Source organism: Lepeophtheirus salmonis, chromosome 7 (assembly GCF_016086655.4).
Source record: "Lepeophtheirus salmonis chromosome 7, UVic_Lsal_1.4, whole genome shotgun sequence".
Taxonomy (NCBI): domain Eukaryota; kingdom Metazoa; phylum Arthropoda; class Copepoda; order Siphonostomatoida; family Caligidae; genus Lepeophtheirus; species Lepeophtheirus salmonis.
The window spans coordinates 769,256-841,344 of record NC_052137.2 but is presented as its reverse complement, the minus strand read 5'-3'; the positions used below and the strand labels follow the sequence as shown (position 1 = coordinate 841,344).

The 72,089-nt window shown below is 31.6% G+C and overlaps 2 protein-coding genes and 1 long non-coding RNA gene across 9 annotated transcripts; 1 reads left to right on the top strand and 2 right to left on the bottom strand.

Moving 5' to 3' along the window:
- Nucleotides 1–148: 148 nt before the first annotated feature.
- On the bottom strand, nt 149–11,454 carry LOC121121303 (uncharacterized). 5 transcript variants are annotated; one of them, XR_005865402.2, is made up of 3 exons: nt 11,198–11,454; nt 9,431–9,710; nt 4,398–5,130 (listed from the first exon to the last, which is right to left on the bottom strand). XR_005865402.2 is itself a non-coding variant. In XM_040716191.2 (2 exons), the coding sequence occupies exon 2, from the start codon at nt 7,931–7,933 to the stop codon at nt 6,947–6,949; it is 987 nt and encodes a 328-aa protein (XP_040572125.1). In that variant the 5' UTR covers nt 7,934–8,510; nt 11,198–11,447; the 3' UTR covers nt 6,855–6,946. The 5 variants fall into 5 exon arrangements, 1 of the variants encoding a protein (XP_040572125.1); XR_011781030.1 differs by lacking the exons at nt 4,398–5,130; nt 9,431–9,710 and adding an exon at nt 149–3,892; XR_011781029.1 differs by lacking the exon at nt 9,431–9,710 and having other exon boundaries at nt 3,339–5,130.
- A 1,097-nt stretch (nt 11,455–12,551) lies between these two features.
- Nucleotides 12,552–14,676, top strand: LOC121121845 (uncharacterized). Of its 3 annotated transcripts, XR_011781032.1 has the most exons (4): nt 12,596–12,837; nt 12,908–13,615; nt 13,674–13,964; nt 14,413–14,676. It is a non-coding gene; the product is annotated as an uncharacterized lncRNA (long non-coding RNA). The 3 variants fall into 3 exon arrangements; XR_011781031.1 differs by lacking the exon at nt 14,413–14,676 and having other exon boundaries at nt 12,552–12,837; nt 13,674–13,907; XR_005865596.2 differs by lacking the exon at nt 14,413–14,676 and having other exon boundaries at nt 12,609–12,801; nt 13,337–13,615; nt 13,674–13,907.
- A 4,997-nt stretch (nt 14,677–19,673) lies between these two features.
- Nucleotides 19,674–69,591, bottom strand: LOC121121324 (neuropilin and tolloid-like protein 1). The gene is made up of 5 exons (XM_040716210.2): nt 69,395–69,591; nt 50,532–51,003; nt 34,891–35,249; nt 21,783–21,974; nt 19,674–21,725 (listed from the first exon to the last, which is right to left on the bottom strand). Exons 2-5 carry the CDS (start codon nt 50,869–50,871, stop codon nt 21,315–21,317), a joined length of 1,302 nt encoding a protein of 433 aa, XP_040572144.1. The 5' UTR covers nt 50,872–51,003; nt 69,395–69,591; the 3' UTR covers nt 19,674–21,314.
- Between the last annotated feature and the right edge of the window lie 2,498 nt (nt 69,592–72,089).

Sequence of the window (72,089 nt, the reverse complement as noted above, 5' to 3'; positions counted from 1 at the left end):
GTCCCACGTAACAATTCAATACAATAAAACCTATACCAATTCATATGATGTGTTCCGGATTCCCTCCTTAAGAATGAAAGAATAATAACAACATTTTGAGGGAAAAAAATGTTAGGAGTACTCTCGTCTAAAGGAGCGCTGCTAGAAATTTCGTTTTAACATCCCAGCCTTTATATTTCTTTCAAAGCTTAACATATACAACATACATACGCACATGTGTTGAACCATTTTCTTTCCTTCTTGAAGATTCAAGATAAAGGTTTTGCTTGGTAAAATCAGTAAGAAATAATGAAATACAATTTTAAGTATGATAGATCCATTCAATCTTGAGAGTACAAAGAAAATGTAATTTCGTCTACAACAGTCATGTTGAATAAACGGGGTAAGTGGTATAGGTTCATGTCAACCTATCTATTTATTTCAAACCACTTTATTGATGAAACAGAAAGTTTTAATGCACTTTAGAATAAAGGGATCATTGAGAGCAGGATAGCCCATAAAATGAGTTCGATATTTAATGTTCCAATTTGCGTTGGAGTGAAATCAATGAAAATCTCCTAGTAATAATATTATATACATACGCACATGAAATATGAATAGTGATGAAAATCTTGTGTATAATGTGGAGGTGTAAAAAAAAAAATCAATTACAATTTTATGAATTTTTTGGCGGACAGAAAGAATAAAGCTCATTGCGTTTCATTAGATCAGCTGTGACAAGTGAGTAGAGGGAAAATAACATTTTAGGGGCGTCCACAGGATTATATATATTTTTTTTTGTTTTGTTTTTGAAGTTGGCTTGTTTTTTTATTTTTTTAGTAAAATAAGAAATGTTTCACTCAATTCAGTAAAATTGTATCATGTTCACATTATGAAATGCCCTAATTCCCTTAATAGAGAATCTTTCTACATCAAAAGAAGCAAGAGTTGATGTTATTATAAAAATCCAGGAATACATTTTCCTAAATTTAATAAAGTTTATATACATTTTACCTAAAATACATAAGATGATACTTTTTAAACTAATAAATGGGATAAGCCAATGAGCTGGCAGCCCTGGCTTCAAAAAAACCATCTATGGATGTCTACAGGCTAAACAGCATAACCCATGGGTTGTGGTACCGGTCCAACCGTTATTATTTACCCATTTTAACACTCAAAATATTGAAGTCCATGGCAGGATCCTGGTGAATTAAGAATCAAGTTTATTAACTTTTAATTATTAATTAAAACCCAAAGAACATGTGTTAGTCAATGCATCCGCCCTCAGAATGGATGTTGATATCCAAGGGGTGGTACAAGATGCTGCAGACCCTCTGGATGTACTTGGCGGTTATATAGGGTCAGATCTTGTTGACAGAGGTTGCAGGGCGCAGATGCAGTTGTGGAGTCTCCTGCAGGCTTTGGACTTCACGTGCATCTACTTCGACTAAAATGCTATAAATTTAGGGACGAATAGTGCGACTAAAAATGTTAAAGTATCTTGTTCCTTGTTTTCTTTCCAATATCTAATTTATGTAGTAAACTATGGCCTTAAATGTATAATTTATGTAGTAAACTTATGGCCGCTCTGCGGTGGCCATAAGTTCTTTGCCCAGAAGTGTATGTTGGCCTGAAGCCACTTTTGGCGTTTGTTTGCGGTTTGTGTAGGTGTTCCATCTTGTTGGAACACCTAAAGAGAATTACCAACGATGGAAAACTTTGGTTTCCATTTTGACATATTCAACAGCCTTCAACCTGTATCCCAAAGGGAACCAACCGGGAGTAATGGCCTTCCCTTTGAATGCAACCAGCCCTAACATCATGACTGAAGCAGGGCGTTTGTTGGTTGACACATTTCGGTGCTCCTTTGCTACATCCTGAAATGTCACTACTTGATCATTCTGCCTGTTGAAGGCAAGGTCAATAGTAAATTTCTTCTATCAGAAAAGAGCTCAATGATTTGCAAGTTCCCTTGATGGAGTTTTTGAACTTTTTCCCCGCTCCACGAGGGCTTTTCTCTGCTGTTCTGTAACAAAGTACGTGGAATACGCCACTAAGACATTCCTCCTGCCTTTTTTATAGCCCTGAATACTGTTGATGAGAACTTGCACATTTTTCTGGCCATGTCAGCAATTGAAGAATTAGGCTTTTTCTTGAAGGCCGACTTCAGGCGATTGACTGACACGGATGTTTTCCTGACTGCTATTGAAGAGTGTCTGAGGTCCTTCCCACCTTCAAGCGAATAGAGACATTATAAATCGTTTTCCTCGAGCATGCTTTGTGGTGCTCACTTACCTGGCGGATTCATCCAGGGGGCGTCGGGGAATGTCAATAATCGGTCATTTTCTCGGTTAAACACCTGACCCACTATGAAAGTCTTCTCATCTGAAAATACAATGATGTTTGCCGTTACCAGAAGTTACGCCCTGTGTAGTTTTGCCCTGGGAAGTTTCGCCCTGGAGATTTTCGCCCACAAACATATATTATAGGATAAATGTATCTTGCGCATATAATTTAATGTCATGCTTTACTTTAACTTGAAGTCCTTTGTAATTAATTATGAAATAATTGTTGTTTCTTATTATGATGAATTATAACCGTTTTTTTACCGGTGTACTTAAGCTGAGGGAAAAGAGGAAGAAGGAACACAAATAAATAATTTTGAATGAACATAGACATAGTAAGTGTTGCTCAGTGAGGACTTTAATTTTACAAGTTCTTAGTCTTTTACTCAAGAAGTTGTAGCACATTTTAACATATACGGTGAGTGTTTGTAATACTTTATTGTTTGTTAATAACTTTTTCTGTCATGAAATGTTTAAATGAAATAGGATGAGACTTGCAATGATCAGAATCCCTTTGACTTATCCCTGCTAACAAATATGAAATATTCAATTTCCAATATTTTGAAGCTAAATCAAGGTATCTTTTTTAGTCATCTTATCTCAAGACGGATTAGGATCAGGATCGACCGTAGCCCTAAGTTCCAGTGGCCTTTGAATAACGTTACAGAGACGTTTTTGAAGACGCCAGGGATTTTATATATTAATATAGTGTCGTACTTGGAAAAAACTCCATAAACCTGTCAAGGAGAGGAAGTAAAGTATTTTTACGATATTAATTCTAAAACTAAGATTTTGTACTGGGACGAAAAATACCTTGTTAGAATATAGTACAAATAAAAAATCTCATATTTTATGTTCTATTTTTTTTTTGCTTAATCTTTGTAAATGAACTATCAGTACCGGATTGAAAGAGGGGGGATCATGGAAACCCTCTTTCAGTATACCGATCTCCCTTAGGATAGTAATTCTATTACAGCAATGTTTTAATTGAATTGTTGTTGCTACAGGGACGACTTTAATTTTTCATGTTCTTGAGTCTTTTATTGGTATTACCAAGATTGGGCATATTATTGTTGCGTTGCATACAAATAATAGAATTTACAATATGCATATTCTATAAATTCGCCATACCTCTTTACCATAATGGGAGTTTCATTTTCCATAATAATATGAACTCGACCTCTACAACCATATCGCTCCCATTTCCAATAAGTCATGTGAGATGTTTTATAAGCTACTCTATAGATGTGGTTGCAGTCATCCACAAGCTTTATACCAGCTCTTCTCGTTTTTATAAGGTAAACCATATCTCTTACTCCACTTGCAAACATGAACTAACCAGATGGTTCGGTTATCATTAATAATGAATTTTAAATGTACTCCCTGTACAACACAAGTATAATTTATAGACTATAGTACATAGCAAATATTGAATTTGTGAGCTCTGAAGTAAATAATTGACTACCTTAAATTGAAGTACTATACACAGTTATCATTTTACTATACCAATTAAATAATTGGCTTGATAGTGGAAGACGATCCCCAAATAGCTGAATCCATTACTACTGAAAATATAAAAGTAAAGAAAAACCATAACCAATATTGATTGTAGATTTCAAAAATATCTTTATACCATCAGACGTAAACGTCAGTTATACAATCAGCAAATCAAAATGCTCCAAAAATTTATCTGAAGAGGATGAGGAAAATGAAGAAATTTCAATAATAGTTGATGAATAAAAAGAAAATAACAATACCTGCATACGTATTATTTTTGCAACTGTAGAGCAATGAAAATGAAATCAAGGTTGATTACGATTTTAACAAAAGTATCCATTTTATTCATTAAGACTCTTACAGCAACAATTTTAAGCTCTGTGTCTCCGGCTATTGATAATTTAATGACTAGGTGGAGTTAAACATCTTTGATCAGAAATATTCTAATCCAACTCCACACCTCTGACTAAGTCATCTAGCATTTTTGATTTTTTTTTTCATAACGCCAGTTCTTTTTAAACAATTTCATAACTAGATTGTACAAACTAATAAAAACAACTATTTAAAAATATATCATTTTATGAATAAACAAAACTGTATTCGAGTAGAAAAAAAGTAACTAAAAATCAATACATTTTTTTAATAGGAGTCCAATGTAAACGATGCAATTACATTTCAAGACCTAACGATGCAATGAAAAGATGTGTTTGGATTTAAATCCTACTTGACACATTTTATGAAAATTGTTAGTTCTGAACCAATTTTAAAGCTATAATGATTGTCTGAAATAGGTAAAGAAAGAGGAGAGGAAGATTGATTCCGTTATCTCAGGAAGCCCAAGTGAAGGTGAGTACTCTTGTTGGGACCTTTTATTCAAGCCGCAGATGTAGGAGTTGAGAGGCTCTACAATCCAAGCTTTATCTGTGGCTTGAAACACCTCTTGCCTCCTCCTAGATGAAGACGAACAGGAAGTGCACAATACTAGTTACTTAGTTTTGACTATGAGACGCATGTCCTCGGGATCATATGCAAGCCACCTGTCGTCCATGTAACACTTTGGCTTCCACGGAGATCTTTTCGTCCTAAAAGAGACACAGCCTGCTTGAGTGACAAGATGAGGCCCAAGGACTTACTGGACTAGTGCTTCTTAATAACCCTGCTTCAGCTTTAACCCGTAGAAAATGTACAAAAGGATCTGTTGTAGAGGCCATATGGACCAGTCCGAGTCATTGATCTGATTACTGATGGCGATTTGCTGGTTCACTAAGAAGTTCATGATGCCAGATCTGTTGAACTAAGGTCCTTCCTGAAAAGCCCAAAAGGATGAAATTAATCTAGTTCCCCATCGGATATTGCATTAAATTTGACGATTACCACCACACTCTCAAAAAAAAGGTTGTCCTGTGGCTCCAGAAAAATGTACATAAACTTTATTAAATTTAGAAAATAGTATTCCTGGGTTTTTATAATAACATCAACTCTTGCTTCCTTTGATCTAGAAAGATTCTCCAATAAGGGAATAAGGGCATTTCGTAATATGAACATGATATAGAATGCGAGAGTAATCAGTGGGTTGATACAATTTTACTGAATTGAAAAAATCTTACAAAAAAAACAAAAAAAAACAACAAGCCCACCACAAAACAAAAAACATATATATATATAATCATAGGACCCCCCTGAAATTTCCCAGGGTTAAACTGGCGTAACATCTTACAACCAATGTCTGCTGATTTTGCTTCATTGTGTTCAAGAGTTTTTTGACCCTCTTAGACCTCTTGTTACGTTGCTTTTGTGACAATTAGTGTCTTTCAACTCTTTTGAGGGATTTGCGACTCTTACTAACTTGACGGGCAAAAAAAGGAAAAAAATATTGGGAATCCTTGGAACTTTCTGTAGAAATTCGCAAAACCTATTTATTTAATCTAGAACCCGAGTTATAAGACCACTAAGTTGTTGGGAATTTCGGACGTCCATGATCAATCAAAATTTAAGAGCTTCGAAATGACTCGTATCAATATTAATAAATAATTAAAGTTATTTCAATTGTTAGCACCTTTGCAACATAGGTACTTGGAATTAATTGACTTCACCTTACTTCAATTACTTCCAAAGGTCTATTATGCAAAGGTGTTAACAATTAAAATAACAATTTGATGTGGGGAATTCCAATATCCTGTTTGTCATTTCATGTATATTTATATCGATGATATAATAGTATACAGAACTACAATCTTTATTTTTGATCAATATAGTCGAATAATTTATAATATTTCCCTCTTTGTTTAACTTTATGGATTGATATATTAAGTTTAAGTTATATATTTGCATAAATTGAACTCCAAATTTTATAGACATTCCTAAATGAGAGGTGTAACGGTCACACGTTGTAAAGCCACAAATTTCAAGGTTCTAAATATTAAAAAAAATTGGAAAATAACTGTCACAAATCGGAATTTTGCAGCAATCAATACATAGGTTGGTCTGGAATGACATTAAAATTAATATCTATAATTATACTACAGTTCTCGGAAGTTTGCCATCACTGGAAAATTTCGTGGGATGAAACTATATATGAAACAATTCATCTACCAATTTGTCCCATCTACAACACAAATATCTGTAAATAGTTTTTCAATCTGTTTCCATCTTACAAATAATTGAACATAGATAGCACCCTTTGAAGCTGCTATTTAAAAAAAGTATGAGGAAATTAGAAGGGATCCTTTATGATTCTGAAACGGCGGCAGGTTTTTTTTTCTGGTTCAAGGGGCTTATACTACATCACCCGTTGAACTGAACCATAGGCAATTATGTAGAGGTTTTGTTGAGGTCCCACGGTCATTCTAAACATATACATTGTGTCTGGTGTGTGATTTTGGAAACTAGAAGGGTTATTTTATTGTCGCCCATCTACAATTAGAAAAAACTATCAACGGATCCTTAGAAGAACCATTTTCATACTCTGTGTACCAAATACTAAAGTTGGGAAACAAACAATTTATAACTGACTAAAATACTCATCATAAATTAATTTGTACTAGTTATAATTCAACGTCAGAAAAGAAAGTAAAAATAATTAACCAGCAAAAAAATATATTTCGTTTGATATAACAGGACACTTAACAGGAAAGTTCTGTGTCATCACTCAGTTGACTGATGGATGAAAAAGTCATGGGAAAAGGAAGTGCTCCTTCCTGAATACTCCAGGACTTTCCATCCCATTTAAGTACTTTGTCTGACACCTCATTGTAATTCCCATTGTTTGGAGTTTCCCCTCCAATAATATAAACATTTCCTGCTTCATCAAGAGCACTGCTTGGATACCAAATATGTTCAAGAGGTAGACCCATCGTTTCGTCTTCTACACTCCAAAAGCCAAACTCCGAATTCCAAACTTCAACATGATTTTTGCCGTTAGGTTTGCCTCCAAGGATCATGACACCTCCATTTTTTAAACGAGCACATGTTTGGCTAAATCCAAAGCGCTTGAATCTTCTATTTAAACTACCCTCTTGTTTGACCCATTCTCCATTCTCAAAGATATAAACATCTTTATTATATATTGGCTTAATGATGGGAATTTTTCTCCACCCTCCAAGTAACATGACTCTGTCGTCCTTCAGAGGCACAAGACAATGACCATATGATACGATAGGGATTTTAGGTCCCGTTTCCCATGCGCCCTTTGATACGTCATACACAATACCTGAGCTCACACTCCGCGAATGGGGACCACTTCCACCTGTAAGCCACCATTGAGTACCATTGTTTATCCATATAGAGGTTGCACAAGTCCTGGGCTCAGGAAGAGAGGGAAATTTAACCCAGGCATTGTTTTCCAATCGAAAGCAATGTGAACTAGTAAAACCAGATCTGGACCCACCACAAACTGTGAGTTTTCCTTCAATGAACGTTGTAGAGGTACATTTAAGGTCTGGAATGGGAAAATTTGGTAAGTTTAGGGAGCAAGATGAGACGGGTTTTCCTGGGTTGAGATCCACGATGGAAGCCTTTCCTTCTGAGTCCGGGCCATATAGATATTTGAGAGGTGTTACTGGGGATGTAAGGCTTGCGAAAATGAAGATTATACTATGTAGATTATTCATAGTCAAGAGGCGTTGGTAAAGACGTAGAAAAGGAGTTTAATATGTGCATTTATAGACCTTCTTTCTGTTCCTTTACGGAGGAAAGGTTGAGTCATACAATAAAAGTAATGGCGTGTGTTGTAACTGTTTATGTGAATATTGCTCCAAGCACTGATCAAGATAAATAGAGATGCTACGTTCAATATAGATATCTTTTATTAAAACTAGGATGAAGTAATACGGTAAGCTTTTTGAGATCCAAAAAATCCCTCGGAGCTTTTTATGATCTGTCAAAAGTTCCAAGAGCTAATATCCGGTTCGGGTTTCGTATCTTTTCGGATTATAAAGTTTACTGATACTGTATCTGGGTACTTTGTATAGTGTTCCACGACCCTTCTCATCTCTAATTAATGTATTAGAAAGGAGCAATTACAATACATGTTATGTGGAAATTCTTAAAAACTAGGACTGCATTGAACTCGATAATTGGAATATTCTCCTATCACGAACTTGATCCGACACACAACTCCAAAACTCGAACTCAACCGAAATCAAATTTTTTGACTCAAATCCAACACTAAAAGTCTTTAAGTAAATTCTAAAGAAAAGTAATTATTCATTATTTTTTTACAAATTTCCAAGAACAACACAAAAAAAAATAAGGTGGGGGGTTTTGTACAAATGAATTCAAGCAAAAAAAATGTATCTTTGAGCGCAGAATCCAAAACTGATCTCAGTCGTCTGAAATTTTGAAATATCTGGGATTTCAGTAATACGGAACTATTACACTGGGTAACACCCATTTTGAACAAATAAAGCCAAAAAAGGAATTTATCTTTGAGTGCAGAATCCAAAACGGATCTCAGCTTTTCTCTGAGTCGTCTGAAATCTGAAATATCTTGGATTATATTAATTCGGGAATATTACTGTGGAGTCATTTTTTACCATTAAAACAATAACCGAATTAAAAGTATTTAAAAAATTATTATAAAAGACAAGGTGAATAGAAATACAAAGTTATGCCATAACGCGTGTACGCCTAATTTTGACTTCTACCACGCTTTTTAATATTGACGTCATAGTGTATCAGTGATTGTATGTTTTGTCAAAATCTGACTTTTTTGCCCAGCAGTCTCGTATGTTTATAAAAAATATTGAATAAGGACACTTCTCATTATAATTTTATAACTTATTCATCATCCATAGTGTAAAAAATATATCATAGCTCATATTAAAGAAAAATATTCAATCTTTAATGTTAAAAAAAGACCTTTATAAAAATATGCATCTTCAAGGATTTTTGTTGATTTTGTAATTTTTTAAGAGATCCCATTTTTATGGTGGTAACTAGCAAATAACAAGTTTATCTTAATATAATGAACGATTTCAATGTCATATTCATGACGTCATACTCTTTAATAAATAATAATAATTAATATCATAATACCTCGCTTCGTACAAATTCAAATAAAATAATTATTGATTAAATATTATATTTGAAATATCAAAATTCCCTACTCATCGTGAATATATATCTTCATTGTTTCTATCCTGGAATCTCCTTCTCAAGGAAGGAGTGCACTCTCCATGCTTATAAAGCTTGATATGTAGTTTTCATCCCGTCGTCTCTCCTGGAATACAGAATCTCAACATCTGGATGGATGATCAAGTTAGAAGTATGGTGCTGCGATTCCATCTATCTATCTTTAGTACTATCTCTTGGAGAGCATAGAAGTCCACTTCTTCAGGTCTTACTGAATGAAGAATGATCTTTGCAATTGTCAAATTTAAAGCACATCTAAATGTAAATTTATCTCAGTTAGAATGATATAACTATTTAAATGCGTTAATTTTTATATATTTAAATTTGATGGTAATAACTTCATATTGTTATTGTACCTAATTGTAATTAACATATCTTTATCCACTTCTTCAGTTCTTACTGAATGAAGAATGATCTTTGCAATTGTCAAATTTAAAGCACATCTAAATGTAAATTTATCTCAGTTAGAATGATATAACTATTTAAATGCGTTAATTATTATATATTTAAATTTTATGGTAATAACTTCATATTGTTATTGTACCTAATTGTACTTAACATATCTTTATTTAATATGTCACACCCAGAGCCTTTTATCTTAATCTGAAAGTGAATACAAGCCATCATAGCTTCAATCCTTGAATATGTTCGTCATTTTTATATAAAGATGGATATATGTATTCCTACCCAAGGAAGGAGTCGACTCTACTTTCGTATGAAGCTTAGCTTGATTTGGTTCTCTTCTTATGATAAATTTTCATCATATCATCATCCCTGTAAATATCAGAAACCGAACATCTCTTGAGGATAAGGTATCTCGGATCTCTTGTTTTCTCCTAATTCTTAAAGAACTTAAAGTATCTCCATCATTAATTAATGAAGATCGATTTCAACAAATGAAAAGCACAACTAAATTTAATATTTGTCCCTTCATTTGTATATTTATGACTATAGTTTGTTCATGCTCTAATAATACCTAATCTTTTACATTATTATATTATTCATTTAGAATTATAATATCAGAAAGAGGGGTATGACTTGACATTGAACAAATCAAACTATTTATTTCATTTAGATTTCATGTTTAAATCTATTAACTAGTGATTCCAGACACTACAATTCTAATTGAATAAAATAAGAATATATGGAATATGTAAAAATAACAATGTAAAAAATTACGTATTATCAGAGGATGAATATAATACTTTTAATTTGATGATTATTTTATGAGTATAAAATGACTCTGAACGATATTATTCCCAAATTACTAAAATCCCGGATATTTCCTAATTCAAACGACTGAGAGAAAAACTGAGATTTTTGGCTTCAATTCATTCATACAAAATTCTTGTTCCCAGGTGTAATCATTACACAAATGTTTCGAGTTCAAGTAAAGTCGAGTTTATTTATGATTTCATGAACTTTTTGAATCTAATGTTGTCACGATAGCAATATTTTTGTACCAATTCCTGTACTACAATTGGCATCGGTATTTTTAAACTTTTTCGACTAAAAACGTCGTTGAAAGGCAATTACATCCACGTACAAAAGTATCAGCAGGATTTTAAGCTGGAGTGGAGGGAAGGGATTGGACCGATGAGTTCTTATACTAGTATAAGAACTCATTGATCGAGCATAGAGGAAGAAATATACTAAGCTGACAAGATGTGCGAAATATTGAGCAAATGTATCACCTGACAGAAGGGGTATAATATGGCTTCACATTTACTTGTTTTTCTTACATTAATATAATCCGCCCTGTAGAGGTGATGTGGAAGTCGTAGAATCTGTCGTGGTTGAAGCGCTTGCGATTGAGTCAAGACTTCTTGGCCACCCGAATAAGAAGCTGGTTTAATTCCCAAACAAAACACCTATTCTATAATCAAATATTCATGGGTCCATGAGAAGTTACAACGGTTTTAATTTTTCTTTAAAGTATTCATTGGATAGACCCTGGAACTCAATATTGCATCACATTTTATTGCTGATCAACCCTGATAAACATATTAATTTCAATTATCGATATATTAGCTTAGATAAAGTTTTTAAATTAAGTGTGCTCACCTCGATAGGAGAAATAGAATGGCGAGACGCAGAAGCATTTCAGAATAGTTTGCTGACACTCAAAAGAATTCAATTAAGACAAACTCATCTTCAGAGATAAGATCTGGAGGCAATCCCAAATAAATAGATAAAAAAGTCAGTGAGGCTCGGAATAGAATTGGTCCATTAATAGGTGAGAGAAACTTATAGGGTACTGTGGGTCCAGGGAGGACGTCAATGACCGTAATCCACGTAACGTCATGCGGAACACTTTTTCAAATTCAAAACAAAAATGGTTTCGCTATAGGATGTCGACATTGAGCCTCTTCACTAACAAATTGAATCCGGAAATGGATATGCAGAGTTGTTCTCTTTGTCAAGAAGAAAAAGAAACAAGTCGGTACCTCTTCTACGACTGCTCAAGGAAGTTCGGAGTCCGTACCATCCTAGAAAAATAAATTAAAGAAGAATACACGGGTGGATGTGATCATACTAGACTGCATGATCACTATACATACAACTCATTTTAAAATAGACTTTAATTATTAATTACACGTATCTTAAACATAGTTTACGATGTTAGATGTGGAGGAGGCCTTCCTATAGCCTTCGAAACTTTTATTGAATAGAGTATTACTTTGATCTGGAAATTTGAAAATAGACAGTTAGATCCTAGAGAGTCAAGAAAAATAATTAGCGAATGTTGTTGTTTCTCTCTTTCTTTCTTTGAATAACAATGATGCCATAAATAATGTGCAAATAATATCAAATTAATATATAAATAAATTCATCGGAACAATTTTATACATTCACGCAAACCTTTGTAACTGTTTTGACTTGCAAGGTAAATAAATGACAATGAGTGATAATGTTAGAACTCATTGACATAGTTTTACTATTTATTATTCCTAATGTAGTTTTTTATTACTTTCCTTCATTATTTTAACAAACTTTAATTAAATAATTATTATTATTGCGTTTTTTTATATTTTCTCCATTCATCTATTTACCATTGATATTGATTTGCAATAAATGACTAGTGAAAAAAAAATATATATATATAAATATACATATACATATATAATAGGGCATATTTCCAACTAGAAAAATAATATTAAACTCTGATTGACACTCATTGTGTAATAAAAAGTTAACCAATCTACTTTTTTTAGTTGAGTGACACTGAAATTATAATACAGTTATACCTAGAGATAAAATAGTATACTGTAATACCTGGACGGGTATACTAGACCATTAAACCAAGTAGCGGAACAAGGACCCACGTGATCAATAGCTGAAAAAGGTATTGATGTACGGAAACTTTTTTTCTTCGCTAATGGTACTGTTTAGTTATTATTTGGAGATAAAATTAGGAGTTATGATGTTATCTAATATATTTTACTTTTTAGAAGATGCTCATTCGTAGTCCAGAAGACGGACTTCTAGTTCAGAGATTATGATGTTTATTCTACGTTAATTTTTAATTTATAAATAATGTAAAAATATATATTTTATATTAAACTGTAGATTGAGTCCAAGTTCCCACCTCTGACCTTTTTGGTCTCATATATTATGAGTGACCATTTTTTTTTCCAGATCAACTTTCATTCATTTTTTTCAAAAAAATCTCAAAAATACACGATAAGTTCTAGAACAAATACCGTATACATATAAGAGACGAATTAATCCGAGCTATCTCTGTTTATACCTCGTATAATGTCATTGTACTTCGAAAAAACATATGATGTCATGTTATATACAATTTATCTGTAAAACCCGTCTAGAGAGATTTTTTTTGGGACCGAACTAAACCGAATTTTTCCTTTGTACCGTTCTAGACCAAATTTGTATTTGATACCGTTCCTGACCGAGCTTTTTTGTTGGACCGAACTAATTCGGTCTAACAAAAAAGCTCGGTCGAAGATCCAGAAGATATATTGGCAGATTATGGTAGCGAGTGGATCACTTCAAGGAAACACAGAGGTCAAAATTCACTTATCTAAGGAGATGCAAAGGAATTCCGGCCTTAGAATATAAATGATATTTTGAACTGTGTATTACTCACCTTGCAATAGCGATGCTAAAACAGTGCCTTCAGACTACCTGATTTCATCTACGTATGTATACAATTGTAATCTTCACTTATTTCATTGACAAATTTGCGAATAATTTCAGCAAAAGTTATGCCTTCAGTTATATTGATGTGTAACTTTATCTCAGGGACCTCATGATGATAAGAATCATTCTCCTCCTAAACATGGAACCAAGAATGTTCGACTAATTCAGCGACAGTCGGGAATATAGCCTTACAATCCTTGCAGTTGAAATTATAAGAAGAGTTTCATTTTAACGAAGCTTTTTCGTTCCCTTCAAAATGCGTCTTCGCATCATCAAAAAGATCGTCTGCTCCCTTAAAACATACGAAGACTCCAAAAGATTATTCTTGTCAACTTACATAATTTTAAAGTAATATAATCAACTAAACCATAAATGTATCAAAAATTTTAGACAAGAATATATGATATTTTTGTCTAAAAAAATTGATACATTTATGGATTTTTTCCAAAAAATTTTAATTTTTTTTGAAAAGCTGTAGATTTTTGTAATTTTTTTAGGATAACTATGGACTTTTGAATTTTTTTTTCCTAAAAATGATATATTTTTATTAAATAGCTGAGGATTTTTGAATTTTTATAAAAAAATTATATTGTTGCAATGTTAAAGTCTAAAATTTTATGTGCAACGTTGATTGTTTTGAGGTATTTCTTCTTAAAGATTGAAAATACATTTTTGATGCAAAAATGAGAATAAAAAGAAAAAAATAAATGAAAAGAATTAAAAATTGAACTTCAAAAGGTAGTTACTGTGTTCAGGGTATACCTAGAATAATATTATATGACCCCCCTCTCCCCAGGTAAGAAAGAGGCACCCATGCAAAATTTCAGCCTCCTAGATTCAACCGTGTGGACACCCAATAAGGACACACACACAAATTCTTTTTATATATAAAGATTATATCAAAATCATTACTGAAATATTGATTGTGTTCAAAAATAACATAATACTTTTCCAAATTGTACCCATACAGCCTATTTAGTCATGAAGGGAACGTCATGGAGTTGGGTGAAACAAATAAAACATTGCTTTCTAAGGGCTATCCTATTGCTCATGTGCACTTAATCTAAAATATTGTATTTACCTTTTTTCATAGTTATGGCAATATGTATTGCCTGAGTCTTTTTGCTTTATTTCAAGGAATTGCATTATTATTCCTATTTACAAAAAAATAAGCTATAAATTAGCCCGAGACTGCATCAGATTTGTGCTGCTTGTTTGCATTCAATAGGGCATAAGCAAACTTCAAAAATTATTAAAGAGTTCATGGCAAAGTAATTTTGTTTTTTTTTGCTTTATTACGATGCTTTATTAGAAGTGTTACAATCATCCGATTTAAGTCAAATATGCCTAGTTCTATTCGATAACGAGAATCCAACTTCATAATGCCCTTCTCGTGGAAGCTCTTGGCCCTATTGAAATATTAAAAAAACTCGGACAAGCAGTTTTCAAAGGCCTCTAATGAGGCCTTTTTACACCAAAGTCCGTTGGACCATCGGCAGGAACAGGTGGTAGGTACTTGGTACTAGGTCCATACTTAGTGTGGATGCATAAGAACTTCCCATCCGAGCTTTTGGTGCATCATCAAAAATGTGGGCGTCCTGACATTGTCTTGATGATTTCTTGTTGTCTCCTATTCTCCAATACTGGGCGTTTCTGTTCGATCAACAGGTTCAAACGGTCAATTTGTTCACAGTAGAAGGTAAAATTGAGAAAAAAATTATTGCTCGAACCACTGTTGTGCAACACGTTCAGAAAGAGTACTTTCATGTATAAAAATGTAAAATATAGCAAATTTCTTGCATTGGAGACCTCCGTACTTGTGGTACGATCATTCATGACTAAACCCGGTCAAATACAATACTGTGTAATAAGATTTTGTAGTTTACACTCACACCTTTACCATCCCCTATGATATGATCCGATGTGACCAATAATGAACAAGCTATACTTAGTTAAAAAAGGGGCGAGAGATGATAAATTACTTTTCCCCCAATAATAATAGTAATATTATCCGCAAGGTGGTGTTACTTTCTGTAGCCTGGAATAATATAAGTATAGATTGCTAAAGACCGCTGGTGTCTCTTCTATATGATAATAGTAATTATCATTCATTAAGTACGTACCGAAGTATTTTGTTACATTACTTCGAAACTCTCTTTCTTCTTATTTACAAACTAATATGAAGACTTAGATCAGTCTTAAAACTGCCAATTTTGCCCTTTTTGTGTAGAAATTGCTCATTTTTCAAAACTCGTATACAATTAATAGTTTGGGTTCTAGTTAGATTACACGAAAAATTTTGACATTATTTTTTGAGCATAGATCAACTAGCAAAAACCCTCATTAATTAAGCTCTCGTATTGGAGGTGAAAATATGTATAAGGGTGGTCTGAAAATTTATAATATAATAAAGGTAGAATGCATTTTTTTTTTCAATATAGTCTTCATGTAACACTTTACACCTCTCCAAGTGATTTTCTATCTGTGTAACCCGAACAGATTGTATTCAGGGGGTTTCTCTGCAAAATAATTGTTCATGAGACACATTTTGTTTTTGACTTAATTTCTACGAGTTGGATTGACTTAGACGTGTCAATTTTTAACACAACAAGCCTTTATATGTCTGTTATTGCTTGTATCTATATAAAGGTTACACATTCAAAAACTAATATTTAAATGTAATAATTTTAAATTATTATCTTGATATTTTGTCCATTTTTACAAAAAAAACTAACATCAACTCACTCAAACGACTGTTTCATAATAATTGAGCGTCCAAAACGACTCAAGCTTTGGGGAGTAACTTTCAACAGATGCTATATAGATATGACTAACTTTTATTTACCAATGCTGCCATCTTCACGTTGAGGTCGGAAACTTTTAAGAAAGTCTCGTATATGATGAAATCAGTGTTATAGCTACATTATCGGATATATGTGGGAGACGGATTTCGACAACAGCATTTAGAGGAATGATAAATTTGGATATTACCCATTTGAATCCTGCAACAAACAAAGGTGAAATATTTTCTGCCAAATTGCGAAATCCTAGTCTTACCTTTCTGCAAAACTAAGCATATTTTTATATCAATATGAGCCTGTCATCTGGTGGAAATCCTCCTTGCTCAAATTATTTACAAACTCTGATCAAAAACTTAGCCACAAAGACTGTTAAAAGATTATTGATCTTATGTCCACGAAAGATGATTATTATCCAAATAGGCCTACGAACAAGGATGATGAGTGTCTTCTTTTTGAGATTTTAAAACTAGATCAGAGTGTTTTTAAGGGAATTCGTGTTTGCGCTGGGTTTAAGAATGTCATTGTTATAGAACTTAATAAGGAAATAAATATTGGAGTTAGTTTGGCTCATGTAAATGATGAGTTCATTATCCGAACTGTAGATGGAAAATTCAGGGGACTTAAGGGTTCTGTTAAGGGACTCAAAGCTCAACGTAGAGATGAGGACGGAAATGCCATTTTTTTGAGAAAAATATATTAGTACATTCTCCAAATGAAGATATTACAACTAGTGATATTGAAGATGCTATAAAAAACTATGGGTAGATTCTTGTCCCAGCTAAGGAATGTTTCTTTCAGGAAGGAAAGCTTAAAGGAATTTTGAATGGGAATTTTGTAATCAAGGCAATCTTAAAGAATGAGGTGCCTGGATTCCTCCCAATTAAAGGCTTTAAAACAAGGATATCCCATTCCGGTCAGGAGATCAACTGTGCCAAATGTTATAGTTTTGGGCACTTTTGTAGGGAGTGCCCCAATAAATCCGTAAAATGTAATGACCAAGTAGACAAGATGAGGAAATCTTCACCTATTGAGACGATCAAAGTTGAAGAAAAAAATAAGAGTTTTTATATATCTGATGAGAATAATATAAGTGATGCTTCTGACTGTAATGGAAAGACATTAGAAAAAGGAGACTAATCCCTACAAAAGATTGAAAAGTATGTCGTCAACAAATGAAGTATCTACAAAAGGAATTAATAAAATAGTAGCTGAAAAGGAAGTGCTCACTGAACCAAAGTCTATTCTCAAAAATTTCCATGAGTTTACCAAAATATTGTTAGGAGCGCTAGAAAAGGATTTCCTGGACTCTACTATATTAATCACCACTATAAAGGTTATAAAGCATTATGCCAAGATAACATCAAATGGAAGATATACACTTTATGCCCTGAGTACACTATTCCATGCCCATTGAAATTTGGAACCGATATGGAGACAAAAGGGAAGCTCTCTGCCGATCTTACACAGGGTAGAATATCTTTGATACCTAAAAAAGGTGATGGGACAAGAATAAACCATTGGCGGCCATTAACAATTCTAAACGAATCATATAGAATATTAGGTGGGGTATTGGCTAAGCAAATCGAACCTTTATTAAATCGGAAGATAGGACAGCAACAAAAAGGATTTCTAAAAAATAGACACATTGCAGACATTTCCAGGAATATACAGGCTGCTATTGACTCAACAAGATTGATGAACAAGTGTGGAGCAATTATTGTACTAGATTTCAGTAAAGCGTTTGATTTGATCAGTCATACATTTATCCTACAGACCGTAACTGAAATGGAGCATTTAAACCATTACTTGAATCGAAAATACAGGGGGTTCGGAGTTCGTTTTGTGGATATATTCAAGTTGGTCGATTAATACACAGATGACATTACACTTATGATTTAAGGAAATTCGAGTAAACAATTGGAAAGGATAGTTGAAATTATAGTTTCTGCTTTCAAAAAGTTCACTAGGGTTTCAAGAATGAGTGTGAATTGCAACAAGTCTTCTATTCTCTCTATGTGTCACTGGCATTCTTCCACGATCTCAATTGGAAGGAGGACTTGTCTTAGTAGCTAATGTTTTACCTAAAATCTATCTCAAAATTTTGAAAGATATAATTGCTAAGCCTTACCAGGAATGGATAAATTTTTTATGTGTATCTAATGCTTTTAATTATTTAATGTTTGGCACTGACCTTTCAAATAATCGTATTCTCTATCTATCAAAGGAATGGGCAGCCACTCAGAGAACTATCTGGGCTTTTTTCAATGAGCATTTTACTTCATTTATGTTATGAATAATGAAGTTATATTTAAGAATATTAATTTTAAACTATAATGTTGAATCATGTTTTTTTTCATATGAACGCAAATATTCTTGAAATAAAAACCTTGCTGGTGAGAGAAAAAAATATTGGTCCTATCTCATTGGTCGTGACGATGCGATACCTCCATCTAATAAAACTCCTACAGATCATATAAACTTTAAACCTGCTCCAACTACTAATGCGGACGTTGAACAGTCTTTTAGTATGATTAAGACTAAACATACTTATTAAAGAAAAAAGTATTTCTAAAATCTTGATTTGTCGACATAATATAGCAAAATTTATGAATAAATTTAAATAAATATATTACGACATTCATTACTTTATATTTTTCTGATGAAACTGTATTTTTCTTTTAAGTAGAAAATTTTGATTTTTTGGGTCCTCATTTTTTAAAATTTTAGTACTATTTTTTGCTCTTTTTGGATAAAAAATCGCTCAAAAATCATAAGTATACTGAAATGTAAGCAACACTCATGCCCTACTAGTGTAGATCGACTATGAAGAGCAGCCCTAATGATATAGAGGAAATTCCATTTACATTTAAAGATTTGTTTGAGTAGCTAAGAAATTGTATTCATCTTCTTCTTTTTTTTCTTTTTTTTTTGAATAGCCCTTTCTACTTCACATAATGTGATATCTAAAGTTGTATAAAATATGAAATACTGGTTCGTAAAAATGAAAGAACCTGAAAATTAAGATGGTAATCCTGACAATTTTGAAGACTGTTTGGAGGAGAGCAGCTTAAGTGGCATGACAATTAGACATGGGACCAGCTGCAAGATGAGGAAGGAAATAAGCAATATTATCACTCCGTTTCTAGCAAAGACCGGAATTTATCTGATATTTGATTTCAGATCTCTTTGCATGTTATTTATGTAAACAAAATATACAAATGAAATTCAAAAAAAGTAAAATTACTAAACAATAAAATGTATATAAGTGTGTATATTTACAAATAAAAATTTAAATTAAAGACTACAAAATAAATAATTAACTTTTTATATCTTGAGCAAGAAACAACCTGAATTAATAATAATCTAAAAAAAAAAACTAATAATATATAGGAAAGTGGAACGAAAAGGATTCGGAGAAAATGCGAACAGAGTTTAATTTCATTCACGCAACGATTCTTGATATTATGCAGAATACTTTGGGGGGCAAACAAAAACCACGTGGACACTTATGAGTGGAGGGGAATTTGGTCTAAAACCACGTAAATCCTCATTGATGAAGGTGTTGGGGTCAACTTAACCCCGCTTAGGGCAGTCGAACATATCATAATGGTGGAAGGACACAAGGAACATGCTATAAATTTCAATAAAATTATATAGACTTTTTTAAAAGGTCATTCTTGAAATAAATATTTGTTTACCAAAAAAATGACAGAAAATGAAAATAGATTTTTTTTAAAGGGCATAAGAAAACGTGGACTTTTCTAAAAAGAGTTCAGTTTCAAAATATTAAAAAAATGTTCTAAATTTTATTTGCATTATTTAGAGTTGTAAAAAAAGTTTGTAGAACACTTTGCCGAAAAAAATTATTCATACTTATATTTAATGATGATTCAATAATTGAATTACTATCAAATATATTTAAAATGAAATCATGTTGCAAAATATGTACTAATTATCTACTCTACTTCTTCATTGAGAAACATATCTTGATAACTATAATGTCAGAGATAACCTTGGGAAAGAGACGTGTGAATAAGGACCTGACCAGCTATATAAGAGCTCCAATTCATTCGATATAAATGATTGATTCATTCGCATTGATTGATTGATTGTCTTCTTCTCTTCTTTAAACATGGTTTCTCTTACTAAGTTATTTGTATAATTAATATATGGAGAGTTGTCATGATTTTTGTTCTAATAGCGGTCTGAGACAGTTTTTGAAGTATCTTTATAAAAAATGAATTGACTATTAATTCATCATTGCAATTAGTGGCAAAAAGAAAATATTGCATCTTTTAAAATGATTGTAACATGAAAGAGAGACTTCACTTCATAGTATTGCAGGATGAATAGTCATTAAATATATTTTATATTTTTTTAGGGAAAGTGGCTATCGGCTATCTGTCCGCACACGGTAAAAAAATATAGTGTTCTGGGAAAGGAATAGAGAAAAGAACCACATAAGTCCAAATGAAGGAAGGGGGGGGGGGAAAGGAAGTTATAATTATGTGGAAAAAGAACCAATTGGCTTATGAATGACCCCCCAGTCAAATAAGAATAATATTATTACAGAAACAGCTACATTCTACATTCATAACAATATATGTATTATAAACACGTAAAGAATGATGCAAAAACGAAAAAAAAATGTCTACCTCAATATGTTTTGATTACCACGACATCTATGAACGCACATAATAATTATAGAGAGACTCTTCCATGATATAAATATTTGAATACTGTTTCCTATGCATTATTTTGGATCTATTAAAACAAGAGAGAGTTTTGAAGGAAGATGAGAAGATGATCGTGGTATAAGAGTTTCAATAGTAGCACCGGGGATTAATTATTATTGTATAAATAACTTTTAATATTGCATCATATTTCGCTGATTGCACTAAAACCTAGAGTTGAAGGGGAAGCCTCCATCAGGAACATAGCATGTTGGACCTCCAGATTCAAAGGTCTTTGTGGGAGGAGGGGGTGGCAGATGTGGAGGTAGGAATGCTGGTGGACCGTCCACGTCCTCTTCATCTCCACTTAGAGACTTATCAATGGAATTACCGGATTCTTCTTCGGATTCATGAATCCTTCGACGTAGGTTCCAAATCATTCCGAATATCATACCAAAAAGGATTCCTATCAATACAATGAAAACGATGATGACGTGGGGCTTTGTGAAGTCGAGTTTTATAGTTGAGCCACCCTCTTCACAGGACTCTTCGTCCCAACCAAATTTGCAGTTTCGAATGTCATTGCAGACCAGATCGGGATGAATGCAAGTTGCATCGTCGCAATCATACTCTTCCTGAAAGAGTAATGAGGTTAGTTAAATTAAATCAAAACATAATATGACTAAGCTTACCATTGGAACACAAGTTTCTTGTGTTCCCAAGACTCGCATAGATGTAAAAACGGCGGCAAATTTTGAATTGACCCCAGTTTCCTCTGCGTAAAAGCGAACATATACAACATTGGTTTGGCTTGTTACCGAAGTTGCCACAGATCCACAAAACGTCTCTTTTCTATGCTCTTCATCAGTTTTACCATCAAAAATCTGTAATCAATGGGTTATAAAAATAATGTATACTGTATGCCAACATCATAAAAACAATCCTGATTTTCTCAAAAAAAAAAAAAAAATCCTTATATTTTACTTCATGTACAGCCCAATATTTTATAAAAATATTTGAGTAAGGGTTTTTGTTCAAATTTTTAAGATGAGTTGAGATACCCAATAATTGTAGGTTGATTTTTTAATGATTCGAGAGTCATATACTGGTACGATATGGCCCTTTTAAACGTATAAAATCTATCAATTTATCATTCCTTTATTGTGACGTTCAATTTTGGCTACTTTACGAGTGCATTATGTAGGACATCCAAAGATCCAACTACAACAAGATATAATTTATTAATTGACTATAGAATTTCAATAAAATTAATACAATAAATAGGTGTGTGTCTGAGCTCTCTTAATAATTAATATAGCCGTCCCTTAGCGGCAATGATGGTTTTCAGGCTGTGGAAGAAGGCTTGACAACTGCCAGGGATGTATTCATCTGTCATGGTGCGCTATTGCAAGTCAACAGTGGCTTTGAGGACCTCAGTGTTTGGATGACAGACACTGCAGGCCTGCCCCTCGATATACACACAAAAAATGCAGTGGAGGGGCTGGTATCAGGGCTGTAGAGGGCCAAAATCGTCAAAAAAAAAGTTCAAAAGATCTCAAAAGACTCATATAGAAGAGTCTTGCAACGGAAAAGATTTGTTTCTTTCATTGCTGGTGTCAAAAGTGTCCTCTTCACCCTCACAAGGCTCTTACCACGCACTTTTTTTATAGCTTTGAGGATATTTTGGTGTGAAACCCCGAGATCTCTATTGTGGGCCCTCATGGATTTCAGAGGATTGCCCAGAGCTGATTTATTTAGCTCCTCCGGATCTAGTTTGGCCTTATTGACTGAGGCCTTCTTCCTCTCGAACGTTTCGGATTTGTTAACGGCGTAGACAGTGATTGGAGTGCATTAATGGAAATTTGTTGATCACGTATAAGCTAGGCACCTCAAGTTTGCTTTGTTTCATAACTAATTGTGTATGATTTAATATATCGAAATATGAATTAAATGTAATCACTCATCTTAGAGACTTTGGAGTAATCAGAACATGCTGTGTACCTTTGTTTTTTTTTTTGTAGATTGTTGTCTTAATCAAACACAGCAAATCAAAACCCTTAAAGAAAAGGTTAATTCCACCTTAATTAATTAGGTATTGAAATAATAAGTGTCCAGATTTGAATGGACCACACTGTAAATATCTTCTTAATTATTTTGACTCTCAAATAATATAATATTTTCGATCTTTTTTATTCTTTATATTATGGAGAGTTATATTAACTGATGTATCGTTTATATAAGTGACTCCAAGAGTAATTTTCACGGGAAATGGATTGAATCAAATGTGGTATGTGGTAACATTGATATTAGTCCTACTTAGAAATGAAATATCGGATCTGTAACTCAATCCAACTTTGAGTTCTGAGGTTTTAAAGATGAAGAAATTAGTATTTTGATGAATTTTGTATTCAAAGAAATGTCAGACGTGTGTAATACATCATATATTACATATGTACTTGGTACGTGTTCTTCCAAGAGATGCTACTAACTAAACATAACCTGCATACGCGCCAGTAGTGTCATCTCCCCGACTTTACAAGACCTTTTCAAACGACCCTAGTAGGTTGATCTGGAATGACTAAAAAATGAATACCTATAATTATGCTACAGTTTTTGGAAGATTTCCATAAACTGGAAAATTAACAACTGCAGAAAATTTACTGGGATTAAACTAGATCTCTAGCAATTCATCTACAGATTTGTCCCATCTAGAACAACTGTATATGTAGATAGCTTTCCCATCTGCAGAAAAGTCATTGCACAAAGATAGCAACCTTTGATGTTGCTGTCTAAAAAAGTGTAGGAATATTTGATGAGGTCCCTTATCCTGGCTCGAGGAACTAAAATTATACTACATAACACGTTGAACTGGAGTATAGGCGATTCAATCCAGGCATCTACCGCCTTATATTTTTGAGGGGAAATTTCAAAAATTAAAGTTTTGCCAAAAAAATCAAAAATCTATAGTTATACACAAAAAATTAAATTTTTAGAAAAAAAAATTTCAAAAATATAAATTTGAAATAATAATTTTTTTGAAAAATAATTTCATATAGAAAATTGTTTTCATTCTTCGAAAAAAATTCAAATATTTACAGCTATTCATAAAAAAGGATTTTTTTTTGAAAAAAAAAAAAATCTACGGCCCCTCCAGTTAATCCACTGAGGACGCTTCTTTCTGTAGAGGTTTCTTTCATAAGACTGCTACACTTTTGAACCTGTCTCGAGGTCCAACTGTTATTCTACACATATTCATTGTTTCTGGGGTGCAATTCTGGAAATTACAAGTGTTATTTTATTGTCTCTCATCTGTAAATAAAAAAAATATCAACATATCCTTAGATGCGTCCGCCCTAATTGTACATTTTACAAATTTGTAGATGAATAACTATTACTTATAAACCACTAAACCTCTCTGCACGTTATACTACAGTTGGAAAATAAACAATTTATAACTTACTAAAATACTCATCATAAATTCATTTGCATCTTTAATAATTATAATTCAACGTCAGAAAAGAAAGTAAAAATAATTAACCAGCAAAAAAATATATTTCGTTTGATATAACAGGACAATTAACAGGAAAGTTCTGTGTCATCACTCAGTTGACTGATGGATGAAAAAGTCATGGGAAAAGGAAGTGCTCCTTCCTGAATACTCCAGGACTTTCCATCCCATTTAAGTACTTTGTCTGACACCTCATTGTAATTCCCATTGTTTGGAGTTTCCCCTCCAATAATATAAACATTTCCTGCTTCATCAAGAGCACTGCTTGGATACCAAATATGTTCAAGAGGTAGACCCATCGTTTCGTCTTCTACACTCCAAAAGCCAAACTCCGAATTCCAAACTTCAACATGATTTTTGCCGTTAGGTTTGCCTCCAAGGATCATGACACCTCCATTTTTTAAACGAGCACATGTTTGGCTAAATCCAAAGCGCTTGAATCTTCTATCTAAACCACCCTCTTGTTGGACCCATTCTCCATTTTCAAAGATATAAACATCTGTATTGTATATTGGCTTAATGATGGGAATTTTTCTCCACCCTCCAAGTAACATGACTCTGTCGTCCTTCAGAGGCACAAGACAATGACCATATGATACGATAGGGATTTTAGGTCCCGTTTCCCATGCGCCCTTTGATACGTCATACACAATACCTGAGCTCACACTCCGCGAACGGGGACCACTTCCACCTGTAAGCCACCATTGAGTACCATTGTTTATCCATATAGAAGTTGCACAAGTCCTGGGCTCAGGAAGAGAGGGAAATTTAACCCAGGCATTGTTTTCCAATCGAAAGCAATGTGAACTAGTAAAACCAGATCTGGACCCACCACAAACTGTGAGTTTTCCTTCAATGAACGTTGTAGAGGTACATTTAAGGTCTGGAATGGGAAAATTTGGTAAGTTTAGGGAGCAAGATGAGACGGGTTTTCCTGGGTTGAGATCCACGATGGAAGCCTTTCCTTCCGAGTCCGGGCCATATAGATATTTGAGAGGTGTTACTGGGGATGTTAGGCCCACAAAAATGAAGATTATACAATGTAGCTTATTCATAGTCGAGAAGCGTTGGTTAAGACATAGAAAATGAGCCTAAATATGCCTATTTATAGTAGTATATTTATCTATACTGAGCCTCTTATCAGAAGTTAAAATCCTGATAAGAGATAATCTTCAGTGTTGCAATAATTTAACGTTAGATATTTTATCATTTTCGGAAATTTGCATAAAATAATGAATATATCTTTTTTGTATTGGATTTGAGTCCAAAAATTTGAGTTCTGTATTGAATCAAGTTCGTGATAGGAAAATATTTCAATTATTGAGTATAATCAAACCTGAGCTTTGATAATTCCAACATAACATGTATTGTGATTGCTTCTTTTTAATAGTTCAATTAGAGATAGACGGGGGTCATGAAACCGGATCTGAAGTACCCTGGTACAGAATGAGTAGACCTGTATTATCCAAAATGATCCAAGACTCGAATTGACTTCGAGTACTCGAAATTTTTATGGATCTTGAAAAAAATTCCGAAGGATTTTTGAATCTCAAAAAGCTTATCCTATTACTTAATCCGAGTTTAAAAAAAATATATTATTGATATTGAACGTAGTATCTTGATATATCTTGATGAGTGCTTGGAACGAAATCTACATAAGCAATTGCACCATGCATGTTGTTACCTTCATTATATTACTCAACCCTTCCTCTGTAAAGAAACAAAAAACTGGGCTCAAAATCAGTTGGTAGTTAGCTAATTATTGCCAAATATGTGTTAGAAAATTGTTAACAGCTTAAAACGAGCTCATTCTAATTCAACTAATCAACGTTAAGAACATAGACTTGAAGAAAAGACCCTGTAACTTCAACACCTGACAGACAATTATACTATATTTGTTTATGTAGGTAACAACATGTCAATAATATTATAACTATACTTAGGATATGTTGTAATAGTTCAATTACTCACAAAACTGCTCATTTTGACATTTTTGGGGGGAAGTCGCTCATTTTGTCCTTTTTTTGTGTGAAAATTGTTCATATTTCAGGTCAGATATGAAATAAATCGAATAAAAAAGGATTTATTTTGGTTTTAAATATTTATTTTAAAATATAATTTTTTTATTACAACAAGTCCTTACTCCACTGATTAATCAACTGATTGCTGTGGTGGTCCTCCGTTAGCCATTTAATCTTATTGGTGAGAAGGCTCTTGAAAATGTTAAAGGCTCTTTCACAGTCCACAGATGTCATGGGGGCGTAGTTGAAGCTCGCTATGATGTTAGGATTCTCCTTCATGGTAGACACATTATCACCAGAGTACACTAAACCAACATTACTCACATTATCAAATGCTGGGTTCTTCATGAAAATTTCTTCCAGATTTTGGGCAAACTTGGGGATGGTAAGGCCTTCGCGGATCTTCCTAGTGATAGACAAGTTCTAAACATGAGGCAATCTTTCTTCCGCCTTAGTGATGATCTCCTTTAGAACTTTGAAGTTTAATTTAAACTCCTAGATAACCCTGATTTCAACGTTGGGTATTTGCTGTATAAAGTACTTTACGTTGAAGAAGTTTTCACTGTAGTAGAAGGCTGCCTCAAGTCAAGTTCCCTACCTTGTAAGAACTGGCTCTTGAGTGCGGGGAACATTACAAGAGGCTAAAAACTCACATAGGTCTATATCTTGGAGTCATTGAGCTCCTTAATGGGGACTGAGGGTTCTGCAATCTTTGGGATAGTCACCTACTGTGTCTGTAATACACATTATTTAATAAAAGCTAAGTGTTTTCCAGTAGAGTTGTATATCGGTAGGAAAAGAAAAATGGATGGATACACTTTCTATTTATGGAGGAAAATGGATTTTAAAATCCAAAATAGCCTTGGTGACAAGATGAATAGGATAAACGGGAGCTCTATTGTTTTGGAGGGGAACACTTAGAGAGGGTGTAATCAGGGATTTTACTATGAAACGATTACACTAATACACATGTTCTACCTAAAAATGCAAATAATTTTGACATCATCAGTCATGGGCACTATGTACTACACAATCTATTTTGAACAGATACATAAAATTGTATATGAATTCAGTCAAAAAAATGCCCTCGCCATTGAAAATTGCCAGCAAGATCTTGAAGATCCAGCCTTTGGAAGTTTTTTTGTTTTTCATCAGGGCTAATTTGTCCTTTTTACTGGAAAATATTACAAATCTTAAAACAGAATTAATACTAATTTATAATTCTCTGAATATACTTTCTGAAGCTCAAAAAAAGATTAAACAATTTTTGGGAAAAAGGGTCAATTCTTCATAGAAAAATAACTTCATGCATTCACATACATCCTGATCTTTCACTTATTAAAAAATTGGACGTATAATCAGTGGTGGTGAGTATGAAACACTTCCGTCTAAAAAGACTCCAGAAGATCCCAACTTCATCGATATAATAATAATAATAATAAATTATGGGAAATATAAAATAACACTTATTACTTTTTTTTTGTAGTTTTGTTTCAAGTCAAATTGCTCAATTTTAATATTTTTGGTGTTCATTTTTAAAAATTTCAGCGCCGTTTTTTTGCTCATTTTGGCTAAGAAATCGCTGAAAATGATCATTCTAATTATAACAATAATAACCGTAATTTAGATCCCATTTTATTGAGGTCTGAAATTCAGGTACTCGATACATACCTGAATATTTACGTCTAATGATCCAAATCGACCCAGATCCGAAAATCTTTAACATCAATTACTCTTTTTTACATTAAAAAAGATTGTCTTGAGTTTTTTATATTTTCTTTCTCTTTTGAGTACTAATACTCAAAGAGTCAATAATAGTTATAATTACACAAAGGTTTCGAGTTTTGATTATTCGAGTTCCAGTAAAGTCAAGTTAACAATAGAGTTGATTTAATCCTCGAATTTAGTGTTGTCACAATACCAATATTTTTTTTCAGGTTCCGGTACCTAAATTTTGTATCGGTATTGCGAAAGGTTTCGCCTAAAAACGCCGTTATGAGGCGATTACTTTCTCATACAAAAACATCTGTATGATTTAAAATGGACGAAGGAAAGAGGGCTGGGCATAGAGAAAGTAATACACAGAGACGACAAGATATTTTAAATATTGAGAATATGTGTAAACTGACAAAAAGGGGTAAAATATTACGTCACCTTTTCCTTGTTTTTATTACATTAATATGATTGGCCATTCCACTTATTTAAAAGATTTTATACTCAAATTAACTCCCATGGTGTAATAAAAGTGAACCACTCTGCTTCTATCACTTAGCTCAAGCTGAAGTTATAATGGATCGGTCTACAAAAACTGTAGTCCTTTCAGTCCGGTCCCAATAAAATTTGTGAGTCCTAGAACCCGTTGTTATGGGTATTTGATAGTAACTAAGACCTCTGAAAGGACGTAGTTACTAACTATGTTCGTTCAACTATGAAAAATAACTTCGTTCAAGAGACAAGAAGGCTGAATTTTAAAGTTGGAAGCTTTTTTTTTTTAAATTATTAAATCATAGCCATAGGTGAAGCCTAGTAATTAAGATAGCTAGGACAGAAGGAACGGGGTATCGGTCCTTTGGCCGTTGAATAGTAAAAAATATCAGACCAATAAAAAAGAAGACTGATTAGGCAATCAGTCCTATGACTGATCCAAAACTATAATGTACCTCAATACCTGGAAATAAAATAATATGCAGTAATACCTTGATATACAGGTTACATTCTTTCTGGTCCGAGTTCGTAAGTTGGAGCAATGTATTCCAAAATAAGTAATTCAAGTGCAAATAAAGCCGGAAGTGGCTCTCTCGTTCCGTCGGCAGCTCTCGACAAACACGTATCCAAATAAAAATTCATCTCTTGTGGCACTCGAATGTTAATTTCATATCTTTTTTTATATATATAATGAAAATGCTCACGATTTAAGGCTCTAAATCTAGGTCAGGTATACTAAACAACAGGACTGGAATCCAAAACTTATGAATTTTAGCCATACTCTCGAATTAGTGTAGGGAAATATATATAAATATTTTTTTGGGTTTTTTTTCTTCTTCTTTGTAATCACCAGATCTTCATATTACAAAAAAAAAAATAAAAAAAAAAACTTTTGATATTATCATTCTTAAATACTTATAAGTTAAAAATAAAAAAACCCTTGGTAAGTCTTTATTAACTCTTTCTATGTTTCCCTTTCCCTACCTTTTTTTTTCTCCTCCCTTCCCATTAAGTTACTAATCAGAAGTAGGGCCCCTTCATCAACAGTTTTTCTTAATGAACCTCATTTGCTTATTAGACTATAATCCATTATTAGTCAAAATAATTATTCAGGATATATATTAATAAATATAGTCAGGGGTAATTTTAGGAATCAGAGAAAATTGTTTATAAAGTTTTAATACAACTTAATGGATATTTCTTTTTTTTATCTCCAAGTCGTGTTACATGTGGACTAAGACTTCCTAAAAGAACGTTTTAAAACAAGGGTCCTGTATGTTGCTGTGTAAAATAAAAAGGGGGATATTTCACTTGCTACAAATTACGGATCTAATAATTCAGGAGGAAATTTCTGTAAGTGATGTTTACTATAAATTGGCTTTGATTTTGATTGATTCAAAGGTGTATTTACATGACTGTTGAAGGTGCACATTGGCTCGTCATCAGCAGGATGACAATGACTTTAGGTCATGATTATTGGACTGTTGTTTGTAATTACTCTGTCACTACAGCCCACCTCTTTGATCATATTTGCAATGTTCTTTATCAAGTAGATATTGTTACTTATCAAACAAAAGTCTTTTTACACCTTATGAGTCTTCATAGATTGACGTCACAATACCATAAACAAGCAAACTACAGAGTGATCCATTAAATTCTGCACCCTTTGAATTTTAAATTTTAACAAGGTTTAAAGTCTCGTGGAAATTTTGGGTATCAAATAAAAAATAACAGTAGTATTCATGAAGATAACTGGAACGAAATTCGGACCTCTGTCAAGGAAATAATTTATTTTTGGAAAAGATTCAACCTTCAAAAAAAAAGAGTTGACTTTTATAACAATTTGGTAATACCCTTAATTTTATATAAGGCTACATCAAGTCTGCAACTAGCTGAAAAAGTTATTCTAGAAGAAGACAAATGGCTTAATTGTTTGTTTTTGTATAAGAATTATATCGAAGCCCTGAAAAGACCTAAATCCCATATAGGTGGTGAAGTAGCCCAACTATCTCGTATTGCCCCGTAAATTTACTTCAAAATCTATGTGGATATTTCAAGAAATCCAGCAGTAAAATGGAGAAGAGGTATTACGAACCGAGAACTGTACATTTGGCTTATGATGGGGACTAATTTGTTCAACAAAATTACATCTTTGATCTCTCTAGTTCGGGGCTCAGCTCAGAGAATAATTTGGATGCTCACCCCTGAATGTGGAAATGACTCAACCATTGATATAATTTGGCAAAATATAAATAAAAAATTCTTTTTTAGAAATTTAAAGGACCACTCAATTTTAGAAGAACACGCAACCACACGACATATTTTAACTGTTCATAATTTAAATTCGGAAGAATTGCTCAACGATGGTATAGTAAGATTTCCACTTGTTAATTCTTCAAAATATTATTCAATGCCATGCCTTTGAAGCTGCATAGTAAGCGATTGGGCCTCCCCTATGGGTTGGAAAAGAAAAATTGTGTATTGTCTGAGTGGAATAAATTATGATAAAAAGTTTAGCGTGCAGTTACAAATCTCCATAGATTGTATTAAATATACTAGGCTCTGCAAGAACTTTGGGGAAATATATAATATCACACTTCATGCGTTTGTGGACTGCCCTGCCATCTATATCCTAAAATATTTGGTATCTAAAATTTCTAAAAGAGCTGACGAATGGGGAAGAAACATATGTTAAAGGTCTTGTTCTTTTTGGAATTTCAAATAAGAAGGGTGGAACTTCTGAGGTAACAAGGGCTCTGGACTTTGCAATTTTTAATTGTAAAGCCCTCATCGCCAGCCGACTAACTAACTATCAGCCTATTCGGGAGGATGAGTTGAGAGGTATCATCTTGGCAGCTTCAGGCCGCTATGTCTCTCTCACAATGAAAACTCCTAACTCAGGATGTGAGTCATGGGATTTTGCAGGGGAAGAAATCCAGTGCCTTCCATCAACTTCACAGAATCATCCAAGTATTTTAAAAAGGGTATTAAAATTTTTTTGCGAATATTTATCATAATTTTTAATTTGCATGTTTACAGTTGTTTTTTCAAAGGTTGATATTTAGTTGAAATTCTACCCCGAAGCATTAAGTATAAACTATAATGTTTATTTCTGTAACTTTTTATTCAATTGCTCTAGTTTATTGATGTATATGTACGTATGTTCTATATAATATATAAACTAAATAAAGAATGTTGAAAAAAAACACAAAAAAAAACAAGGTATAATTTATTAATTAACAATAGAATTTCAACAAAATTAATTCAATAAATATATGGGTGCCTGAGCTCTCTTAATCATAAATGTAGCCGTCCTTAGCACCAATGATGGCTTCTAGGCAGTGGTGGAAGGCCTGGTACCTGCTGTAGATGTAGTCCCCTGTCATGCCATCCCTGTACTCGCTTACAATGGCTTTGAGGGCCTCTGTATTTGGATGAAGGACATTGAAGGCCTTCTCCTCGACATGGATTCAAAAAGTATAGTGAAAAGGGAATAGTATCAGGGTAGTAGGGGGTCCAAAATTGTCAAAAAAAAAAGTCAAAAGAACTTAAAAGACTCATTCAAAAGTATCTTGCAGCGGAGAAGATGGATTCATTTCATTACTGGTCTCAAAAGTCTCCATCCTCAAAAAGCTCTTTCTACCTACTTTTTGATAGCTCTCTGGACTGTCTGGTGTGAAACCCTGAGATCTCTTGCAAAGACCCACATGGACTTCAGGAAATTTGCTTTTGCTGTTTTCTTTAACTCCTCCGGCTCCAGTTTGGCCCAGAATAACGAGTAGAACAATGGACTTAGAGCTTCTTTTCTGGATTTTCAATCAATGACAATGTCTACATAGTACTTTACACGTAAAGGAACATAAAGTCAGGCATTAAGTTCAATCGGGAATTGAAGTAAGTGTGACTTACTACAAGTTTCAGTGAGAGGATATTTCTTCAATAAGATACTTTATGTTGGGTTTTTTTGGTTTTTTTTTCAATTAGACCATGTTAATGGTGAGTGTGTCAAACTTTCTATGAAGTCATTGCATCCATCTTCACAATTTGGAACAACACATGAGGTCATGTACATTTCATCCATCAAATCCGCTTATACAAATCTTTAAATAAGATCGATCCATGAAGATTTTTTTTTGTAAGATCAATCTAGAAGTTATTTTCTAATACCAAACTTCTTTAAAATGACTTCTTTATGGATATATCTGTCTATTTTTTTAAATAAAATCTGTCATTACTTATGTTATTAATAAAATGTCGTAGTCCGATCAGAAAACCAGCAACAAAAAAGTTGTATGCTGTCACTATGTTATTTTTGGGGGTTATAAGCTTATGTCTGATATAATGAGAACGCCTTGAGTTATTTGTATAACTAAATAAACTTAGCTATGTTTTTGTAGTTATGGAATTATTAGAAATAAGTTAAGATTCTAAATTCAACGATGAAAAGTTAGCAACTACTGTTTCATATTTACATGCTTCATTATTGTTAATAGGTAAATAACTATATTTTGTAGTTTTATAGAGAGGGTCAACGACCAGAAATAATTAATTATTTAAAAAAACTGAGAATATGTAATCTTGTAAAATTCATTCTAGCGTCTTTGAAAAAAGATCGAATTATAAGTAATATAAAGGAAACTAACATTATTACTCGACTTTCTCATTGATATAACTAAATTAATTTTCGACATAGTAATATGTAATAAGCAAATTAAAAAAAGTATTATATTTTGATTTCTTAAAAGTTATAAAAGGTCATCAACAGGTCAACAAATCAGGGAAGAAGTTACTAAATTTTTAGGTCTATCATACTGCAGGGTATACAATAGTTGACGTGATCTTTTGCAATACTAGTACCCTCAAACAATAAGTACTTATCGATGATATGAAACGAAACGAATTATGAATCGAATTTCAAAAAAAAAAAAAAAAAAAAAAAAAGATTTGAAGGAGATAATTAACTTTTTTGATGTAGCTTTCTCTCCAGAATTCAGCAATGCCAGTATTTTTAATATTTATTGATAGGAACAGAGTAATTTGATGGTTTTTAATTCGGATGTTATTGTTTTTTAATTGGCAATGACGTATATGTTAGGTTTGGATATCTTTTCACGTTTTGAGAAGAAAAGAAAAGAAGAAGAATCATAGTCTGTATTATTTAATACTTTTTATGTATGTGATGCAAAGAGTAGTATTTGTTGTAAACTAATATAATTATTAAATATTTTATAAATATTATTATTGTCAATTAATTTAATATTTCATACTTATTAATGAATTTAAATTAATACAAAATTGCTTATTATGTATTATTAACATTTGACATTAGTGGCATGGTTCTTGTTAATAGTTCAAACATTTTATTATTAATACAGTATATTTTAATTTTATTTAAATGACCACGGACTCCAAACTGCGCCTAAAATCTTGAGGGCAAATTGACCCATTATACTTGAACCAAGTCAAAAATTTCTGGTCTCTTTTGACCACCTTGGTTGCTGTTGAAAGCAGTTGCCGATGTTGTCGTACATACATACAAAGCCTTCTCCAAATCCTTTACATAGATTCTCACTGTACAAAAACTGACATTGAGGGCATTTGCATGTTTACTCATCGACTTGGCCGGACTTCTGGTGATGGCAGTGCCCACGTCCACCATGATACCGATTTTCCGGCGTCTACCGCTCCCAGCATACCTCTCAAGGCTCTGATCTCAAGCCATCATACTTTTAATCTTGTAAATAAGACTCCGTGAGAAACCTACGACATTCTTGGTCTCGTCAACAATCACTTGGGCTTGAAAGTAATCAGACACCCTTTGCCTTTTTGGTTCCATGCTGACACCTTTTGAGTTTTGAAAGTCTATTTTTATTATTTTTTTATTGGAGTAGTCTCTAATTTTAATAACGCAGCCTAGTAATTCAAAATATTCAGACGCAAGTAGTTCAGAATCATTTAAAGTCAAGTCCACAATTTTAGCTCGCACACGGTAGACTTTATCTCCAAAATATTTACCGGCTATAGTCACAAGGACGTTCTGAGATAAAAAATAATTCCATCACTCACCTGTATATAATTTAAATTACAATCATTGGGTTGATCCAATTCATATTCATGAAATTGAAGGTACACGACACTCTCCTTTTGTGCTCTTATTACCCATACACAGTCCACGGGTAAATCATATGTCAAGCTATGTTCTCTCCTCTCGGAACTGATGTTTCCAGTTCCAATGTAGTTTTGGAACCCACCAGTTTCAAAATGGCATTTCCCAATATCGGGTAGAGGTCCAAGTGGATTTGGAATGAACTCATATACTGCACTAAATCCTGTATATTGAATGGTAGGATCCGATGAGAAACGGAGCCATAAAGAGCGTCCTGATGAGGTGATGATGGGTGGAAACTTGTCGCCACAATATTTTCCTATTTAGAAAAGATAATTGTAAAAATGTATTTGGTTAAAATGTAATCAAAATATATAATATTATAGTTACTATCTATGATAAGAAGGTATTACAATATTCGTTAAACGTAATTCATTACGATTACTCTAGATATTTCCTGCAATTTCTATGAAATAGTATCTTCCTATATTTTTATCATCATGAATAATACAATTTAACAAATTTACTATTAATTTAAAACCTTTAAAGTCTTTGAAGATTTCATTACCATATCTTCGAGCATTATATCTATACCATTTTATAAGGATATATCTATTTATGTATGGATATATCAATACCTTAAAGCAATCAGTAATAATCCCTTTAAAAAATTCAGTTAGCATATATCGAGGCAATATCAGCTTAGCAATCATGGTGTTGTATAAAAATGTTTTTGTAGAAAATAAAATATACTTGGGACTTTTTTTTAGCTATCTTTCTATTTCGACAAAAGATCTTTTTTTTATGAATAAAGTTACTCTTTTTAATAAGGTGGATCTTTTTTCCAAACTTTTTCCACCTTCTCCATATTACACATTTATGACATCTAGGTATATGATTCAGGTCTACGTGGTTTTAAACTGACTCCACTCCCTCATAAGTAGCTCGTGGCTTGTAAAAATCCAATCGGTTTTATCTATCTTATAACGGGCCAACCGTTATTATTTACCCAATTAGGCACAAAAAGTATGGAAGTCCTGAGGCAGGATCCTGGGTGAATTAGAAAACAAGTTTGTTTACTATTAATTTAAACCCAAAGCACATGTTTTAGTCAATGTATCCCCTCTCAGAATTGATGGTGAGCTCCAGCCGGTGACAAAATCTGCTACAGAAACCTTGTTGACAGAGGTCTACAGGGTGCAGTTGCTGTTGTAGAGTCTTCTTTAGGCATTGGACTCCATGATGGAATAGTCTAGTCTAGTCTAGGGGTTTGATGTCTGTCCTCTAAGGCACCAAGGAATTTCCCCAGAAATAGATGTTAGCCTGGAGCCACTCTTGGGTTTTTGTTTGCGGTATGGGCAAGTACTCAATCTTGTTGGAACACCCAGGGAGAGTTGCCAACGATCATTTTGATCCTTGAGATAGAGTTATCAGAATTTTGATTTACTCATCAGCCTTCAGCCTGTATCCAAAGTGAACCACACGGGATGCATGGCCTTCCCTTGGATGCAACCAGGCTTAACATCATCACTGAAGCAGGGTGTTTGGTGATGGAGACATTTCGGGGCTCCACTGTTAAAGCCCTATACAGACAAGAAGAATAAAAAACTGTAACAATAGTATGGCTGACTTCTGGCCTGCATTCATGTGGCCCTCCTAAACCCTTGACCTCACTTCCCCTGTACTTTGCAGTTTGGGATGTCTTGGAGAAGAATCACATCCAAATTGATATTTTTTTCAAAAAATCCAAGATCCGATGGATTGCTTCCGAGCTGTCATCACTGTGGTACACCATGGACACGGCCTTCATCGTCAAGAGATGTAAATCTGTTCCCTGACACATCGAGCCTGTTATTCCAAGTGAAAAGGAAAATACTGAAGATGGTATTGAAACATATCACAAATTGAGTTGTCGTTTTTGTATTCCATAAAAATCACGCGTTTCTTAATTTAATCATACTACTTCAAGTTTTGTGTTCCCAATCTGCAGTTTGTAGATTATAAGCAGTTTTTGGTATGTTAAACAAAGAAAGCGAAAATTAACATGGAAACTCTTGCCGTTTGAACACGATCTTGCTAACAAACATATGCTCCCTTTGGATACCTATTATAAATCCAGGGCAAGGCAACGTATGGAGCACCTGGCATTGAAGTCAATTCTTGGCATGATTTTGCCAACTGATGAGATGACACCCAATACCATAACTGAGGCTGGAAAATTAGTCCGTACCACAGCTCTACCGAGGTTTTATCCGTTCTCGGACGTTCCAGATAATCCTTTTGGTCACTTGGACTATTTCTGGGATTCTTGTGCAAGATAAGCCCCATGACCGTTGAGTCGATGGGCAGTTCGTTGCCATGGGTGTTGTTGCTTCGACATCTTTAAAGCAACTGTCACGTGCTACACCTCTTTTGAAAGCTTAAAATCTAAGGATTTCAATGACGTCATTGAAATAGTTAAACTATTTAAAATTGTTAACTATTTAAAGCGTAAAAAACTAATTACTTAGCCGGAATTTTTGTTTTAAACCATCCTATATTTAGGTGTCACAAAAAAGAATAGTAAAATTATTAATCTACAAATTAAATTTGTTATTAGGAGACTCATTTTCTTTCATTTGTAATATATATATATATATATAATCTCTGGGCCAGATCTATGTACCACATAATTTTATGTATGTTAATTGAGCATGTGACTTTGTGTGATACGCCATCTTTATTCAAGCGTTGAAAAAACATTTTTAAAGTCATCTAAAATAAAAAGTTAGGATTATCGTTGTTTTTTTTTGTCATGATGATAAATAAATAAATAAAAAGGAATCTTAGGTATGCTCTGGCACACGGTATAAAAAAAAGATTTTCTTTTTCATAATTATACAATCACTTTTTCCGTCCTTCAATTTGTATACCTTTTTCTATCATCTCTTTTAAGAATTTTTATATTATATAAATATATAATATTATAAATCGTATTCAATCTATTGACAAAATTCAAAAATAATTTATATACAACACTCCTTCAAAAATTCCCCCTTCTTTTATATTAAGATAAAATACACGATATATATACATATAAAGGAAAATAGTGAAATAGGAGGAGAAAGATTTATTAGAATTTTACAAATTATTTTTGGTATTTCCACTAATTACTTTAATTATAAATAATCTGTGAACATTAGGGATTGTAAGAGAAATATAAATATTTCTTAATTAAACATATGTATGGTCGTATATATATTTTAACTAATTTGAAAATAAATATTCAAAAAGTTAACAAAAATTTTGGCTCGTCAACACAAAAGCAAGATGTGATGATTTTTATCAAAAGTGAGTCTAGATTACTAATGTCGGGTTCATTTAAGATCTTTTATACTTAAGAAATAGCATTATAATATTTTAAACAAATAAAGTATAATTTTAAGGTCATATTATAAGTAACAAAAAGTTCATATTAAAGGTCATAAAAAGGTCATAACTTATTTTAAAGCTATTATTCACCGAGTATATTAGAGTGTCCGATTTTTAGGATGATCTGTTGTTGTATTAAAAAAAGTCATGTTTGAAAAGTTTCTATCTTCAAAAGCCGTTTTTGTGACTTTTAATTCCATTTGAAAATGACTTTTTTATGACATTCTCAATTTGTAAAGGGATTCAAAGGTTTCAATTTATAAAGTTGTGTCACTGAATTTTAAAATTTTCATTCAACTTTCTTTTTTCTAGAGATACAAAATAATTTAATCCTTACTTTTTCTTTTGATTCGGATACACGGACACTAAGGACCACTCTACTGAACTCCAAATTAAATCAAATAAGTACCAAAGTTTAGTCCCACAATTGCAAGTGACTCGAGTAATAATAATTACTCATATGGAGAGTGTCAAAATCAAATGGAGACATAGTTGGACAACCAATAATTAGAAGGTAAACTGTTCATAAAGTAAGAAAAGAAATCAAAAATAAACTTAGCCTAGAAAAATACTCAATGTTGCTAAAGGGTATCAAAAAATGGTATACCAGGTGGTTCATTAAAATCTGAACACTTACTAATTCATTATAAATTTATTAGTAAATATTATTTACACATATCACATCAGTCAAAAATAATGAAATGATCCAAATAATAATTATAAAAAAAAATTATAAGTTATACAAATATGATTTATGGATCACATTTAAATTCATGTGACGTTATTGTGCAGATGTTATCAATTTTTATACAAAGCCGACATCATCAACAAATGTATCTATATAATCGGTCTAAACCGGATTTTAAAGTAATCCAATCCTCAATGACTTCTTTTAAGGACCGAAATAGTTTCGTCCACTAAATAAAAATATAATGTATGCCACAAATTAAACATTGTATGACGTTATTGTACCAATGTTTACAATATTGAAACCCAACAACCCTTGTCACCAACCAAATTATCTAGAGAATAAATATAGATGTGAACTCCAAATGAGATCGATAGAGTGTATTATTTTTTCTTTGGGACCGCTCTAGACCAAATTTTTCTGTTAGGCTGAACTTCTTTAAAATACCGAATTGTTTAAGACCTGTCCAACATTTGCTCACCATTGAAATTTGGGAGAAAAACTCATTTTAATCGACAAATAGATGAGCAACAAAGTTAAATTATGCTTAAATTGTTCAGCATAATAAACTTACTGAAATATTTTGTACGGATTGATGTCTTAAACTCCAGTAAAATGATTTTTTTGTAAAAGGATTTAAATCCTAAAGCACCTTATTATTATATTATTTGATGCATAAGTTTTTGAATCCTTTATTTGAGCAGTTTGACAATTTTTTTGCCTCAAAAGCTTAATTAATATCATAGGAAATATGTAATTAATGGTTTTTACATAAAATATACGAACTTTTTACTAACTTCATGAATTGCATCATTATTGAAGGCGACCCCATCTACTTCGTTCGTTATAAGCCTTTGAAGATTTTTTCAATTTATTTGGACCACTTTATATATACAGGGTGACATATTGAAATTTTAACATTTTTGACTTTTTGTTTTGGAATTTTTAAAAGCCTCGAGTATGTGCATTTGAAGAGAAAGTAACAAAGGGTTATTTTCTACTTTTTTTTAAATAGATTTTTGTTAGAAAGCATATAAATATAAATGAAATGCTTTTAAAAAGGATGAGTCTGTAGATCACCGGAAGAAGGTGATGTTTAGGACCCATTATACAGCAACGTACAAATGGAGTTTTGCATAATTAATGATGGGTATTTGCAGCTCAAATGCCTAGAGCATATGTATGAACGTAATATTTTGGAGGTTGATGATGAAAAGAAGAAACGAAACAAAATGTCCATTATCGAGAATCAAACTAATGGACTCGGGGGTCTCTTCATTGTAATAATAATAAAAAACTAATGTTATTAGTTTAGTACTATAATGATGTATATATATATTAGGAAAATGAGAGTTATGACACAATAAAGAAACGAATAATGGGAGCTTCTTGAATAAGAATAAAAAGAAAACGGAGCAAAGTAATTTTTCATTTGTAGTAATAAAATTATTATTAATAATAATATGTAGTCCTTTCTTAATCAAATAACAAAGTTATTAATTGCGACAAGAATTTTTAATCTAGAATTAGAGCTGTAAAAAGTATGAAGTAAAATGTGTGTGCAATTATTTGGTGTTGGTAATGTTAATAGTGTGATTTTTTTTTTTTTTTGTAGTTCTAGAAAGATTGTTTACAGGAATATTTTCATCAGATAATTGCCAGCAGTAATTTTTTAAATGTTCCTCTAATTGCTGAAGATAGAGTTGCATTGATTGTATAATGAAGCATTATAATATTGCAATTACTCCATCTGACCAAAGAATTGTCTTTTATATATTAAATGCGTATGTCTCTGTGTGTGTGTTTGTTTGTTTGTCCAGGAATCACATTCAAACAAATGAATGGATTTCCCTCAAATTTTTCATCTAGGTTTTTAAGACTCAAGAGATGCTTCTGCCAATATCTTTTTTTTTTATCTTCAAGGCTATGGCGGCCATTCAATAGCATTTTTCTAAAAAAAAATAATTTTTGACTAATAGACTACTATTTCATATATAGATAAAAAACGTAAAATTTGAGGGATTATTTGTATGTATCTTTGCACATTTAAAAAAAAAAGGTTTGTATTCTTTAACTCCTCCAGGTCTTATTTGCCTTTTTAGACAGAGCTCTTCTTATCTCTCCAACGTTTCGGACTTGCTGATTGTGTAAATGGGAGGTACAAAAGACGCCCAACTGCTTGGAGTGAGTAAATGGATATTTGTCGTTCATGTTCAAGCAACATTTTCTATACTCATTCTTTAATTAGAGAGCTCAGGTTTGTTTTGTTTTGTAACTAAGTGTTTAGGCTTAAATATAAAGAAATATTAAAAAAAAAAAAAAACAATCACGCAATGTTCATTAATTATTGAATTAGTAAGTTTTCAGATTTGAATGGACCACCCGGTATGTAGGAACAAGGACGTTTTGAGTTGCCCATGTACATATATATATATACATAGAGTATAAATTTTAAAGTTTGTCAATATTTCTAATGAAAATAATGCAAAAAATTATAGGCTACCCAGACAGTTTGAATAATGTTTAGAAGAATATCACCCTTACTTTCATAATGTTTTATTTGACCCGCTCCAAGAAACCGTGCTAGGAAGGAAATGAGCACAAACCCCAATCTGTATCTAGCAAGGACATAAGAAGACATAAATAATAATTAATTGTTGATCCTCAATACCACTCTGAGTCCGAGAAAGACAACAAATTCTCAGCATTACTCTCCAATCTTTCTTAAGTACAGGACGCACTTGTAGCTCGTTCTACTTTCGTGTGTGTTTTTAAATATGCAATAAAATATTTTAAATTTTGGTTGGTAGCTAAAAATACCCATATAACGTAAGTTTTGATTAATTTTGTTTTCTAACGAAGAATATATTTGACTACAATCCAAAAAAAAATAGATTACACAAAATCCCAGTTTAAAATATAAGACTATTCACAAATTTTGATACAGCAAATTCCTCTTAGAACCCTAAATTGTACGTAATTACTTAATGCAACCTAAGTAAATTCAGCCATATGTTTACAAAACATAGCAGATTGGTGAAATTGCTCATTGATTCTTGCTTCTATTTCGTCCTCTCATATATAAATATTTAATTCCAAGTGTTTTTATGATGCTTTTACTCTCTTTTAGTATTTGGAATGATTATTTTTAATATTAGGAATGGTTGTCATGAAGCAAGGTAATGAATAAGAGTGAGTGAAACGGAGAAAATACTTGAATTGAATATCAAGTACCTAAATGAATCTTTAAATAAATCTTCCTTCGTGAGGGAATGACTACTAATAGAACATGTAAGTATGTTATTGGAATGGACACGTTAATTTTTATATCTCCCTTCACCCCCTCCAAGGACAGGGGGCTTCTAATTGTGTAGTTTTTTCTTCTTCTTCTTCTAAACGAGTACAGATATTATTACTAGTATAGGCATACAACTTATTAACAGAAAACAATTTGATCCAGTAAATTTATATTATTAAAAAATTGTATTTTTCTGGTGCATCAACATAAAAACAATATTGAAGAAAAATCAAGGAAAAGAGAAAATCCCAATATATTTTTTACTTTAAATATGTATACAGCCCGATATTTTATAGATATATTTTAGGCAGTTATAGGGGTTGTACTTAAATTTATGGGATGACTTAGGATTGTAATTAATAGTTTAAAACATTTATTAGATTTAATATTCTTATATCAGGGGTGTCAACTGGGGGTATATTGGAGGGTCTGTACCCTCCCCCAAATTAATGAATCTTCGCTGTTTACTGGAAAATTTAATGCTTAATTTTTTTTTTCAAAAAATTAAATATTTAATTTTTAATTTTTTTTTCAAAAAATTTAATATTTTGTCAACAATTGTGGATTTTTGAAATTTTTGTATATAACTATGAATTTTTGAAATTCTTTTCCCTAAAATTTAATATTTGAAAATTAATTATCGAAACTTATTTCCAAAAAAAAATAATTTTTTTTGAATAGCTTAGGGTTTTAAAAAAAATCCTTCAAATTTCACGTTGCAATTTTTTTCCAAAAAATTAATTTGAATTTGAATAGCTAAGAATTTTTGAAATTTTTTTCGAAAAAGTTTACTTTTTAAAAAAATAAATATTTTTCAAATTTTTCCCAAAAAATTTATTTTTGTGGATTCATTTTTTAAGACGCGGACGCCCCTGTATATGAGCTCCGATATGGCTGTTCCAATCAAATCTGTCAATGTATCTTTTATTGTGACAATCAATTTTAGCTTCTTTAAGTGCAATTTGAGACACAACCAAGGGGTTAATAATTTGTCAATAGAAATGATTCGTTGGAGAATACAAATTTTATCTACACTCCATTTTTGAGAAAATGACTTCCTTTTGTGTTGAGCCACAAATCATAAAAAATGGCTAACATACTAATATAGGGCAAAACATTAAGAGGCAAGCGATGTTATGTGATGATGAAAACACAGTTCAAAGTAAAACATTGATCTTTAAGGGCCACCCTAATGTTTACTTGTTCTAACTAATACTTAATTGGACATTTTATTTATTTATAAGTAAGGGATATTTGTTTATTTATTTTTTAAAGAATGTTGAAGGTTGCAAATTTTCTAAAACATTTTATTTTATGTTTGTTTTGTTAGGAATGACGATGATCATTAAATTTCTGTTACCCTGTATGTCAGTATTAACACTAGAAATCTTTGGATCTGTAACTCAATCGAACTTTGAGTTTTGATGCCTTAAATATGAAGAATTTAGTGTTTTAATAAATATTTGATAAAGCGATATCTAGTAACTAGTAAACCAAAGAAATGATAGGCAAATATAATAAATAATTGAAAAGCTAGTTAGCTTAACAATATTTTTTTATTTATTTGTTGTGCAAAAAAAAAAAAAAAAAGAAGTAAGTCATAACCTTAAATTTTTCAAGGTATATGGTCTTAAATTTTTTTTTACTTTAGCCATATTACTGTGTGTTTCAATAAAATTTGAGTACTTTGAACTTAAAACTTCAGCAATAAATAATTTATACAAAATGAGTGCTATAAAGATATGTGGGTCTGAGCTCCCTTGATCATTAATCTAGCCGCACTTAGTGGCAATGATTGCACCCACTTTGGATGTAGTCTTCTGTCATGGCGCGACAGTGCTAGCCAATAGTAACATTGAGAGCCTCGGTATGTGGATGACGAATACGTCAGGCCTTTCCCTCGACATCTACCCAAAAGGTATAGTCGATTGGATTGGCTTCAGAGTTGTAAGGGGGCCCAAAGTGTTAAAAAGAATTCAAAAGGAATCGTTCAAAAGAGTCCTTCAACGTAGAAGATGAGTTTTGCCATTGGTGGTGTCAAAAGTGGCCTCTCCATCTTGACAAGGCTGTTATCAACCACTTTTTGAAAGTTCTCTTAACAGTCTTGTTGTGAAACTCCAAGATCTTTTGCATGGCCCTCATGGACTTGAAGGGATTGGCCTGGGCTGTTTTTAACCCTTCTAGGTCCAATTTGGTCTTTTACTTAGAGCCTTTTTATCCCTCCAACGTTTGGGAGTTATTGATTGTGTAAATGGTGGTACAAAAGACGTCTAACTACTTGGAGTCGATTATGTCATGTGTGATTTTCTCTACTTGAATGTAAGCTAGAGACCTCAGATTTTTTTTTTTTTGTTTTTTGTTTGTAACTAATTCCTTATGTTTTAATCTATCGAGAAATATGAATTAATTTCAATCACTCAACCTTTATTGAATTAATAAGGGTTCAGATTTTAATGGACCACCCAGTAAAGGTAATACTCTTTTTAAAAAAATTATAATGAAAATTTCCTATAGAATAATTGTGTGATTTACAAAAATTATTACAATATTTAAATAGTAATAATTTTAAAAAAAGGTTTTATAAAGCATATCCCTGTATATCTTCATATAATAATTGTACAAAATATACTATAAAAATAAAGTTTTGATTTTGTGACATCATTTGTTGGGTATCCAGTCATCGTTTTTAATTATTTTTACTCAACCTAATTAGGGCATTGACCAAAGGATTCCGATAAGCATATGATTCTTCAATCTTGTAACTTTTCTAATTATTTTGGATCAGTAACACTTTCTCTTTTTGTTTTCTTTCTAATTATTTTTTTATTATCTTTCAAGCTTGGGAGAGAATATTTCTACCAAACTTATTTCGCTTGAAAAAACAAAAGATTTGGGCTTGATAAAGCCCAGCTTGTTTTTATAATTATATCAAAAACTATGAACTTTCTCTACTCTATTAAATCAGTTTTTCAAATTAGTTACATGAGTCAAGGATATTTAGTATCCAAAAAATTATTGCTGGACTCATAAATAGGTGGAAACGAGGCTTAAAATGCATATAGTGTAGAAATGAGTTATCGAAGAGTGGGCTTTGGTAAATATAAAATGCTAAATATTATTAACCCATGTCCGTCTCAATGTCTTTAATGATCTCTTTCTACGAAAAAAAATCTTGTTGAGAGTGCATTAACAAACAAAAAAAAAATAATACGTGAACATAAATTAGGATGAAGGTGATATCGAAAAATTGTAAAATTTTTTGAATAACAATGAAGTTTTTTTTGGTTTTTTTAAATGTGTCTAGGACTTAATTAACACATCTGTGGATTAAAAAAGAGACCTAGGGGGCCTTAATAAACCACATAGTTCTTGTTTTACGTAATGTTAACCCCTCCACCCTTCAAGAATGTTTTTTTTTGTTATAGTATCATTTAATGTTGAACAAATATTTATTTCTATTTCAAAAATGAAGAAAAAAATAAATCCCCATGACGGGACTTATGCCGACTGGGCATATTATTCAGTTTTACTGGGCTTCAAGTCGAACTCCGTAACTCCGCAACGAGGATTTACGTGATGTTAGGCCTGATTCTCCTCCCTAAGTGACCACAAGGTTTGTGAATCCCAACTTGGGAAAATGAGATTGCAAGGATAATTTCAAAAAAATTAATATGATTATATATATTTATTTTTTTAAACTATCCTCCATTTTTTGGTAGGAATATGTAATTTTTCCAAAAAAATTGTATTCAATGTATTTTAATCTACAGTATATATTTTGCTTTAAAAAAAATTAGTATGACCATTCAAAAACTCAAATTGAATTACTATAGTTTTTTGACACTTTTTCAAACTTCTTATCGGCTTTGCACTCAAAGTATATATTAATATATGTGGTCTGTCAACACATAAGCAAGCTAAAATATTTTTTTCAAAAACAATTTGTATTATTCGACGAATTATCCTTTATTTCTATCGACAAATTTTTCTGATATAGCTTTGGGTGTGTCGAAAATTGCACTACTTAAAATAGCCAAAAATTGACCGTCAGAAATGAAAGAATCAAAATTGATGGATTTTGATTTGAACCACCATATCGGGGCAACAAAAGTGAAAAAATTCAAGTAATGATTCTAAACTATGTCTAATACTATTGGGTATTTGAACTTATAAAACAAATTTGAATAATAAGGCTATAATGGATTTAAATATGTAAATGAAATATTGAGTCGTTTGAAAAGTCCATGCAAGGTTCAAGAGATGACACAACTGGCGCGTATGGAGGTTACTTTTAGTTAGTAGCATCTCTTGGAAGGACATACACCAACTTATAGCCAGGTGGGTCTATTTTTTTCTGTTTGGTATTCGTTTGAATCGAGGAAGTGGAGGGATTTTCAATAAAGGGATGAAGAATAATTTTGTGTGTTGATTAAACATTACTTGATGTAATACAAAACCCCTCAGGATGTTACTAACTTCACATAACCTCGATACGCGTCAGTAGTGCCATCACTTTGGCTTTGCACGGACTTTTCAAACGACCCTCGTAAATGCAGTAAAACAAACTGGGATTATATAATTTTTTCTTAATTTTTGTTCTAAATTGTCGTTATGTTGACGCACAATATCATTGAAATATGTGGTCATTGGGTACTCCATAGAATGTATGAAAAAAAAAAAAAAGTAGAGCGCTATCCATCAAAATTTAAGAATTTGTTGTAGAACCAGAGTCACCCTAACGTTCATAGAGCATCACATTTCCATTCACTTTCTTTTGGCTGTGTTTTTTAATATTTTCATTGACCGTAGCAAAAACAACAATATATATTTATTTACATAGGTAAAAGGCAGCTCCTGTTCATAGGCAAACACATATACCTACAAGCCTTGCCAAAGGAACTGCTTTCTATTAAACGACGTATGTAAGTACAATGATATACACAACATTTTAGAGAAATTCATTTTTCAAGCATGAACAATAATAATAATTATAACAACAAGAACATGGAATTTTCTTGAGGGATGCTGCTGAAGATATTAATCATAAGCATACATTGAGTTTGTCTGTGTCCTACTTGTTTTTTTATAGTGTTGTAAGAAAGGGATGAAGTTGTTAGTTCTAGGGGAGATCGGTGACAGATGTAACATTAAAAACGCTATAGCCATCAAATCTAAATCAAACTTCAATATTAATAAAGCAATGTTAGTCTATCCGAAAGGGACTGTTTTTCAAGAACGAGCGTGTGGAACTCATGCTCGGCTCCTAATATTAAACTTACATATATTAGTCATGGGGCAATTTATAAAAAAAATCCAAATACCGATTCCGAAATAATTCTACTAAAAATTACCGATTCCGATTCTTTAATATTTTAAATAATAGTAAAAACTACAAATTTGTATACAAAGCGTTCAAAGAATTATATTTTAGGGAGGGAGGGCTTGGTTTTTGTAATTTTTTGGATTTTTTTAAAATTTTGAATTTCAAATAAACAATTTGATATTGAAAGTTTTTCCAAAAACTACAAATATTCACAAAATTAAATTTTGAAGTGAAAAATTCAAACAATCATGGCTATTCTCAAAAAAATTCCAAAATCCCCAACTGTTGACCGAAATAAAATTATTTAGCAAAAAAAATGATTGGAAACAGCTATGGATTTTAGATTTTGTTCTCCAAAAAATTTAATTTTCCGTATATTGTTGTAGATTTTTGAAATTTTTCATTAAAAATTCAATAAAATGAATTTTTTTTTCCAGAAATTCAATATTTCAATTTTTTACCGGAAAATTTAAAAATTACAAATTTCATTTTTCCAATTTTTTTTCAAAAAATTTTAATATTTGGTATTTTTTTCCAAAAAAATAATTCAATACCAATCCTCTCATAATATAATACGACGCAAATCCCTGATTTTTGTCATGTAATATTACCATCACTGATACTAATGACGTCATGACATGTAGAACGTATGAGGATTAATAAAGAATCATTTGTTTATGATACGTGACACAGTCCACTGTAAAATACACTGTTTATTTTAAAGTTAGTGGGATAACAACACTGATATCTAGAACGGTTTTATATTTCAGGAGGGTTCAGAATACACTTCTTTAAGTTACCTAATTAGTTCATCTACTAAACAGGATTACAGTTATAGAGCGGTCTAGGATTTTCATAGCAACCCAGTCTCCCCTACTTCTTTTTATTCTGGTGTTGTAAGAAGTGGAGAGAGGAAGTTTTTAGTTGTAATCATTAATTAATGTGATGACAAAATAGGGAATTGATATGAAGACATTATTATTGTCTCTAAAGGGAGGAGGGAGTACAGCAGATCTGAGAGTCAATGTTCATTAATTTCTATTTATGAAAGCTTGCTCCTTTTTACATAATATTAACATGACATTAAAATATGGCATATCTTTTTAATAATAATCTTAACCAAAATTGGTCAGTTGTATATTAGAAAAAAAAGGAGGGGGAAAAAAGTAAGTATATGAGAGTATTTTATATTTATAACTAATGAAGGGCTATTGTTATGACAATTGGAGTAATTGAAATATAGATATTGAAACAGTTGATTACATACGTGACCCCCCCTCAACACAAAAGAAAGTCAGAAAGATATTTCCATCCTCATAATTGAGTGTGGATTATATTTGTGTTTCATTTCAATAGACAAATTATTCTATTTTGTTTGCCAATTCCACTTAAAGTATCTAAAATTGAGAGCCACAATAAAAGAAAATGGAGATATTTTATATGAAATGGTCCATATAGGAGGTAATGTAAGTCTTTTAAATCAAATAAAGGTCCCAACTAGAGCTAAAAATCTTGAATATCCTAACTCATTCCAAAATTAGAATACATAGCCTGTACCTGACTCTCCTAGATCTTTGACATCCATACATGTTACTAAGCATACTTATTACATCTCAACACAATTATGATTTTTCTCAAAATTGAGCCTAGATTAAATTTGTGTTTTTTGACAGATTATCCTCCATTTCTATCAGCACACTATTGTTGTAGTCAATATTCATTCACATTATGAAATAATTTAACTAAACTAAACTATAATAAAAGTATTTGGGGTCCAGGGGCGTCTACAGGGGGTGGGCTTGAAGGCCTTTAGCTTCCCTCTTAAAAAAATTAAGTAATTTGTGCTTTTTACTACAAAATCTAATGTTTTAAATTTTAAATTTTTTGTTTAAAAATATTTAACTTTGTATAAATAGCTATGGATTTTTGAAATTTTTCTCTAAAAGATTTAATATTTCAATTTTTTGTCAAAAGCTGTTATATTTGAAAGTAAATTTTTGCAAAAAAAAAATTCCAAAACATATCTGTGAAATGTTTGAATTTTGGAAACTTTTCTCCAAAAAATTTAATATTTGAATTTTTTTTTCCAAAAAAATTATATTTGAAATGTAATTCTTGAAAAAAATTTCCTAAAAATTATTTATTTGAAATTTTATGAGAATAGCTTTGTTTTTTTGAAATTTTTTTCAGAGAAATTTAATTTATGAAATTTTTTCCCCAAAACCTTATTTTTTTCAATTTTTATCCAAAAGATTTAGAAAACTAAGCCTACGAAAAATTGGGTTTTAAGTGTACTTATGTTAAACAATAAGATAATTACGAATTTTCTAATTTTCTGATTTTTTTATGTCGATGCACCACTTACGCATATACTTCTTATTATATTATTATTATTCTTCGTATATTTCTTATATTTATTTTAAGTGATCAATCTGTTCGTACAAGCTTTTGTCGATTCTTTTATAATTTATCTCTGGCGATGAAACTAAGGACTCCTAATTTGCTATGTGAGTATATTCACCAATAAGAAAAGAACGTGTAATTCATTGCAAACAAAGAAATTAGAAGATTGACTTTTCACTAAATTTAATATTACATTAAGCCACGAATCTTAATTCTAAAGTTATATTTTTCTATTATATATTGTATATAAGCAAATTTCTTAAATTATCGGGCAAAATTCCTAAGCTAATACACATTTATAGAAGGATAAACCTATTCTAATGTTCCTCATATACCAGCTCGTGAGCCAGCATCAGTAGTAGCGTTGCTAGCTTTCATCATTTGGGCTAACAAAAAGGACGCCACTGGTTACAGATATCATCATTTGAGAACTACTGCACCAGATGATTAGATTAAATAATAAATAAATGAATCTTACCAATGAGGGGAGAATATCCCTGATCTCCATCACGGATCTCTAGGAAATCATATTCGCAGTCCTTAGAATTCGCAGGAGGCTCTATGAGGAAATCATCACGGAAATCAATACGAACAAAGTTTCCATAATCGGCAGTAATTGTACGGAAGCAATTAATATCCGGAGGGTATTCTTTGGGATGCATTGGGCTAAAGAACTTTTGTTCTAAGCTTTTGCCTACGGTAAATGCCTTGCAATACTCCTCCAGGATTTTAGGATCAATTCTCTTTTTATTTTCTTGAGAGACTTGTCCTGAGACGTGAACAATGATGAATGTGGCAATGAGGTATAGATGGTACATGATGGTGATGAAGGCAGATGAGGAGAAAAAGAAGAAAGGGAGATGCTTGGCGTGTATCCTAGGAGTGATTAAAAGATTCTTTGAGTGACTCTGATTGACTCTTCCTCAACATCAAAGGCCATTATTTCAATTCTGAAAAGTCGTCAAAAAATATATATTTAGTACTTATACTCAAAGTAGCCCATAAATAGATTTAGATATCATTTCGTGGTTCGTGTTAGAAGCTTTTTCTATACATATATATAATCGAAGTGGGGTCAAGAAGTAAGATGACTTTTCAAATTTTACAGGCAGCGTACATTTGATATACTTGATTTTTTTTATGTTAGTACATTCGCCACAAACATATATTTACTACTTCAGCAATATGATATTTTTAGTTTGTTTGTGAGAGGCATAATGCTTAGTGGATTTTTTGTACACTCTTCTATTGGGCATTGATTTTTATATTATAACCATATACCCATGATTCGGCCAAGTTATGGCCCTGTTGAGCAAATCAGAACCATCATTGACGTGTGTCAACAGCTAATGAGCGTTGATCTCGTCTCATGCCCAAAATATTCGAAAAAATTAAAATACGAGCCAACTGATATATCAATTTCCTAAGGAACCACTCTTTTAGTGATTCGACAGTTTAAAAAATATATTCACTGTTTGAACATTTTCATTTGTTATTGACGTGTTTGGGCGTTCACAGTTAGGCTCGTCATTCACATCTTTCCACCCATCTTGGAAGAGTTGTTACCTCTTTTAAACAGTTCTTTTTACTCAGAACAGTTTCATTGTATGCCATTGTCATTATTTCCAGTGTTTTGGAGCGTTTAGTTTCATTTTTTAATCAAAATATGATAAACATTCGTTGGTCCATATTTTTCACGGTCAAAAAAATCGCTTAACACATAAAATACTTCTAACCATAATGATTCCCATAAACAAACTCATATACACTTAATATAAACTCAAACTCAATATAGCTGAAACAATAAGTAAATATATGTTCGTGATAAGTGTTCCTACATAAAAAATAGAGCATTTCAAATGTACCATGTCCGTATAATTTGAAAAGTCACCTTACTTTTTGAACTCACCTCGAATAATCAGGGTGTACATTTAATTATTGATGATTTTTTTAGAGGTATGATGAAGCATTATCCAAAAGTTTCGTCAAAAATGGCGAATAATTATCTATTGCTTCTCTGCATTTACTAAAAAAAAATTCAAATATGTCAACGTATTTTTGAGATACAATCAGGGATCTGCAATCATATCTAAAGTATGCTGCATGTCAATGCTAAAGTTCAGGAAATTCTTATTGAACTACACGTATCCTGGTTAACTTTACATCGAATAAAGTACGTCTGCTGGAGATGACTTTGTCATTGACTATATTGCTAAAATCACCCACAATTTTTTGGATCCCTGCCTGGACCTCAAGCCTCTCGATTACAGTATATGGACACGTATTGAGGTAAAGGCCAGTGCTAAGCGTGTACCAAATTAGAGTGTACACAAGGAACGAATAATTTAATTGTAACGAAATGACCATGACAAATATTCCTAATATGAAATTTTCAAAATTAATGCTCCCAAATTGCAGCTTGTGCTGGTGTGTCAACACAAATGTAAACTTAATATAAAAAAATCGAGAAAATGATAAATTCCAAATTTATTGCATTTTTTTTATGTTCCTTTAATTGATCCGATGGAGTTGTCTTGATTAAGTTTAGGTAAACATTATAGTATTACAATTACTCCATCTAACCTAGGAATCTTTGGGTGAAATCCATATACATAAAGTATATATCCTTCTCTAGGAACGACTGGGCGTCAACCTACACACATTGAGTTCAAGAGAATAATTTCTCCGGAGCGCGTTGTCCATTGAGCTACGTCATTGCATTATTGTTTAAATTTATTATAAATTATAAATGACTCATTCATTTGGTCACTTTATTTGCTCAATCACGGGCTTCATAACTTGTAGGAAGTGTTACGACACTTAGGAATATTATCCATAGACTGGAGCCTTCATTTGATGAATAAGACTTTTTTTAAAGTTACAATATGGCCTTTCAAATACAGAGCTCGACAACATTACTTCGGATTCCCAAGTTTTATAATCAAAAACATTTTATAATATTTTCATAATAATTGTACAGATTTAAAGTTAAATTTTATACTGTTTAAAGCATATCTGATACGTGACGTCAATACTTGAAATAAAAGAAATGAAAGAGGTTTTAGTGAAATAGTTATTTATACAAAAAGAAAAAAGTTCCTTTATTATCGTAGATGATTAGTTGATGAGTTAGTTAGTTATTGGCAATTTGGTAGAAAGTACTAAAAATGTTGGTTTTTCTGGAATAAATCGGCTTCTAATTTACTTGATTTGAAAAAATCGCATCAATTTAGAATCCTTGTATGGCACCCAAAATGATGAAATCAATTTCATCCAACTAAAATTTGAATGCGTTAAGTTATTTCTGTTCAAAACTCTTTTAAGAAAAATAATCACAGTTTGTTTTTGTACTGTTTAGCTAAAATGTTATTATACAATTATTTGTATTGTTTTATACATTTACATATGCTGATACATGGGTACCCATAAACAAATGGTTTCCCTCTTTCTTTTCCTTCCTTTCTTTTGTGGAATCAAAAAGGGAGCTTAACTTTTTGTTTGTTAACTCTTTGGGAAAGTTTCAAAAACTCACAGAATATGTGCTATGTATAAATATTTAAGCTAGAACATGAAATGAGGATAATTTAAGAACCAAATAAGTTTGTATGTTAAATAAATACTTTCATGAACGCCTATCACGATCATGTTTGTAAATATTATGAGAAAGCGATCTAGTCACGAACCTTAAAACACCATCACACATATAGCTACTAGGGATGTAAAATGGGATTTGGTTTGAAAATCCTGGACCAGTCTGAGACCGTTGTGGTTTTAAGTGTACAAAACTCATTTCGCCATTTAAAGAATTTCATTCTGGACCGATCCAAACAAAATAAAATTTTGTTTGGATCGGTCTCAAAGAAAAAATTGGTCTTGACGGATTCTATAGATAAATAAGTGTTGATGACGTCAGTTGTGCTTCAAAATTGTGAACATCGACCTACATTAACATGAAATGAATTTAAACGTGTTGCATAAGTCATATTTCTAGAACTCTTAAATCAGAAATGGGAGAGAATAAGTTCCAGTTATTGAGACCAAAAAAATAGGTATACGTTTTGTAAACGTTTTAATTTAGGTCCAAAACTGTCTAAAAAACCAGTTATACCCAAACTGCAAAAAAGAATTATCTTGCACCGTGTCTCAATACTAATGTGTAACCAATAATTGCAGTTGATTGATTTCATTTAAAATTCGGTCTAGACCCCGATTGTATAGATGCATTGTAGATGACGTCAATTATGTTTCAATAGGATGAACATCGACTATTATATGAAGTTAAATGTGTTACATAAATTACTTTTATACAACTCAAAAATCTGAATAAGGAAGAAATGGGTACATAAAGTGAAACCCAAAGCATTGATCTAACACGTTGTTAATCACACAACCTTTACCCAAGAGGAAACGAAACAAAAGCACAAAATCAGTTCGTAATTGTTGGCCAATTCATTCAAACTATTAAATAACTATTACAATTATAATCTCTAGTTGTTCAGAGCTTAAAAGGAGCTCAATCTAATTTAACCAATCAACTTTTAAAACACTGATAAGGAGAGAAGAAACAGACGCATTGGTCCGAATCGGTGTATCGAAAAAAAATAGATCTTGGATCGAGTATCAAGACTAATAACTTCATCATACATCTATTTGTATTCTCTTGATTCAAAAATCATCACGTATGTAGGTATTTAGCTCTTCAAAGGTATTTTTTGCTCCTTTGATTGAATAATTGAAGTAACCAAATATTACGTAAATCCATGGTCATATTATGTATACAAGCCATTAGTAAATTGGTGTATGTATATAAAGAAAACAAACAAATGTGGCTTGTCAACACAAAAACAACATAAACGATTACATTTCTATTCTTCCACAAATTATCTTGAACTTCTAGCGACAAATTAATCTCGTATATAGCCTTTGAGTGTCTCACAAATTGCAATTAAAGTAGAGGAAATTCATCGTCACAATGAAATCATTATAAATTGGCATATTTTAAAAGAAATGAGCAATATGGGGACTTAATTAAGTAGCATAAATCAAACTAAGTGTCTACAATATAGTTAATATTTTTGAGTCGCTCAACACATCCCAGAAGTTTGAAATCAAATCCTTAAATTGACGAAAATATGAGTATGAAATATTGGTTGCATGTACTGGGTGCGTCGTTGAAATTTGGACACTTATAAAAGAGAGGAATAATAAAAATGCATGAGATGAATGGGTAATTCTGGCCATCACTTGACCAACTGTGTGCATTAACAAAGTTTAGTTAATGTAGCTCCCCTAGTTTTCAAAATTAAACTTGTGAAAATTCCAGATTCAAAACGTCTAGTTTTCAATTACACATATACAAATACGTATATATGATTTTGTAAAAAAAAACATGGATATTTCTCACTTTCTTGATTTTTGTTCTTTTTTTTTTTTTGTTGTTCTTTTTTGTTAAGCCACATAACAAATCCTTTTGATAAGTGAGGTGAGTTATTTACGAATAACTTTTAGAAAAAAAAAAAAAAAAAAAAAACTTTATAGGAATTAAGTTGCGTGTGTATCCATACTTTACACAATTTAATTTAACTTTTTTTCTTCTCCATAGTTTGGCTATAAGAAATCCCTGTAAAACCCCACACAAAACTTAAATGACCACACAATGAAACAGAGTGTAGGAATCATTCTACGCCCACTTCCATCCCATAAGTTTTAGGGCTCTTATAAACCATATATCAAATAATAATAATGAAATTACTAACAATTTGTGGCTTATTCTATAGAAGAAAAAAAATATGGATATAGGATTAGTGACGTGTCAGCATAAAAGCAGGCTGGGACCAAAAAGAAGAAATTGAGAAACAAAGGATTTTTATCTTTCTAACTTTTACTTCATAAAATAATATTATAATATTTTTTTACAGAGCATTATACAACTTTATGTTAGGAAATTATTATTTGTCGGTATGTAATTATAAAGGATAAGGCTTTGAACTATTTCATGATTCTCCTCATTTAAGATTTAAGGGCTTAGAAGTCGTGGGTTTTGTTTCTTTTTAATCAAGGCCAATCTATGTCTATGTTTAAAATTAAATATATAATTTTGATTACACATACTACAGATAAAATTTAAAGAAAATATCGATTATTTTAGCTTACTGATCAATTATCATTGAAACAATTTTCGACTGGTCTTTATCATGATACGTCATAAATATATTTGTATTAATAGATTTTTTTTTATTAAAGTAGGATCTGAATGTGTATTTTGAGAACAGAAAAAGTGAATACAATTTGTCATTGTTTGGATATGGGGAGTTGTTCCTTCCAATGGTTAAAATGGTGTTTTTCTTTCGTCAAATAAAAAAGAAGGGATATATCTAAAGACATGTAAAAAGTCGTACACAGACACTTTGCCGCATAACTTATTTTCAGAATAGACACCTTCCCAAAAACAGTACTATAAATATTTTATGATGATTCATACTTCAATATCATGGAATTAATCATATTACTCCAATTTTAAAGGATAAAATATTAAAAAAGTCTTTCAAATTGAATGATTTATTTTTCATTAATTAATAAAAATTGACTCATTTCATTTTACGAACGCTTCAAAAGTTAAATTGAACCACTTGTAGAATTGTTGAAACATAAATCATGATAACCGCCCAATAAATATATTAGAAAGATAATGAAATGTTTAAATAAGAATGAAGAAGTAAACCAATCAATGATTGAGATTCAATGGACAATACCGATGAATCAACCATTTGAATTGTATGTGTTGGAGCTCATACGTATCTGGTCAACTCCTAAGGGACACTTTTCTACCCATTAAGTTATTTCTGACTCTATAGATTTGTTTGTTCTGAAATTAGTCTAGTACAGTGGTTCTAAATTGGGATATGTCATCCCCTTGTGGTACTTGGAGACACTCCAGGGAGTAATTGCGATTTTGAAAGAATATTTTACAATTGGTACATAACTCAGGTGTGTCCGCAGGTGTTGGGCTGGAGGGGTTGTAGCCCCCCAAAAAAAAAAAAAAAAAATAAAGGAATATTTTTTTTTCCAGAGAAATTTAATAATGGAAATTTTTCTCCGAAAAATATTTGAAATTTTTTTTTTAACTTAATTTTTTGGGAATAGGTATGATTTTTTGAAAAAAATTTCCCAAAAATTTGATTTTTTGTGAAGAGCATGGGATTTTTTATTTTTTTTTCCAAAAAAGTTAATTTTTTGTAAGCAACTGTGGATTTTGAATTATAAATAAACAACTTAATTTTATGACAAATAAATATGGATTTAAAAAAAAAAATTCAATAAATTGTATTTTTTGTGAATAGCTCAGGTTTTTTGAAATTTTTAATAATAATTTTTTTTTTTTTGAAAAGCTGAGGATTTTTAAAAAAAAAATTGAATAATTTGATGATTTTTTTCTGAAATTTTTAAATTTTGGTCTTTTTAAAAAAAAAAAAATCAAAAAACCAAGACCCTCTGCAATATAAAATACTGTCATTGAAGCTGAAAATGCTTTGTACTGGTAATGGTGTACTTTTGTGAAATAAATATTATACAAATGGTACACCTCTAAAAGAAAGGCTGAGAATCCCTGGCCTAATAGATAATTAATTACTTAGTATAATCATCATGAAATATCTTTTTGATTTTTTTGGGAAATTGTCCTTGCTATAAAGTGGTCATTCAGCAAAGTGTCTGTTCAGCAATGTAGTCATTCAACATAGTGTCTGTTCGGTTAAAGCTGCTTTCGACATTAAATTTTTCGACAAAGGAAACTAGAACCGTAAAAAGTGAGGAATAAATTATTTCCTTGAACACAATGTGCATAGGTTCGATCCTCACTTGCTCCTAGAGAAAAATATATATATGGATCTCAAAAGACCATTCCTATGTCAGCTGGAGTAATTTTAATACAAAAGGAACGCTTGATGTAGAAAAATAGCCACTAGGGGGCCCTCTTTACAATAAAAATTGACAAGTTCTCAATTTTTTTTAAATCTAAGAAGAAGTCGAATTTCAATCGAAAAATTCAAATTACTCTGTTGCACCATTTTTTTACATTCCATAATGTTTTCAGCCATATTTATCGTTTAAAATCCTATGGAGTTTTTCCTCAATACAAGCGCCGTACATCTGCAAGCAAGTCGTGCCGGACGTTAAACAGTCTTTATAATGTTTACTTATATATAATCACTGTAAGTATTTTATAAAAAAAAACAATAAAATAGTAATTAAAATTTGTTAAATTGAATCTATGAATATACTTTCGATATCTTCTTTTCTTTTATTTTTTGTGAAGGCAGGATATAAATTATTTTAGCTAACTTACACATTTTCATGAAAAAAATTAATATAAAATTATATTTTAGAGTGAAGGGGAGGGTAAAAATTGTCTTATTGAAGAAAAGGCACATAAAAAAGAAGATATTTGAAATCTCTTAGAAAGATTGATTATATTTTTTTTTCATTGAGTGAGCATGTTCTCAAATAAAGCAAAATATATATAATATTTTAGTATAACCATTTTGCACTAACTCATTTTTTTTGTTATTTTTGCATTTTTTGTGTGTTACTAAACAATGATTACAGAAGTGTGGGTGTAACAGAGAGAAAGAGAGAGATTCATTAATTAAGAGTTTAATTAAAAGAAGTCAAGTCGATAATAATACATCATTTGGACAATATATATATACCTATACCGGGTGCGTCGTGAGTTGTTGAACAGTTAGGACTTTGTTAGAAAAATGAATCTTATTCTACAGAAAATTTAGCCCGATAATCTATAGCCCCGCAAAATTTATCAATATCAGACTCCTTCAGCCTTTTGTTAAATTTATACCCATACGAACACACAGCACAACTTTACCCTTAATTCCCAAGTCTTTGGTAATATTCCTCGATATTTTTTTAACTAATTCAATATCTTAATCGTCCTCTCCAACCTTTCATCAATGTTTAAGGGAGGCCAAGGACTAAATCAGCTTCACAACCTTCCTCCTAATACCAATGTCTTCAATTATATAGCTTCTGATACTTTTAGCTCTCTTTATAGTTCTATTATTGTAATTCGTGGATTATTGGATATTTTAGACTTGACAGACGTAACAAAGCCCTCGGATCGAACAAATCAAGGTTTTCTAGGTATTTACTTTTTTTTACGTTGCTACACTCATTATAAATTTTCTTGATATTAAAATCTAGATATGCAGATGTAACTAACAATGTGAATAGGTCGTTCTACGGGTAAAATACGTGCAATTACTCTTTTGCGTAGTTCTGTTATTTTAAAATTGTGGTTTTACTGTTTATTTTGGGGAATATTTTATTACAAAAACAAAATGTTCAAATTATGTCATAATAATTGATATTAATGACAAATAAAATATTAACCTATGAGAAAGCCATAACTTAAGATTGAAAAAGGTTTTCAACAAGAACGATGCACTCAGTATATATATCTATACATAATATAATATAATATATTTTTTTATAGCTAATGTTTGTTCATTTAAAGAATAAGGAGAAGAAAAAAAAATGAACTCGAAATGAATTAGCAAGCAATTTTGCTCCTTAATAAATACAAAATATTATCTTTTTACAAAAGAATAAAACTTTGTTAATATTTTGTCAGCTAGTTTTTTTTTTTTTTTTTGTACAGTCCTGCTTAGGTCTAATGAATCAATGTTATCTTATACTCTATGTTGAACAGTAGATTTCAATTTTTTTTATTGATCTGGTTGTATAAAATATGACCAAGAACGCGTACGATACTTTTGTATTTGCAACCTGGATAGGCTTTCTTATTTACTTAAGCTGTTATCATAATTATTTAATTTTTGAGGAGAGAAAATCTAAGTATAAAGTAATCACCAGTCATTAGAAATGAGTATATATACTTTTTTAAAGCTGAGGGCTAATTTAAGAATCCCAAAAGGCCTGATGGCTACCACCTCAAAAAAAAGCTAGAAACGATTCAAGAAATCAAAAGCATACATATATATTTTTAGAACAAGTCCAGTGAGCGACTCAGAGGAACCAACAAGCGACCTGGCCGCTACGGCATAAGTTTAATTACACCTGGCTTAGAAGACGAAGAGTAGCACTATTGGTTGATTGAATTCTTGTTGGATTCAAAGAAGTTGAAGATTGATATTGGAATAATTCCCGCCTATTTCAATGCTAGAAACGGGGAAGGATTTGGATTTACATATTTCCTCGCAGCTAATCTAATTTAAGCGCTGTTGATTTAGGGTTCTTTCTTTAATCATACCAGCAGGTATTCTACAACTCCATTTTCAGGATGTTTGACGAGAAATGGACGGAACTAGAGTGTATAAAATATGGCCAGCCTGTATGCTACAAAATACAGACAAAGAAATGACATGATAACTCCCACAATTTTATATGTGGTATGCTAACGAGGATATCCACAATTTCACATTTTCACTTATCTATATATACTTCCTAGGATCAAAACACTCCTGGAAGAAACTACGTACTCAGGGGTGTTCCCAGGATCTTGGCTGGAGGAGCTGTATCTCCCCCTCCACCCCCCCCCCCACCACCAAACTAAGGAATATTTTCTTTTTGCTAGACTATTTTATATTTGAAATTTAATTTATTTTTATAAAAAACTTAAATTTTTTGATTATAGTTATGGATTTTTGAAATTTTTCTCGGATAAATTGAATATTTGAAATTTAATTTTTGATTCTTTTTTTCCAAAAAATTTATTTTACTGTAAATTGCTGTCGAGTTTTGATTTTTTTTTTTCCAAAATTCAATTTTTTGGAGAATAGCAATGAACTTTTGAAATTGTTTTCCAAAATATATAATATTTGAAATTTTTTATAAACAGCAGTGGATTTTTTAATTTTTTAATTAACCCCCCCCCCCCTCAAAATATAATCCTTCGGACGTTCTTGTTCCAAATAACAACTGAGTACCAAACATTCGTCTAATTCTTCAGAGTTATCATATCATTTTTTGTTTTATTTTCCATAGCGATCATATTATATACAACTCTAGATATAGTTCACTATATTTACAAGAAGGTCTTTTATATTGCAATAGTGACTCCATTAAGCTTGGTTTAGTATAATTAATCATGATCCAAAAAGTAAGAATACCAAATTATGGCATACAAGGTGATAATAATTGATGCAAAATTCAATTATACTTAATTTACAAACCCATGGGATGCAGTGAAATGGAAAATTGTCTACTTATCGTCACGGACTATGGAAAATCGTCAGAAGGAAGAAAACTAGCTAAATACTTATACATAAATAAGGGATCTATGTAAAGAAAAAACAAACTTTAACGATCAAAATAGAAAATACAGTTGTTGCGTGCTCTCGTTTATCTTGTTTGTGCATTATTATTCAACAGGTCAACGTCGTGTTCAGTTTTCCTTCTGAAGTAAGCATTCTCGCCTAATTTTGGACATAATTGTTATAAAAATATGTAATAAAATAAATATATATGAATTCAAATATAATTATAGTATTTGTCTCCACTAATGCTATGTTATTTTAAATGTAGAAGGTTCTACCCTGTATGGAAGTACTTTGCTTTCTCCCACCCAAAATCATTTAATAGCCAGCTGATATATTAATTTAGTAATACCATATGTCTCTCTCCCACTTTCTGCTCGGGCTTTTATCAAAATTCCATCTCTAATGATACCATTTGTTGGGTTTAAAAAAACTATAAGGTAGAACGGTTCTTTGGAGTGACAAAAAAAAAACCCCCAACTTGCCGAAATATATTCACAATTAATAAACTCATTTTAATAAGAGCAAAAGTACTCGTTGGAGAAGAATACATGGATCGAATAAACTCAAGTAGATGATAAAGATACAGGTATAAGAAAGGCAGTAACAACGCGGATTTAAGTAAAGTCTTTCATAGTTCCCTTTGAGGGGTATGAGAGTTTTAAATGGAGTTGGAAAATAATAAGTGAATCAGATTTGCACTCGTTTTAATGTGATAAATGTTTAACTGACTTAATTGAATAGGGAGTTACATATTGAAAGGAACTTATTTCATCGAGGATCTCTATTTTATAATACTATTATTTTTAGATATATTGTCGAAATATATTTACTTTTAAATTATTTGTTTTATATAATTTAAATATTGATACCGAATAAATAAATATTAGGTTCTTGGAAGACAGAAAGAACTAAACTTAATTTTATAAATAAGTGGTCAAATCAATTTGTATTGTCTAATAATTACAAAATAAATATAAATCTATGTCTGAGTAAATGACCAATTTCCTTTTTCCTTCAAAAGGTGATTAAGTAATTGCTTACTTAAGGAGAAGTGATTTTGTAAAAAAAAAATATTTAAAATATACGAATTTTGCCTTTACTTTTGAAGGATTATTCGCTATCTACAGACGTTTATCTAAGTATAGGATGCTCTTGAAAATAATTGCATATTTTTCTCTTATTTGATAATTATGTGCTACAAAATAAACTCCTCAATCCTGTGATTTTGTTAGTTGGCCCGTTTTTTTTTTGTTTTTTTTTAATTGGTAATCCTCAGAATGAATTTCCTTTTTCTTAGCAGTTGTGATTATTATTCAATTCCTGAGTAGTCAGCATCCTTTCCTAAATAGATTCAAAACCTGATTGTACTTTTGTGTGGTGTCATAAAAGACAAAGCGTAGCACAACGATTTGTTGAGAAGTTCTAATTGTAAGTCCCTGTTGGACTCGGAGTAAAAATGAGGCTTGACATCGTCGTAATTCTTGTAATTTTTCCGTTTATTTATTTATCCTCTTCCTCCCTTATTACAGCTGATTGTTGCTGATATACTCCGAAACATTCTTCAAATTGTGTTACCATGTTGATTTTTGTTATCTTTTTTTTTAACATGCCAATGTTAAAAACACAATTTTCATAATTGATAATATCTATTTTAGATTTCGAACTTTTTTTATATCATTGCATTAATTTATCAGTCCTTCTATCCCGCTTGAAGAGGGTGTATTTAGCTTTAGCTTACAGGTTTCTAGTATTATATGGCTGATCTAATTAACGTCATGACAACTAACAAAGTATTCTTCAAATTGTCAGGGTTATCATATTGACTTTTGATTGGTTTTTTACATCATCAAAATGCTTACAATTTCCATCACTAGTTATAAAAGTAATTCCCTGTTGGGCTCAAAATAGAATTGATGATCAAGAACGGAGCAACTCCAGCATGTTTCCTTGTTTGATACTAAAAATTGTGTTTATTTCTTACCTTTAATAACTACGTGTAGTTAGTCTTGATTTTATGACAACAAAGCTTCTCTCACCCTGACCATTCTTTAAATGGTCAGGGTCACCATGTTAATGTTTGGTTTCTATTATATGTATCTTTATATATAAATTCTTAATTTATCCTTTTTTCCAATTTTTGGTAGATGGACTCTTTGTAGTTTCTAAGTCATAAATCAATTCTGGAATTAGTATTCAAGACTTCAAAGAATGTTTATGTGCGTGCTCATAATTTATCTTCACCGCAATCAATATGAAAAGAGAGAGCAAATCTTGTTCTGTATAGAACATTTCTTGTTTTCTAATAGTTGGGGTTTAATTTAATTCTGTGCCTTTGAATAATTATTTAGTTTAATGCTCTTTCTTTTTATGAATTAAGAATATAATGTTTTTCTTGATGACAAAATGCCCTCTTTATATGTTAACTATTGGATTCGATTTAGGTGTGACTTATAGTCTGTAATTACAATAACATGAAGAATGAGGAGTATTATGTATAGAATTGGGACACCAAGCTTTTTAGTAAGATGACTAAATTAAGAAAAATGTTATTTTTATGGAATCAAGAAAGGACAACTCAAGACCAATTCGTGATATGTTTAAATGTTATATTTACTTTCATTTTGTATGAAATACAAAATATTAAAAATTTAATTTATTGTAAAAAAAAATCAAAAGTTTATAGTTATTTACAAAAAAATGATTTCTTTGGAAAAAAAAATTCCAAAAATTAAACTTCAAATAATGAATTTTTCGATTTTTTTTTCAAGAATCCATAAGTTTTCACAAAAAAAGGAAATTATGGAAAAAAATTCAAAAACTAAAATTCAAATATAAAATTTTTTCAATTGAAAAATTTATTTTTTGGAAATTTTTGGCTCTAATTTACCTGAACGACGAAACGAAATTTTAGTATGAAGCAAAATTCCTATAGTCCCTCCAGCCCACTCCCTGCGGACGCCCCTGCTATATACCTGCAGGATAAGGAGTTGGATTTGAGATTATTTCCTTCTTCTCACAGGCTGATTCAGCTCATCTAATAAAACGTCATGACAGCAAAGCTGTTTTCCTCTTAAACATTCTTAAAGTTGTTTGGGTGACCACGTTAATTTTCTCGTTATTTTTTTTTACATACGACAGGTCCTATTTTTTATGGATAAACAACCTTAACCTTCGTAAATACTCGATTTAGGATTCGAAGGGAAGTAACGGAGGTAAATTTACAAAAAAAAAAGCAATTTATAATTAGTTATCTACATATTGTATTTTACAAGCCCCAACAGGCAGTTCGTCTTTATAAACAAATACAGATTCATCATTCCCTCAGTAGAAACAATTAAACTTTTTCTATTTATTTATTTTTCAAAATTATTTCCACATCATTCATTTTTTCTTTCTTTATCTTTTTGTTCAGCAAATGACTAATGAAGTATGTATAACTGAGATGATGAAGCATTAAGACACGCATTAGGGTGGCCCTAAAAATCAATATTATATTTCTACTTCTCTCACCCCCTTTTGAATATGGGTTGAATCAGTATTAAAGCAAGCTTGAGTGATTTATCATAAAATAGACTCTGGAGTACATTTGTATATTTCAATGAATTATCGTCCATTTTGATCAACAAATTAATCTTATTAGCCCTTTGTGTGTGTCACAAATTGCACTAATTAAAGTTGTAGACAGTTCGAAGAAAAACTGTATAATATAGAGTACTTCTAATTTGCTAATGTCCATCTTTGACAACTGCTCAAACAATACTGAGTCAAACAATCACAAAACTTTCTGAAAAGTTTTTTAGGAACGAAATCGTATCTTTGTAAGGATTCTAGGACAATTGACTCATAGCATTTTCGTCAAAAGACATTTCGACGACAAAGGATAATTTATTCATATATAAGATTCTATATTTTAGTTCAATTTAAAGTGATATTATGATTGCATTTATACAACACGAGATATCCATTACTAAAGACATCTATTCCGAAAATAATGGATTTCTTCTTAGGTATTCAGGATTTTTTCATTTTATTAATTTTTGTTCATGATTATGTTTATGTTGAGGAACATCATATCTCTCATATTTTTCTAATAATATTTGTCTGTCAGCATCAATAAATGTATGCCAATACTTTTAATAGTGGTGTTACGTTTGTAGTTACAATTTCAATCGTTATCAAAGGATTAATTAGATACTCTAATATTTACCATATTGTATAATAAATACATAATTTACAAAAGGAACTGTTATTTGGAGCTCTTATGTTTATTTTGTGCTGGGAAATTTACTGTTTTATTCGAAAGTTTAAGAACCAATACAGGGTTGGTCTTATATAGTGGTACACATTTTATTATTTTCAATCTGAAATGACGCTGGTACAAAATCAACAAGGAGGACAACAGTACATCTTATCTCTGAACAGAGCAAGCTGAGAGGGTGGGAAAGAGCAAAGAAGATTCTATATTTTCAAAACGCCAATAAAAATTTGGGAAAGTTTTGGTCTTTTTTGATGAAATTTTTTTCATTGTTGTTATGAATAAACAGAAAAGCTACAACGTTACAACCAAACATCCAGACAATGTCTGACCTTCAGTGTCTTCAAATCAAAAAATTTCATTTGGAAGCATGGTCTTGGGCGTTGTTGAGTCTACCCTCCAACTTTTGTGAGGAGGAAGGAGATGCTCAATGCAGATACTTACATCAAACTTCTGGATAAGAAAGTTCTACTTTGGGCTAGAGAAAAGTTCGGGGACAGTTTTATTTTCCCTCAAGACGAAGCTCCGTGGCATCGCGCTGCCAAGACCCAGGCCTTCATAAAAAACGACTTTCAGGACATTTTGGTATCTCAACGTGTGACCCCCATCCTTTCCAGCACAACCCTCTTGGACTACTTTATCTATGTACTTCTGAAGGAGATGGTGTGATCTAACCTTCACAAGTATGTCCTGTCTCTAGATGCTTCCATCAAAAGCATGTGGGCCAACAAAGGATTTAGACCTCATATTGAGGCAATTATAAAATATGAGTGCTCAAATTTTGTATTAAAGTTGTGTGCTGAGCCCTATTTTCAGATGATTTTGTTAAATAAATCTCCTTAAAAAGACCTCATGTTTAAATTTTACTCTTGAAAAATTGAAAAAAATAAAACGTGTAGCACAAGAGAAGATGATCAACCCTGTCATAAGTTGTATTAAAATAGTAAGTATACAATTTAATATTAATCTAAAGTATTTGAATATATTATTAATTACTTCAAATTGTCCTTCACATTACTAGGAGATAAGTCGTAGTACTGGAATTAGCTATTACATTTATTATGGAGAATTTTTTTTAAATTTAATAGTGGTTTATAAAATTGTGTTGAGGTTAAAGATTAGGTTAGCACCAAGGGCCTTCATATTGTTCTTAATGGTTTCAATATTAGCTGAGTCAATGTGTTGTTTAGTAAGTATTTTTATTCTGAGGGGTTAATTGGTCCACCACTTCTGAATGTCGCTCAAATATATCAATTTCTGGTAATATTTTTAAAACATATATTCAAATAGTATTAGAACCATTTCGGAGGATGGGTGAGGGAATACAAACAACAACATTGACTAGTTAAGTAAATTAACAACCTAAGAGCCACCCTAACGCACATATTACCAGTACTGTACGATACGGAGAAAAACGCCAAACCATGGATTAAGCACATCAATAAACAAATACATACTTTTCAATAACTAGAATTACATATATATATATATGCTTCCCTTTGAACTATGAATGAACAAAATATTATATGTATATTGTATATATATATACAAATAATGATATTATGTAATACAATATATCCATTCATTTATATATGAATACAAAAAATAGAAAATTATGAGAATAAACGTTTTTTTCCAATTGACAAGAGATTTATATAATTTTTTTGTTTTTTGTGGGAGTAAGATATGATTTCCTTACCTAGCACATAGATAGGGGTATGCATTTTGGAGAGCACGATGAGAAGGCGGGAGCAAGACATTTGTTAGAACTGAACTATGACTATTAATGCATAATTAGAGTTGAAATGTTTGTAACAAAAAAAAAGAGTGCGACGAGAAGGCGGGAGCTAGAGAGATGGTACTACTAAATTAAGGCCCTTGTTCCTAGCAGATGTCTGGTATATGATTAAATAAAAATCACAACGTCTTTGGGAAAAAATATCTTTTTCAGATGACCAACTGGAAGAAGTCGCTCCTGCTTTCGAAACATATTTTATAAACGTTTGATTATGACCCTTGTTAATAACAGCTGCTTTGTGTAGGATGGGGTTATTAATTACTGCTATAAAGAGGAGAACCTTTAACATCAAAAATAGCATTATTGCAAGAAAATACAATATTATATTTGATGCTTGATGAAAAAAAAAGTATCTAACATCCTCCAAACGGTAGTTTATATAAAGATTGATCTCTGGAACTCTTAAGGATACCAGTAAATATTATCGTCAATGAGTTTCCTTTTTCTGCCATTGGACACAAGAAACGACAGATAACATTATGTGGGATTGCAGCATACTTAACGTAACGAACATATAAGTATTAGTGATTAAAATCATGTTCATAATGGTCATGTTAAAAAAAATCAACATGAAAAATAAAAATGTTTTGGAGGAGAGAAAGAATAAGCCTCAAGACGTTTGATTAGATTCGTTAAAACCAACTCTGACAAGTGAGGAAGGAGAGAAGAAAATAAACATGGACATTATCAGTAATAAATCCGATGTCGATCCTGAATTCTACTCCGAGTCTAACAAAGACTTTCACTTTTAACTCTTCTACAATTCCTTAAGTTTACTCTCCGTCTTTTATATGCACAGACTAATCTTAAATTAGGTTTTAAATATAATTAAATCTATGAAGGAGAGAAAGTTCATTAAATAATAATGACGACTTCTAAGAAAAAAAAAATTAATTCTTCAGGTTGCCAATTCCAAAAATACGGGACAGCTACAAAATTCATAGGATTTACATCACTGATAAGTATGTTTAGGGTTTTAGAGGATCAGTTGGAGTGCAAATGGAGTAAGTATGGAATATCAATTGAAGATACAAATATAGAATTGTATCAATCGCTTTGTTGTACACGTAAATTTTAATGGAATTACACCAATACCTTTTATTCTAGAAAAAATATATAACCGTCGTTTATATGTTAAATACAGTCAAAAAGGTAGATTTTATAACTTAGACGTTTCTATAAGACTCAGTAGTGTTGTGAAAGTCTTTATTTGGTCCAATCCAGTCTTAGGACTGGTCCTAAAAGTCCTTGGGAAGGGTATTTAAGACTGTCAGTTCTATGTAGAACTGATTAAAAAAAAAAGAAATGAAGTTGATCGACGTCATAAAGGACCGATCTTTGTAAGTTTTATGACAAATATACCGAGTTGTACTGGACCGGACTCCAATATTCAGTCTTAAAAAAGACTGAGATAACACAACAACAGAGTCCATTTACTAGTGTATTTACTTATAACATTGACATTAAAATAAACTATAATTAAATAGTAATGTTCATAGTAAAATATCAACATATCATTTACAATTCGACTAAGTTGTGATATATTGTTTTACATTTCTAAATATCTATGTGCTAGATAAATTTGCACGTATTCTATGTAAATACATTAAATTAGTAGATGTATGTTATATTTTAATAGCATTGACAAAAACATGTTGGAAAAAAGACAGACACATTGGCAGTTTGCCGACTCTTCCAGGATATCAATAACAATAATAAGCGGGATCAGGATAATTATTTAGTGACCATTCTTTTGTGGGAAAAGTCATTCAAGTATATCAGAGGAGGCGACTGCAGGTGGTGGGCTGGAGGGCCTATAGCCCTCTCCAAATTAAGGAATTTTTATTAAAACAATTAATATTTCAATTTTATTTGTAAAAAATTATACCTTTCAATTTTTTGTAAATAGCTGTTGATTTTTGAATTTTTTTCTAAAAAATTTAATATTAGAAATTTTTGTCCAAAAAATTCAACATTGGATTTATTCTCCTTACCCGTAGTTCCATCTCCTCAGCCTTTTGGTGGGGGGAAATATTGCATTCGAGAAACGCTGTTATAATTGTTGTTTTTTGAAAAATTTCAAGCCCAAGAATTCAGCACTTTCTCACTTTGTTGTTCTATGAACTACTGCTGTTAATATTACTATGACTATTACTATAAGATACACCGACATCCCCCCTCTAACTTCTTCTTCTTTTTTTTTTACATCTAAAATTAGGCCCGAAGGACGACACATCTCTATAGGGGAGCGGGCTACAATTTTTTTCCTTTGCTTTTCCTAATGCTTTTTATTTCCTTTGCTTTTCCCTTCTTTCCCTGCATCACCCTCCTTTTCCCCGTTGCTCACACTTCATGCTGATGTTTCCTTTAATATTATCAACAGCAATATCCTTAGGAAAAGCGTACAATGCTTGAAAAAACACAAAAATAATAATCATCATAATAAAATAGACTTGCGAAGGAGGTAAATAACTTCCCAAGAGAGGTCACTCCGTTTTTGTTTACTTGTATTATGTTTTTGTAAAATAGGGATATGAAAAGTAAAAGCAGTTGGTGATGAAGGATTTCTTGGATCCAGAGTTATTCTCATACCAATGGTTGGGAGGGTGTTTTTGTTTCCTCAAATGAAAAAAAGGGGTTCATGGAAGGATATATTTAAAAAGTGAAAGCAATGTGTAACGTGTCAAGATAAAAGCAGGCTGATTTACAAAAAATAATTTGAGGATCTTTTTCTAGGTATTTTACTTCATAAGAAGAGATCATATGACTTTTTACTGGTTTTTATGCATCCATATTTTAGCTATATATATGTCGTACACATACAATTAAGTTTTAAATTATTATTCGTTGATGAACCACAAACAATGTGAATGTAAACTCACACTTAAAACCTAAAACATAACAAAGAAAATCACATTCGTATAACAATCTTTTTATACATCTGATAATAATTTGGACATAATTATCAGGCAATGGTGTTCTGGTTGAATTTAGTCCTAATAAATTTTTTTTTTTTTTGATTAGGGCCAATATACAAATATGTAAAATCTTTAAAAATATTAGTTTGGGCGAAAAGTAAGGTGTGAGTGTATATTACAAATGCTTTTTGAACAGCATTGCACTTGTCCGGTTAAGTCATGAATTATCGTGCGTCGAGTATCAAAGTAAAAAATCGCTATATTTTACATTTTTACTATCTGAAAGAGAAAAAAGCGTCGAAAGCGACCAAGAAAATTTGTGATGAATACAGGCCAAATACTTTTCAGTTCCTGTGGCACAACCATGTTTCGAGTCAATTTTTTCTTTCTTAATTCTGCCCTCTACTGTGAACAACTCAAACGTTTGAAGCTGGCAATTGAACAAAAACAGGCAGCCTTGGTGAATAGAAGACATCTTGGATGACCCGCTAGAAGCTCCAGGAGCTCGGATGGGAAGTACTTATGCATCCATCCTACATTTCTGTCATGGAACCAAGTGACTACCATCTGTTCCTGTGTATTGCCAACGCACTTGGGGGTATAAATTTGGCCTCAATAGAAGCCTCTAAAATTGGTTGTAGGAGCTTTTTGCGACTAGGAACTACGAGGAGAATATTGGAAAAGTTGGATTCTCGTTGGGAGCAAGTTATCAGACAGAATGGGGCATATTTGGCTGATATCAGATGATTCCAAGACTTCTTATAAAGCATTGAAATAAAGGGGAAAATACGAAATTACTTTTTCCCCAATCCTTCATTTTGAAATTCAAATAAAAAAACGCACCTTAAGTGATCCCAGACATACAGCAAAATATTTTTTGGCACTATGGGGTTATTATAGTTAAGGCTTTTAGCTTTTTCAAGATGCATGATAATTCTCAATTTAAGGTCTTAGAACTGGTAGATTTTTAAATCAAAACCATATATTTAATTGTTTAATATTATTCATATTTGAAAAATAAGATTGGACAATTCAAGTAATTGTTGTTGTTTTGTTTTTTTACAGGCTGAGTTGATTGAATAGATTAAATGATTGACCCAAACAATATCTCTAAAAGGAAGGAAAAAGTAATTCACTATTGGGATGATGAACTCGTTGAAACTGTGCAAGATATCTTATCTTTTCAATCCCTTCTCTTTCTCCGCATCTTCTCTACAACACCCATGTTTGTCAACAGCTGAAAATTAAATCAAGATATTTTTTTTCTCTCTGAATAATATCTGAACGTAAATAAAAAAATATATTGCATGTGTCAAAATAAAAGCAGACTAATATAAAGAAGAAATTTGAAAAATATATATACATATTTTTTTATTAAGGCTCAAAAACATTTATATTATCTAATATAAAATATGTAGGTAGAGGAATTGAGTTTTACATAACATAAATGAACATTTTAGTTTAAAATTATTCCACTCCCGAAGAACCTGTAGAGTACATGCTGATATACAGCAATTAAAAAAATCGAACAATTAATCAAACATGATCAAATGTAGATATATAAAATCAAAATAGAATATGACAAGTGAAAAAAAGTATAAATAATAAAATGTTAGAAGAAAAAAATAAACATCTCAACACAGTGTCAAGAGTCTAAAATTCATATTCAAAACAATTACTTCCCAAAAGTTACATTAGACGTAATAATTCTTTTCAAAATGTTTAAAAATCTTGTTGATATTTTTGGGTATCAAATCCGCTCCATATATTC

What these genes read in the sequence shown, in the direction of transcription:
- LOC121121303 (XM_040716191.2), bottom strand. Translation starts at nt 7,933, where the DNA reads ATGAATAATCTACATAGTATAATCTTCATTTTCGCAAGCCTTACATCC.
- LOC121121324 (XM_040716210.2), bottom strand. Translation starts at nt 50,871, where the DNA reads ATGTACCATCTATACCTCATTGCCACATTCATCATTGTTCACGTCTCA. An exon ending in GTAATTTAAATTATATACAG is followed by an intron (nt 21,975 to 34,890) that starts GTGAGTGATGGA and finishes CATTGATTACAG; the next exon opens with ATTTTTGATGGTAAAACTGA. An exon ending in AAGAAACTTGTGTTCCAATG is followed by an intron (nt 21,726 to 21,782) that starts GTAAGCTTAGTC and finishes TTACTCTTTCAG; the next exon opens with GAAGAGTATGATTGCGACGA.